This window comes from Chanos chanos, chromosome 1, assembly GCF_902362185.1.
Source record: "Chanos chanos chromosome 1, fChaCha1.1, whole genome shotgun sequence".
NCBI lineage: Eukaryota > Metazoa > Chordata > Actinopteri > Gonorynchiformes > Chanidae > Chanos > Chanos chanos.
In genome coordinates this window covers 16,526,106-16,598,194 of record NC_044495.1, presented here as the reverse complement: position 1 = coordinate 16,598,194, position 72,089 = coordinate 16,526,106, and the positions used below count along the sequence as shown (strand labels likewise).

The 72,089-nt window shown below is 39.7% G+C and overlaps 1 protein-coding gene across 1 annotated transcript; it reads left to right on the top strand.

Annotated features, from left to right (window-relative positions):
* The first annotated feature begins 39,383 nt into the window (after positions 1-39,383).
* On the top strand, positions 39,384-41,504 carry lrrn3b (leucine rich repeat neuronal 3b). Its single transcript, XM_030784890.1, has one exon. The coding sequence runs from the start codon at positions 39,384-39,386 to the stop codon at positions 41,502-41,504; it is 2,121 nt and encodes a 706-aa protein (XP_030640750.1).
* Positions 41,505-72,089: the final 30,585 nt, after the last annotated feature.

Here is a 72,089-nt window from a genome sequence, read left to right as displayed (position 1 = left end):
GAATCAGTTAGCAAGAACTTCATGGATCTTAATTATGTGTACATGTGTTCATTTGAGTATAAGCAGAATTATATCTCCTACTCTAAATCTAAAGAGAAAAAAAAAAACAATCAATCTGGTTGACATGTGCTGACATGCCTTTGGCCTATTGGAAAGTGGATGTAGGTGTTCAGATATACATCCCTGACAAAATTTTAAGTGGAGATTTCAGTGGAGATTCAGGCTGCTGCACATAGATTTTGTAGGAAAGTATGGCGCAGACTAGATGTGATCTTATGTGATGTGACAGAGCAGTTTATAATCTCTAATGCAGGGGGCTGGAAATACATGACTACAGATTATAAATTGTGTTCCAATTCTGAAAAATATTCGGAAATATAAATGTATGATTGTTACGACCCTGACTAGGGTGAGGTGAAACATAAATGCATGGGAGAACCTCCTTCTCCTGCCACCAGTGTAAACCTGAAACACCAACACTGACACTAATATAATACCAGTCAGCTTTTATTACTATATGTATGTATATATACATATATATATACATATATATGTGTGTGTGTGTATGTGTGTGTGTATATATATATATATATATATATATATATATATATATATATAATTATTTACAAAAACACAAAAGACTTTGAGGGTGAGCCAGGCCAAAATAACAAACAAAAATACATCCAACTTAAGGGAAAGGGAATAACCTATCCAAAAGAATACCAAAAGAACGACAAATCAATTTCCCTCCCTAACTAAAATAAACAGGAGAAAATGCATTCAAATTGAAACGGCACCCACCCCCTACGCGTGCTGACTAAGAAGAGAATACAGAAGAAACCAACATGATAACTCAACTATTTACAGCTATTTACAAATTACATTATGTGGACTGACTTGTCCACATTGTCACCAGAAAGATTTTATACAAAAAACTCTATTGACGCAGCAGCAGGAGTTTAGCAGGAGGTTCAGCCAGATGTGCCCTGCGCAGCCATTGTCTTTTAAAATTCCCTCGCACGTTCTCCAGCCAATCGTGACCTGCCAGCAATCCGCGAGGAAAAATGGGGCGGGGAGCGATAGGGAGAGATAGCGAGAGCGAGAGAAACACCCGAGCAGGAGCAAAAATACGTCCAAGGACATAACAATGATCTTAAAATATTTTGATTTTTGAACACATTTGAATTGTAATAGTCTATTAGGACTGGGAAGAGCTTTTTTTTTAATGTAAATGATCTTTTATTTGGACAGTTGAGAGCACAGCTCAAGATAAATGATGTTTGACACCTAACTTCTCAAAAATATCCACAAAACATTTAAAGAAGCAAAAAGTCGAGAAATAGAGGTGCTCTTATTTCTTCTTGAAAGGGCAACTCAAATTATGTTTGTAAAGATGTTTTAGATTCACAGTGTTCAATAATGAAAACAAACCCTTTTAAAATAAAAAAATAAAAATAAAATTAATGTATGTATGTGCTGCATGATTAACTTATATGACATCAGCAGGTAGGCTCCCACAGTATATAATCAAATTCTGCTGTCACACCTCTGTCCATGTCTCTGCCAGAGCACTTCATCAAAAGCATAGATGAAGTGAGTAAACAAGACACAGCAAGAAGAACTATGTCACCACAAACCATTTAGTAACTGTTAATGGAGCAAGATTGTAAGTAAAAATGAACAAGAACTTACCATTTTTGGACACTAAGAGCTGGTTTTTAAGATCTGTTGGAGCATTTGTACTGTTTCATCTAATGCAGCTCCAAGTCCTCCAAACACTCACCCATCATCACCTCCACGTCCTACTCGATAACCAACTCCTCCTCAGTTCTCCTCCCTACCAGAACATTTTGATGGTGCAGCTTCTAGGGGTACAGGTCACTTGTTACAGTGCTCCTTGTACTTGACACATGCTCAGCTACAGATGCCACCAAGACAGCTACTGTCATTTCCCTCCTGACAGTGGTGGGAACAAACTGGTACAATATACTATCTATCAAAGGGGTATAGATGAAGAAGTACAAACTGAGCTAACCTGCAGAGATGACAACTTGAATTTGGATTACCTCATCTCCTTTGAAATAAGAATACGAGGCTGAATCTAACTGGGAGCTGATGCAAGTTGGCTGCATCTGCCTATTGGCTGAAGAAAAATGTTACCAACTTCAGCAGAAACTATGTCTTTACTGCAGTGAGGAGGTATATAAGTGACTCCAATTCCCTGTTAGACCATCTACCTGCAACTCAGACAGGGAGCAAAACCTCAGAAGGCACACATTTCATCATAAGCATTCCCTTATCATTTCTATCAATTAAAACTTTCAAGGTGCCGATAACATTCCACACTAGTGATCCATTTCCTGTTTTTTTCCCCAGCCCTAATACATTCTGGAGCCACTGCGAATTTCATGGATAAATGAGTCACACAGTCATTGCCCATCCCCATTCTTACACTCCACATTGCAATTTCAGTACATGCCCTGGATGGGAGCCAGTAGGATCCAGATCTGTCACTCAGATCCGGTCCAAATTCCAGTTCTAACAGTTCATCTGGTGTTTCTACCATTCTTAGTTGCAACTTCATCTGTCTTAAAAATCATTCTGAGCCTTCCTGGGTCACATCAGCACAATCCTGTCATTTCTTGGAAATAGAGAGAGGGGGATCACTGCACTGTCTCAAGTATGTCAAAGAACACGCCTGAAATTCCCACGTGCTTCTACTTCACTTGAAAGCTGTCCAATACTCCTCCATCAAACATTTCTGAAGAATATTAAGATCTTACAGAAGTTCTGAGTAAAGTCAAAGCAACCTGTCTCCCTTCTCATCGCCCTGGAGATTGTGCAATTGATCTTGTACGCGCTGCTCCATCTCACAGTTACATACATCCCCTGACCAAGGCCATGGAAGAATACATCCAGGGAGCTTTAAATCAAGGTTTCATTTGTCCTTCAACATTTCACATTTTCTTTTTCATTCAAAAGGACAGGAATTTACATCTTTGCATTGATGGCAGAAGTTGAAATTCCATCACGATGAAATAACAGTATCAGCTCTCTCTGGTGCTATCCACCACTGAACAGCTTTAGTTGCAAGAATGTTCACAAAACTAGACCTTCACAGTGCTTATAACCTCATCTGAATTTGAGAGGGAGAAGGGTGAAAAACAGCCTTCAGTACCACAACCGATCACAATGAGTACCATGTCACGGCTTATAGGTTAGTCAGTGCTCCTGCAGTGTTTAAAGCCTTTGTTTCTAATGTTCTAATAGATACTCTGGAATGATTCATCCTAGTCTACATTGATGGCATTCTCATCTATTCAACCTAGAAATATATTCAGTACGCACAATTTATTCTTAAATGTTTCTTGAGTAATCATCTCTATATTAAAACTGAAATATGCCAGTTCTGTCAGCCTACCATCTCCTCCCTGCGTAATGTAATTAGCTCAGAGGGAGTGAGGATGGATGACAAAGAAACTGAATGGAGATAGTTCCTGTCCCAAGCTGTAGATTCAAAGGAATTACAATGGTTCCTTGGGTTTGCCAACTTTTGAGTTGATTCAAGACTTAAGCACTCTAGCCACTTGAAAATTCTTGAAAATTAAACAAGAATGAATCAGCAGCAGCCGCTTTCCAATTCTGAAATATCCAAATCCCTCAGGTCAGATTGTGGTTGAGGTAGAGGTAGGGGTTGGAGCACCTCAGTGGGGGTTGGAGCGATATTGTCTCAGAGTCATGGTAATCCCTCAAAACTGTTTCCTTGTGCCTTCTATTCTAGAAAATTATCTTCTGCTGAAAGAAATTATGATATAGGGATCTATGAATTCCCGGTGAAGAAGTTGGCATTAGAAAAGTAGAGACACTGGTTGAAAGGGACTGAGGAGCCTTTTGTGGTGCTTGCAGATCATCGTAACCCGGATTAGACCTGGTCTTCAAAGAAATTCAACCCTAGAACAAATCAAATCTTTTTACTAGATTTAATTTCACCATTTCAGATCAACCTTGTTCCAAGAACACCAAAGCAGATACTTTCTCCCATGTAAATGTGGTTAGTGGAATAAGATTACACCAGAAAACCATCATCGCTGGATCAGAGGGACTTACTACAGTTCTACGAGGTGTAGACAGATTCTCAAAAACTTTGTTCCATTCATTTCTTGTCCCACTGTCCTTGAGGGGTCCATACCTGTTGCTGGTCCAATTATCAATTCATTTGCAGTCCTGGTTGCCCCTTTCTACTTTGCTGTCTCTTTGTATCAAGTGCATCCAGCCATTAATATTAGTATTTCCTGGGTTCCTGGTAACATTTCTCAATGTCCTCACTGTGGATGTGACAAAGAATGAACAGATCCTCTTGTCTCTGTCTGTGAGGCTTACAGTGGCAAATGATATTTGGTGATGGTATGTGACCAAGATTTCTAGCCTTCTTTGCACTTTGGTATTGAACTTGTTTTGAATATGAAATTGCATTACAGCAATAGCATGAACTTTTTACTTTATGTTTTAGAGTGATTTTGACCTTGAATTATCTCTGCACTGTTTGCCCAGATGCCTTTTAACTCATTTTTGTCCATTCAGGAAATAAGGAATGGAAGAGAACCTTCAATACTGAATATTATTTAGAATTTACTATATGCAATGCAATTTGTTTGCTTGACGATGGTAAAAACCAGTAAATTAAGACCAGCCGAATAGATAAATGCCCACTAGTAATTATATGAAGTAGCCTATAGCCAATTTTTGTTAAATTGTTTCGTACATGATTTTTGATTCAAGGAACTGAACTAACAGGCTCTTCACAGTCAACAGACTTCTCTACTCTTCGTGTACAGTGTTTTATTCTTCTTTCTCTGCTTATTTTGCAGAGAAAAAGACAGAATGGAAAAGAAAGGAAAAGACAAGTAAAGAAAAGAAAAGAAAAGAAAAGTGGGTTCTAGGCCTCAGAACTTGAATTAGAAAAGAGAGCAAACCACTGCTCAAATGCATTCTATGAAAAATGAAAAAATAAGATATCTGATGACATTTCTATTCAAGGTGATTGAGTCTGTGGGAGAACACCTCAAAGAGCTGAAATTCAGCAAAATCATCCATTCCCTGTTATAACGCTATGACCACTGTTGTGTTTGAGATAATGTCAAAATCTCCAGTGAAACGTCACCTTATCCCTGATATAGAGGTTTTGAGCAATAGCACTGCAGCATCTGATCTGTAACCTCTTCCATATTTTATATCAAAATGGTGTATGTAAAGTTAATGGCCTCTAAAATAAACTGTCTATCCAAGACAGCCTTACATGTCACGGTTGCAGAGCACACAAATCTCTTCTCTGTTTTCGCCAATGAAAGACATTACTGGTGACGATGGCTTGGGGCCTCATATCCCCTCAAACATCAAACAGCAGATTTCCAAATCGATTCATCTCATTTTGACAATTTCCATTTCAATCTACGTTTACAATATGTGAGCTGAAGGTCATTTACACCAGGAATCACTCATGCGAGAGAATGGCGAGAAAGAGGAAGAGAGGTAGATATGGAGGCGGGGGGGGGGGGGGGGGGGGGGGGGAGTTGATGTTGATAAATGAAGTCCCCATCCCACACACATTTACCCTCTGCTTTCAGTGAGTTATTGTGTCTAGTTTCCTGGAATCAAAAGCAGAATTAGCTATATTAATTTTGAATCTGAATATTAAATGTATTTCATCTGACACTCACTCTTGACATATATGAAACATCATTATTACCCTTGAAATTTGAATTTAGTCCTAGAGATTAAAATGGATTATATTACATTTATGATTGAAGGCAGGTCAAAGTGATAGACCACTGGCATATCTTTGAAACAAAGAAACACTGCTGTAGAAAATTACTTAAAGGTTGGGTCACAGAGTAATTGAGATTCAAGTACTAGGTCAAAATGAATGTATTCGGTGTTTAACTGACATTTTCTTCCAATCTAGATTTCAGCTCCTTTTATATCTCTGTTATTGCCAGGGAGATAGGAAAATCGAGATACAAAAGAGAAGAGTATATCTTAAGTGTTTCCCAGAAAACTATTCACGAATTTTCTTTTCTGTTTGAATGCAGACAGATGAGATAAATTGTTTTTTTTGTTTTTTGGGGGGGTTTTTTTGCAAAAGAAGAAATTTGCAAAGTGTATTGTGGATGCACAGCATGGGACCATGTCAGACAAGCATGAGAAACCTCAATCTGATGCCATAATAATTCAAGGCTTATGTATCAATCCACACAAGCAGGACAAAAAACATTTGCCAAATGAATGAGTCTCTTCAGATAAGATGGTTTTACAAAAGCCTTAATTGTCACCCCAGACTCAACTTTCCTTTTGTGCTCTCCCTTTTTAAGCGGAAACATCGCTTGTCCTTGAGAATAACCTGCTTGAAATGAATACCAAGGAATCTTAGACTAGATTCCCTTTTTAAACTGACAAAAGCACCATCAAGCACCATCAAAGGCAACTTTACTGCAGAGACAAAACTGTAAATCATGGTTTAATTAAGGGGAATATAAAAACCCTTTTCTTCCCACTGCGTGCTAGGCTGTCCCAATGGACTGAATTCAAATTCCACTGTAGCATTGCACCAAATAACTTAAGTAGATGCTAATTGGAAGCACAGTTAGCCGTGAAGGGGGTAGTCTTTTTTTTTTAAATCAGTCTTTAAAGTGTTTGGGTGTTAGCTAAGCATGTCCCTTTCCAGGAACAGATAAAAGAAAAAAGCTGTGAAAATGTCCAGGCAACATATTTTGCTTGCGTCTTAAACAATGAAAAATTCTGAAAGGGTCCATTACAAGTTCTTACTTTCTGTAAACCTCCTTTTTAATTAAAAGAGTCAGACAAAAAATAAACAAAGGATTATCCACTAGATTATTCAAACAAAACCTTTCAGTCCAACAGTACACAGGTCTGAAAGGCATGCTGATTTACAAACAAAATTTACAAGACAACCTGCCAATGTTCCACTTAGTTAACTAATAATGATACATCATCCTTTTGTCTGTATGGGACCATTAAGAAAAGCATCCATCACTCTCTTTGTATGGGAAAGTACATGGCCATCCCACATCAGTGCTAACTACTGAACTCCCAATGAGCTGGAGCAAAGACCTAACTGCACTTGACAACTGTCATGTAATCTACAGTAAGGGTGGGAGTAATGGAACACAAATAAATACATTTTTTTATCCAGGTTAATTGATCAGTTCCAGAGCTTTAGTGGTTCCTGCCTCAGATGTCTGATGAGTGGATCTCCTTGAAGTGTGGCCGGGAAGGTACGATTTTTAATAGGTATTCAGCTCAGGTCTGCATAATATACAGTCAATAGTTGTGTCAGATGTGGACAATGAGTCTGGGGAAAAGTTGTAATGGCATGTATGTAATTTGAAGACAAACAATGTTTCATATATTTAGAGAATATAAAACTTGAAAACTGTGCAATTCTTGACCTTGTTATAGGGCCTATGTGATTAGCCACTTGTAATGCAATACATTACAAGTGGCGAATAGAAATGGAAAGACCTTTCACAAAAGGATGGCCTGCTGACAGACTGTTGTTTACATAACCATTAATGAAAGCATAAAAAGGTTTAAAAAAATACTATAAATACAGTGCAGGCAGGGAAGGAGTCTCCAGAGAGCTTGTAAAGGGCCTTGCTCTCTAAATTAAGCACTTAACACACAAAAAATTAGAACATTAAAAACACTAAACAGGATGTGAAAAAGAATGAAAAGTAAATACTAACTAGGAAAAATAAACAGAAAGAAACAAGGGAAAATGAATGATAAATAATTTCTTACAGAATGTTATTTAAATTACAAGTGTGCATAATATATCTATATGCTTGCATGCAAATACCTGTAAATTTCATGAGAAAGACAAGGGAGATATTATATAATTGGATTATCAAAACAGTCTATGTTTGTAATTACTGAGGAATTTTGGTACTTTAGAAATATTAACATAGCCATTCTAAACACTTGACTGAAAACTGGCAGAGGGTGATATAGTAAAAATGAGGAGGCGGTCAACCTGAGCATCATGTGTTGTATGAACATTATGGGACTGTCAAAACAAAAACACACACAAAAAACATAGAACATAGTACATGACACATAAAAAAAATATGGCATTATCTGTTCAGTGGTAGTTGTCAGGAAACTATCATGGGTTTGATCTGTAATATCACTAATCGTTGGTGTGTGAAGGACATAAATACAAAAAGAAAATATTTTTGGGAGCATCAAACAAACATGGTCTTTAAACAAACCATTTGAGCATGCAGAGCTCCAGTTACCTTCCTAAGCTGTTTGCCCCCTGGCGAAGTTGTGGTAAGTATTGTCCACAGACTGCACTGTCTGGATTTGTGCTGCCTGCTGAAGAAGAGTGGGAATATCCTTTAATCTTTCTATTCATTAAACAGAGGCATGTGTGCCACACTGTGTTTGTAATTAGCCCCTATTCCCCTCTCACTTTTTCAACATAAGATCACAGAGATCCAGCCACACTCAGTGCTCAGGGCAAGGCATCCTCGAGAGAGAGAGAGAGAGAGAGAGAGAGAGACAGTGAGAGAGAGAGGGGGGGGGGGGGAGAAGAAGTAAAAGAACTGAGCAGCAGCTTGTCTGATTAGCACTGATTAGCGTCTAATTGGAGATCTCCAAAACAAGATGACCTCTGCTTTGTTTACAGACGGGATTAATTGTGGCTCAGCAGAATTAAAAAATCCCAGTAGAATTAATTCCTTCCTCATTATTTTGAATCTTGGCCATGATGCTCTTTAGAATGCAGATCGCACAGAAGGTGGTGTTTGCCCTCTGACAGTCTGATTTAAGTTCACATAGACAGAACAGACCCACTCTACTACTCTCTCTAGTTTCTTCTGTTAATTGTATTACAAAGAGACTGATGAGCACATCTTTAAAAGAGAAATATGCTTGTTAAACAAATATATATATATATATACACACACACACACACACACACACACACACACACACACATATATATATATATATATATATATTTTTTTTTTTTTTTTTTTTGTGAAACTGTAACCCGGCAGCTCTATGAGTAATTTCTGTCTTTGTAGAATTCCACAGATTCTCAGGGCTACTTACATTGGAGAAATTGAAACATATGAGGATCCATTGCACTTAAACTGACAAAATTGCTTGACCCCTCTGTCTTATACTACACAATGCACTGTACTATTCAGTCCCATTCTGACTGATCCAAGGAAAGGGCTGTCTAGCCCCTGCAGCTTTAAAATGTAGATCTCTGTGTGCATGTACATATATCTCTCTGCACATGCAAAATTTAAAAATTATTTTTTTTTATAGGCGCCAGAGACCAAAAATTGAATGCATTGAATGGACAAAGGCAAAGTATTTTACTTTCCATCCAACTCCAATCAGTCCAACGAGTTCTTCCTTCACTCGTGCTAAAATGTTGAGTGCCAGGCATGGTTTGGCTATTTGGAGCACAAGAAACATTCCCTATGGTTCAGTGCACTTGTGGCCCAAAATAGGCCGGTCCATTATTTAAAAAAAAAAAAACCAAGACAAAAACATCATTTGTGTGGAGCACTGTCTGCATTGTTAGGACAACGCTGGACTATGCATTTCTTGAATTGGACTTGAATGTGTTTCTTTTCCTTACTGGTCAGTACTCATGTCATTTGAATCCAAAATTTTCAGATGTGTGAATCATGACTGAGTAGTTACCCTTGTCATCTGACTGTTTAAACTTGATATAACTGTTAATGAGGGAAACCAGAAATGTGTTTGTAATTTTTTTACACTGACAAGCTTTATCTGAATAACTTAAAAACATAGCTGTTTACTGAACTGTAAAGTAAGAAATTGCTTATGTAGGTGGCAGACTAACTGGATGAGAAAATTACAGTCCAACCTATAGTTCAACTGTAATGTGTTACCATAATGTTAGCCACTTGGTGCTGCACTGTCAGTTTAACTCAATTACTTAAGCTCTCTTTCTGACTGTGGTACCTGTGATCACAAACAATAATTCCAGTTAATATCACAAAGTGACAGATCATTTAGCCAATGTCTTACAAATGTAAGGTCAGACAACAGACAGTATATAGCATAACAAAACCTTTAACCACATCTCCTCTCACAATCTTGCCTATACAGTAGTTCTGAGTCAGAATGTGACAGATTTTTCTGCTGGCTGTTTGATGACAGCCGGTGTGTCAGAAAATGCACAGCTGAAATTTGGCTCCACTCCTGGTTCCTGGTGAGGATAATGCTATTTTAACATTTTAGGCAGGTGATTTTAGAAAATCGCAGACTCTCACTCAGCTGATATTGAGTAAGCGTAGCCCTCATGTGCAGTCTTGTAACACTCATTTTGGCACAGCTAAGACCCACAGGTGTCCTGGATGTATAAAATTGCCAGTGTAGTGCATCAGAATACTTCCTTATAGCCACAGACAAAACAGATTGACCACTAAGTCTTTGTGTGGCATTTATTGGCCATATAAAGACACACACAGAACATACAGAAAGACACAAACTAATTATGTAAACAGTGTGGAGTGTTAATAGAGTTATCTAAACAGTGTGGAGAAGCTTCCAGGAATCAGGGGGCAGCGAATGGTGCAAAATTAGATTCAGTGCTCAGTCAACTGAAATAGTTTGTTAATCAGGGGTCCCACCATGTCTTGGTTATAACTCTTTTAAGGGAATTATCTCAATTGATTCCGCACTGTCAATCAAACATCATGTCACTGTAGGGAAGCATATCATCTATGTTCAGTTTAGCAGAAAATGTAGTCCGTCTTGCTCAAGCTCTAATGTTGCCTATGTAAGAGGCCTTTTGAGGTAAGGACAGACATTTAAAAGGTGAGAGGGCATGCTGCTCAAAACTGGTTTGAATTTTGTTTACTCCCTTCTCTTTTTGGCAAAAAGGTAAACAATTAACTTGAAGTGTGACAGTTGTGCTTTAATCATAAGGAGATAATGGATTTGATATGCACACTGACGTAAAAACTACTGTAATTTTAGATGAATCGCTGAAAACCAATCAACAAAACTATTCACTTTCCTGATCTTATCCTTTAGTTTGGCCTTAAGAACATTAGGCTTCAAAAGTAAACATGCAAAATTCAAATGGAGTGCTAGCAAACAACATAATTTCAAACACCTTCGCAGTGCATTAGCGGAAAGATAGCAGTTGTTGCAATCTTTTGTACGACCTACATTTCATTACAGAGGATAACATCAAACATTTATGTAATATAGGCTATTTGAAATAAACTGGGAATTTTGTTGTGAGGCTGCTGCATTGTCTCACAATTCTTCTTAATCTGTCTCTACAAACAACTTTCTGAATAAAGGCTGATCTACAAAATCTACAAAAGTATCAATGCCAACATGTAGTCCACACTATAAACTAAATGACCTGTTCCTGTGCAGAATGGCGCATGAGTGTCAACTGTTCAATGTCCTAACAGAAAATCTAGAGGAAAATCTCACACAATGAAAGAGACTACATCCCTCAGGCAGAAGACACATGGTAATAGTGGATATTGATCTTATCAGAGAGCTCTGTTTATACACCACTTGCAGTCAATATTCAGACACAGTCAAAATTTCCAAACAGCTTTGCTGATTGAACAGAGGGAGGAGAAGTGCTTGGCTGGCAAATAAAGACAAGGTTAGAACATTTGAATTGAAACAATATTCCGTTTCCATAAGACCCAAATGGATTGCTCACAATGTGGATGACAGCCAGTCTGCGATATCAAAGTGTGCAAAAGTTGGCAGCAGCAGCTGTGCCATCCAGCACTCTTTGGTTCTTCTGACAGAGAAACACCAGAGATAGTGAACATTTTTCACAAAAGAAGGACACAGGAGCGGGGCAGTGAAGAGAACAACCGGTGAAAATTACTTATATTGCGCGGTGCCATGGCATTAATGAAAGTCCTTCATCCAGCATTTTGGAACTTAGTAATAACCAGTAATAACCATTTTTCTTCTTGAAAAGATTTTTGATTACACACTCACTGGAACTGAACTTGAAGCAAGATTAAGAGAACCCAAGGACAGTTACGTTAAAGTGAACTGACCAGATGAAAGAAGGAGGGGGACACTATCTCAAAGATACAAACAGTGCTAAATATTGACCACTGCCTTGCAGCTGTCCTGGAAGTTTTTGTCTCATTTTGAAAAGAGGACATACCTTTGACCCATGAAGACTCCTTGTCTGTGTTAATAACAGGTCAATCTGAGGTGTTTCTTGATTTGAAGAATTTTTGCTCTTTGTCTCAAACTATGCATGAAGTCAACTAACTATTATAACTATCAATTAACTATCTAACTATTATAGCTATCTATAACTAACTATTACAACTAACTATTTTTTTTTATTTAAAAAAAGATGTACTTTGTTGCTCTTTTTGACTGGCTTTGTTTAGCAATCAGCAAACTTTGCTTAGTATTCTTAATTTACATTGTTTATGTTATTTCTAAATAATCCTTGATTAAATCTGTGCTATTTTTGCAGGTGTTAACTAGTGCATCATGGATGTATTTCATCATTCTAAAAACACACAACATCACAAGTATGATATATTTTGCTGTGTTGCTTTGGTCATTCTGGTGTTTTAGTCTTAATAAATGAGGTTCTGAACAAAATTCCAGGCAGACTAGTTGGACAATGATCCCTCACCATCAATCAATACTTTAAGCTCTTACCTTCTGTCATTTGCTTTCAGTCTCAGCAGCCCTGCTCCTCCCCCACTGGTCCACATTTCATCCATAGGTATCTATCCCCTACACACACACCAGAGAGTTCAGTTTGACCAGATACCTTCTCCTGCCAGCTCTTTCCAAGCCAAATATTCATCTTTTCATCAGTTATTTGCACTAGAGCCACAGAAATCATTCATCTTCTGACTTCAAACTAGCACAAAGTAAATTCTGTGGTATGTATATATTTCAACTACATCTGTTGGTCCAGTCAAATATTACCACAAAAAAGTATGTTAGTACTTCAAACAGTGGGAGAGAGACAGTTTTTCACATTTTTTTTCACAGCTACACACACAGCTACACACACACACACCAGGAAACAGCTGCTGCAGTGGTACAGTACCCACTGCATCTTAAAGAGGTAATCAGAGAGAGAAAGAGAGAGAGAGAAAGAGAGTGAAAAAGAGAGGCAGAGCAGATGTTCTGGGATTGCTTACATCTCTTGGCCATCATAATCAGAGAGCAGTGTTGCTGTCTGAGCGTTATGGTGACAGAGAGATCCCACTTAAGTGCCTCAGTGTGCCCTCTGCAGGGACTATGTCAGTATCCTGCCCCCTCACAGATGAACACAGATGACGGAGTCCTGGAACTGTCCCTCTGGCCAGCCTATTCTCTGTACTCAGAATGCCTCGTAGAGATTTCCTACCTGACCTTACTCTTTTAAACCCATGTAAGTGACCTAATATGACATACCAGCAAACAGGCATGCCAAACAGTTCAACATGACAAAGTTTTTCTCATTCATGAATCAACTCAATAAAGCTCCACCACTTCCAGTTTAAATAATGATTACTGTCCATAGCCCAATGTAACGAGAATTTTCTATATAGGGACATTTAACTACACTGACACAGAAATTGTCTGTTGTGTGTCACAGTCCTCTCATGTCAGCCACAGTTTTAATCACTTTACCTTCCACAACTTTTAAGCCGAAAACACTTAAAAGTTAACTCCTGTGTGCAAAAGCTAACTCTGCCATGGGACCTTGAGGTTGCAAAGGTAGGCTACTAGTATTTTTCCATTAGAGCTGACAGCCCCTTTCAGATGGTTGAAATCAGCCCTCAGCATGCTAAGCATGATCCAGGAGAGTATATTATGCACAAGCTAATGGCACACCACTCAGTACTGCATCCTCATCTTTGCACTTTCGCATTAAACAAATAATCGACAAACTCCACATGCAAATAGACAGCTATAGTGACAGATAAGGAGTAGCCAAAGTGGGTTTGCAATTGCAGCTGAGTTTTGCCTGTTGAAGCACACAATGAAGGTTAATGTTGATATACACAATGCACTACATTATGTCCATTACATGTCAAAATGTGAGCAAATACAGGGGGAATAATTGTTGGTTTGCCATTAGACCATTTTCTGGCTAATTCTCTTCCTTTGATGAACAATGCTAGATTAGAGCAATTCAGACCTCTGCCTCAGATTTATGGTTAAAGCTGAGGTAATGAAATGAGTGATGTTGTAGCTTGTGTATTGTAACAAGTGACTTCAATAATCTCCATGCTGCATTTTCAGCACTAGTATTGTTGTCAGATACCTGTCACAGATTATGAATTTAGTTATCTACTGTGTTGTGTGTTGCTACTGCTCCCATGACGACGGTGCGCCTGACGTTTGACAATTAAAATGAAATTAATCTTAGTTTTGTTTTTCTTGTGCATGAGGCTTTTTTTAAAACAGCCTTTTCTGTCTTTAAAAAAAGAAAGAAAAGAGAAAACAAACAAACAAACTGCCTTTTAAAGTTCCATTAAGCTGTGAGCCATACAATAATTGTGGCAGGTTAGCCACATATCAAACCCAAAATGATCATTATCCTCACTGTAGGGCTGCCATTTTTCCAACAGAGGTTATATCAGTCTTTAATCCAGAGGGGGTATAATTCACTCACAGTATATCAGTGGTAGATGCCCACTGACACCAAGGCCCTCACATTTAAATGACTAGTTAAAAAAAGATAAAAAGACGTGAATAAAGTGCTTTCAAATTTGGATTTGTTCTTAACCAATGAATAAGTAATCTTTAGAAATATGTGTGTCTCAGTTCCCGATCATCCACAGAACCTTGGTCCAGCTCCAGATATGGTTTGGCCTCAGATATGACTGTACTCTGAAACCTTTATGTGTTTATGGCTGAACTTTAGTCTCCAGTTCCATAACCATATGAAGTATTAAATCTTCAACCACTTCATATCCCTTACTGAAGGTGGATAGTGGGTGGCACAGAAGCTGATTAATTTACTTGACCTGCATGAAGATTCTTAAATATTAAAGCCAAAATTAAAGTTGTCCTTAAAGTGGTAGAGAGGCTGAGCCTTGTGGGAAAATGGATGGACTGTTTCCGATGGCAAACGTCTGATGTTTTAGCACAGTTACATCTTAGAACATTCCAGCTGAGTCCAATTTTAAGGACAGACGCTATGGATAATATGAATAATATCAAAGTTCTCCAGGATTTGGTTGTACAGAAAACAAAGCTCATGTGCCTTTGTGGGTTTTACAAGCGTGAAGAAAGGTGATGTTTCATTACCGAATAGTTCTTCAATCCAAACAATAACCATTGGCCATTAGATGTAATACGACTGGTGAAAGGAGAGAAGCATCAGCCCTGATTATAAAATGTGGAGGATTTCCAACTTTTTTTCAAACCTCATCTTGTCCGCCCTTATTGACCTCATTAAAATGTGAGTGTGGGTTTTTTTCCCCCTTAGAATTTATCTTTACTTCTTTCATTTTAGTTAACAACACTGAATAGACCCTAAGGCCTCTGACTGTATACTTCTAGACCATTCATATAAAAAAGCCAGTCAGTCAGTCAGCTTATGCGTAATAGTCTACAGTTAAAAAGGAATTTTAAGTGAGAGAGCTGTTAACATAATGGTATCTTTTCAGTGTGTGTCTAAAGCTTTTGTAGGTTTGTAGGTTGTTGATTTGTGATTGCAAAGGAGCCAGTTCAAGCTCAGACAAACCAATGATGGATCTGTCACACATCCGGTCAGAATCCACAGCTTTTAGGCCCTACCTGTAGAAGTCTCTAATCTATATATCGTCATACAAGTAAGATTACCATCATGACCAGCATGTCTGATTTTGTGAGTTATGAAATGTTAAACTTGCACCAAATACAGTCATTAGTGCCTCCAAAAAAAAAAAAAAAGTGCCTGTCACGCCACACTATTCATGTCTTGTGTAACTGATCAAGACAGTGAAAAAAAAAAAAAAAAATCAGATTTCCATTTAAGAGAGCGAACAAATCGCCTCATTTCTCCTCTCAAATGACAAAGGCACTGTCACCCCTGGGACAATAGGCCATTTAAATGGCAGCTTAGAATCACATTGGTATTGATTACAGTAGGTTTCTCTGGGTTCACTCCTTTTCATCTTGTACTTATCTCAAAGATAACAAGACACAGAGAAGCTCAAAAGACCTCAAGTTTAAACTTGGCTTCTTGTAGAAAACGTTCCCTCAAACCTCAGTTGATTCTAATAGCACAAAATCAGTGTTTCTCATACCGTACTGTAGAGTTTGTGCTTTAAAAAGACGGACTGCTCATTTTGATAAATGACAGTGACATTGTGTGATTCAACGTACATGGTTACTTTTCAGAATGTCAGAATGTGTCCATCCATAACTCAAAATAAATGAAGCTTGTAATTTCACATTTCATGGTGATTAATTACCTAGAACTGTATTGTGCAGCCACAACTAATATTTTGCAGGTAAGACTGAAACCCAGTCATGTACTTTAGATTCCTGAAACTGTGTTTCCAAAGCAACATTATGTTGAGACTCAACTCAATCTCTGTTTAGAAAGTCAAGTAATTAGTCAGAGAAATCATGTACCATGTCTTACAACTAAATACAGGATTCAAAATTAATGAAGATATATGCCTTACAGGATGCTTCGGTACCTCCATGTTTGGTGCTTTTGTTAAGTTCTTCAGCTATTAAAATTTATTGTTTTACTAAAAGAAACTGATTATACAAAACAAATGCAAAAAAAAAAAAAAAAATCTGCAAATTCAGGAATTGGAATTGCAAAGATGAGGCAAATCCTTAATAAAAAAAGGAGAGTAAAAAGGCTAGCTTTGAAGAAGATCCGAATGCTTTTGTTGTGTGTCCTCTCTTGCTGATGTAATTGTGAACACAGACACACACACACACACACACACACACACATGCACACACACGCACACACACACACACGCATTTGGCATTGATTAGCCTGGTGATTTGTGTTTTCATTACCTCTCATCTCCTGTGTGTTTCTCTAGACCTGTGGTCTATCCTTGGCATTAATCTGGAATTACTAATAGACCTGGGGATAAATGCATCCACATTAATCCTCCCTCTGTGAGGTTTTTTTGCTCCTTCTTTAGGTCTACTCCAGCTCTGAGGCCATGCTATCTTAAAAAGACACTCACGCCTCAAAGCCATAAACAACGGAGCCAAGTGAAGGAGGGGACTGCTCTAGCCAGCAATAATGTAATATGCTGCTTTAATAAATTTGCTCGCTAACAGATTCCTTGGCTCCTTCGTGAAGCGGAATTGAATAAATGTGTTATTGTAATGACATTTTATTATCAGAATAGGAAAGCACTGACATTTCAAATGGAACACTGCTCAAGGGCCCTGCATTTTGCCTGTGGGAGAGCATGGTCTTTATTGGGCAATGGAGGTGTTTCCCAACCCCCCTTAACACACACACTACCCCCTCCCTAAATAAATGACGAATGTGAATTTACAGACCTCATTGAAAATGTCATATAACATGATAATCAAACATGGAACTATTCCTTGTTCATCTATCTTCATCACATCTTTAAAGTCTTAAAATTAAAACTGACCAGACTTGCAAGAGTCAGGACTTTTCGTTTGTCAGTAATGATGCTGGATCAGTGGATTGCAGTCATGATCCTCAGAGCATTTGGTTCTATAAGTCTTACCCTATTAACACACTTTCACATTATTGCAAGACCACGCTTGCTCAGAACGGATTGGCTCACACAGAATACTGGATATTCCTGTGCTTTATTGGTAACCTGTGTGGTTGCACTGCAGAATGTCTTCAATATCTTATGATCACTTATGGAGGTAGTGGATGGCAGGAAGACCTGGGAAACCTGAGTAACATCCTCACACCACCATGTGAGGTCAGAAGAGCCACAGGTTCTGTACAGGAGTGCACCACATGCATGCTTGGCACCAGCTTTCTGGGAGAGGGAGGTACATCTCAAACCAGCAGCCTTTTGGCTAGAGGAGCGTTTCCCATTACGGCTTGGCTTTCCAAACTTGCTTAAACAGCTGTGGGTTCATACTCAAAGTGCAGAGTGATGAGATAAATTACTCCATATGTCAAAGCACTGCTCAATGGGAAGACCAGCAGGAGATTTTAACTTCGTTTTAGTGTGCATGTGTGTGCATGTGTGTGCGTGTGTGTGCGCATGCGTGTGTGTGTGTGTGTGTGTGTCTGCATGTGTCTTTGATTGGTTTACAGAGGTGGTGTGTGTTGTGTGGTTCTGGGAGGTGGTGAATGTATGTGTGGGTTGTAGGGTTGGGTTGATCTCTGGAGGACTGCACTGTAAGTCTATTCCTGATTCTCTGATTAGCACTTCTCAAACTCACCACAGTTTAATATGTGGCAGAACTCAATTCCATACCCCGAGTGCTGCTGATAAGCCTCAGTATGTAGGCACTAGGTCCCTGTAAGGCATTTGTGTGGGGGCTGCATGTGGTACAAAATCAAATTTCTCTGTAGACAATGAGGTCCATTTGTGCTCTTGGGGCCAGATGAAAGGATTGCATTTACACAGGCAATGTTTTTTGATGATATTCCTCCCCATTGTCAGTACAGACAAGATGGCAACAGTAATAAAAGTGGAGGAAATGATTAGTCTACATAAATTCATGAAGTTTTACATGTTGCATGCCAGTGTCTTGTTGTATGTTTCCACTGTTGTGTCTTCATCCGTAATCTAAGGCTGTGAAACACTTTTTACTGACGGTTCACCTTTGCTTAGTTCTCATAAATAGGCAATGATCAGACACATTAAAAACATCACAGTTCAGCTGTGAAATGCAGAGGCACACTGAAAGGAAACTGAAAGCTGTGTACTGATTGAGCTTGTAAACATTTAGTTTGATAAAATAATAAACACAATAAACATAAATGGGTAGTTTGGAAGAGAAGTCTACTTTTGCCATGCCAGTACACATGTAGTGTCCACTTTGATAAGCACAGTACAACATAGTACAGAGTTCATGACCTTCACCTAAGGACTGAACAGAATTTAAACTCATTCCACAAGGCACTTATTAAAATATTTACATGAGGCTGCTTCTGAAAACCATCACTAATGATCTTCCTCAAATGAGCCTATTCATTAGAAAGGAAGAACACTGGAATGCACAGTGTGTTCTCTTGAGTTTAGACTAAAATTCAGAGAAATGTTTTACTCATAATTCCCTCCCGAAAAAAGCAGATGGGCTTAACGAATTTGGTCTGCTGTTATTATTATTATTATTATTATATTTTTTCCTTCTTTCATTACACGTGGCCGCATTTAAATCCTGTTTATCATGATAGTGACTGTTGCTCTCAAGCTGCAGCAGCTGACCGGTCAATGCCAGCAGTAGGCTTAATTATAGTTAAACATGTTTGGGGGTGAGAATGGTTAAGTGAGCAGTGGCGTGGGGAGCTCTCAGAGACGAGGTTGGAGGAGAGAGCCTCTCATTGGGCTGTCAGTGTGTGAAAGATTCCCTGCTGAGGAAACCTCTGTGAAAACCATGCAGTACACAGACCAAGGCTACAGAGAATACGTTGGTTAAAACAACCTTCAGATGTGACCTGCAGGAGTTTCTCAGTGTTGGCTCTTTTTGAAATTTCTATTAGTTCTCACTTTCTCACTGATCAGTTACTTCCTCTCATTCCCTTTGATTTCGGATAGCTTATTGCGTTAGACAGAGTGCATTAAATTCTATGGTACTTCTTTACTAAACAGTAATTCACACCCTCTCCAACCATATATTTCTGTATATATTAATCTGTTGTTAAAAAATACATGTGATACCAGGATGAATTATTCAGGAGTAATCAAAAATTACATTACTTGCTGTGCCAAACATCCCACAGTGAATTAGATACACTGAATGTCAAACTGAAACACATAGCACCGTTCAGTGATATGTAATATACTGCACACTCATTACAGGACTTTTAAGAGGGTTTCTAACATCCACAGCTCTGTGATCCAAACAGAGGAGACCAGGCACCATGGCCTGTACCCTCACAAAGACAGCAGTCTAATTTTATTGTCATTGATTTGAACATTATGCTGTGGATCTTCAGTAGATTATTACATTGAGAGGGCCAATAATTCTATTAAAAATGCAGGGCTGGGGGGACGGAGGATGTCGTAACCTCCCCTGACAAACGCATCAGAACCCGGGCTGTTTTAAAGAGATCCGGGCTGCTTGCCCATGAGCTATGAAGTCTGCTGACTGCCCTGACAAATGCACTTTTATTTTCCCCAAAGGAGCTGCTTTTCACATTGTGATTAATGCACACCATGTTTTGTTTTTTTGTTTTTTTTGAGGGGATTTTTGGTCTCCCCATCTCCCCTCCATCCATTCTGCCTTAATCATGGAGCCATTGTTTTTCTGAACAATGGGATATTTTTAAACATAACTTTCTCCCCTCAGCTAAATTGTTCATTTCCCAGTGGTGCTGTGAGTTTGACAGTAGCATTTGAGCTTTTGCTGTGTGTGCAACGTTGCACCGTAGAAGTGAGGTTTGTGTGAGAGATTAGGGGCAGAGGTGGATTTGGAGAGGATCAGATTTAGAAAAGGCATGCCCATCATTCCCACTGACCTGTAATGCACAAGTTTTCACACAGAGGTGAAAAAAAAGGACAAACACATACAAACAGATTCTTCTCAGAGGCACTTAGCACCTCTGCGCTTCCCAAGAGAGAGACCTAGAGAAAAAGAACTAGTGAGAGAGACCTCCTGGCCTGGCTCCAGTACTGCCAATAAGCTTCTTTCTCTTCCCTCTCTTGCCAGCATTCCTGTCATACACACTGATCTTCATAAAGACCTAATGAGTATGGGCACAGTATAAAGAACAGCTTCTCTTTAACTTTTATCCATCTATTTTTTATTTAAACCAGTACCCCTGTGCTGCATTTTGTGCTGTATTTGAGAATTAATTGGGCACAGTGTGGATTTTACACCAGGGGCGTCTGGCTCTTTGGGTGGACTATGTTGATGCTCAGTCCTGATATTGCACTTGGTGATGGTGCCACCCTGTCGCGCTCTCCGTCACCTCCTGATGAGTCAGACTCTAACAAGTCATGAACAAACACAAGTGCACACACACACACACACACACACACCTGAGCCTCTGAGCCTCAGAGGAGACTGTGTGTGAAGATCCTGTGTTCTGTGTCTGTGTGAAGTCTAGTGTTATACACCCAACAGTTACTGATCTGACTATGGCAGGGGCTGGTGATTTAGACCCTTGCTTGGGAAATAGTGTTTGCGGAAAATCCCTGTGTGTCTGTGTGGTCCTATTACATATGCTGATAACTGTTCATTTGAGACCTAACAACATCCATTTATTTTCAATGAAAGTGGGCTAGTAAGAGAAAAAAAGGGTAAATGTTTGAACACATATGACCTTGTTTACTTAAATTTCCTCTCTTTCTCTGTGTAGTTACTTGTCCCCCAGACACCCACACATGTGATGGAGAAATGAGGTTATTTCCTTTAGAATGAAATTTCATAATAACGAGGTGGACAGATTGCTCTGTTGTTACTGACACTAAAAATTGGACTCCTGTTTGGTTTGTGGCGTCTGTAGTGGTGTCACAGTATTTCCATAGAAAGAAAAAAAAAATCTCAAATGCGACGATTACCCACAGTGCTCCTCACCACCTCATTTGCATAATCATCACCAGTCATTTGCAGTGGAAGCACAAAGGAAGATAATGAGACTGAAAAGAAACAAAGAACATTTCAGATGGCAACACAAAGGGACTACATTCACAGATGCATGTTTAGGTATATTCTGCACAACATCTGACAAATTTTCCAGTCTAACACACATTTTATGCAGAGACAGTTTATCAGTGAAAGCTCACACTCGCACACACACACACACACACACACACACACACACACACACACACACACGCATGCATGCAGGCACGCACACCTAGCTTTATTTATTTACATTACTGATTAAAGATAATAAAATATACTATTTATGCGGCCAGGGTCCTTTCTGTGTGGTGTTTGCATGTTCTCCCCATGTCTCCTCCCACAGTCCAAAGACATGCAGGCAAATTGGAGACACTAAATTGCCCCTAGTTATGAATGTGTGTGTGAGTGTGTTTGTCTGTGTGTCTGCCCTGCGATGGACTGGCGACCTGTCCAGGGTGTTTTCCCACCTTTCGTCCTATGAGCACTGGGATAGGCTCCAGCACACCTCGCGACCCTAACTAGGATAAGACAGCTTAGATAAGGAGTGAGTGAGAGATGCTATTTATATATTACAACATCACGACTTATGTAAAACAATTTCTGTCTTACCACAGACGGACTAATGGTAGGGGTAGGATGCAAACATGAATATAGGACATTACTATTTTCTGACTTGATTTTGCATTGTTTGTCTTTATGTCTTAAAACAAACAAAAGAAAAAAGGCTTTTATTTTCATCAAAGGGAATGGTAAAAACATTGATCAATAAATTCCCCATTGGTCTCCAACTTTCACCATACATGCATCAGCTTTGATGTCTCTCCTGAAGAAACCGCTATAGAGGAGAAAACAATTAAAAAAACATAAAAAAGTGCGAAAGTCAAAACAGTTTTTCCTTTAATATGAAAGTGAAAGTCAGTTCATATCTATACTACATTTATAAAACATGTCCTCCATCATCACACCGATACACTGATAAAACACAGAGCAAATTTGCATATGCACACTGTACAGTGTAACATATAGAATGGACATATCAAGCGTGATACTTACAATGAAGACAGTTTTGTAAATGTGTAAGGATTTACTAAAGATGAATTAAAACTACTTTGAAGAGCATGGCCTACTGTACTTGTTTTGTCCAGGCAGTGTATTTCAGTACAGTCTTTAATGAATGTTTGTGGTAAAATTCAGGAGGATGATGACTTCTCAAAAAGAAAAAAACCCAAACAAACAAACAAACAATAAGCGGAATGTACTGTTGGTCTAAATGTGAATGTACTGTTGGTCTAAATGTGGATGTGCTGTTGGTCTAAATGTGAATGTACTGTTGGTCTAAATGTGGATGTGCTGTTGGTCTAAATGTGAATGTACTGTTGGTCTAAATGTGGATGTGCTGTTGGTCTAAATGTGAATGTACTGTTGGTCTAAATGTGGATGTGCTGTTGGTCTAAATGTGGATGTACTGTTGGTCTAAATGTGGATGTGCTGTTGGTCTAAATGTGGACGTACTGTTGGTCTAAATGTGGATGGGATTCTCCTAGTTCAGTGATTCTCAGCTCCATTTCTGAGTGTCTTGCATATCTTTGTTTTAACTCTTCATTATCACAGTTAATTGAGCTAATCAAGGGCTCAATGATTTATTGATCAGTGGGATCAGGTGTGTCAGTCCTGAGCTCAGGACAGTTAAAAAAAAGATATGCATGACAGGGGGCCCTCAGGACTGGAGTTGAGAACCACTGTCCTAGCTGATCCTCAAATATTTTGAAATTGAGTTGAATTGAATAAATTCAGGAGCTGACTTTATTTAAAGGAAGAGCCAGTACATGAGGAGAAACAAAAAATTGCTGTTGACGCCCAAATCATATAACCTACATATACTCTAACAAAACAACTTCCCTGTTCTGGACCCACCCAGATACACACACACAGACACACACACACACACACACACACATTGTCACACACACACACACACTGCAGTCCCAGCACTAAATTAGGAAAACAGATTAAGTCCAAAGGAAACAGAGAGAAGGAAAGTTGCAGCTTTGCGTTGCTGCTCAGATGCGGTAAAACCATAAACTTATTAACGGTACACTGTGTTGAAAACTGCCGCCATATATTTTCATTTGATCTGCTCAGTAGCATTTTGAAGCTCATCAAGAGTAGTATCTGGAAGTGGATATATGGCAGTATAGTCAGCTTTTGTTATTTAGCACAGTAGCTAATGGATATATATCTACATGCATGTATGTATATATATGTGTGTGTGTGTATATATATATATATATATATATATATATATATATATATATATGTGTGTGTGTGTGTGTGTGTGTGTGTGTGTGAATCAGTATAATATCAGTATAATCAGCTTAGCATTATGCCACATGCATGTCATGTTTGCAATGTTACAAACCTGTTACAAACACCATGCATTCCCCATACAACTGGCACCCTCTAGTAGTTCAAAACTGAAAAGTAGATTGACCAATAAATGATTGAAAGAATGGGAAATGTATTATTTTCTTCCCCTTAAAATGTGTATAGGACATGTATGTACTGTTCAGGTGCAAATGTATGCATAGTTAAAACCAAGCTACGAAACTCTTTACAACTTTATTTAAAATTGAATGAAGTTCCAACAAGGCCATATAAGTAACGTTGCATAAACAAACTGTCACTGTGCACACAGGAAGTGGGTTTGGATCCCAGTCAGCATTTTTAGGGATACTTATGACATCATGCTGTGTCCCTCTGCACCAAGCTATGGCACTGTTTTAATTAATTCACTGTCTCATACCCAGCCTGCTGGGAATTTAACACGGGCTCATTGCTACCTTCTTGATGAGCCAGGAAGGGCAGGAAGTTGTGATGCTAAGCCAAATCAAACTCCAGCCCAAATGATCTGGGTCATTCACAACTCTGCCTACAAACACACGCAATGCTGCCAGCATGTCACATTCTCCACTGAGAACGTTGTCACTCCTCCACCTCCCTCGTAGTCTCTTTCCTTTTCTGCTCTTCCTGTTTTGTGTCAGGTGTATCCCCCCTCTTACCTCATTTGGGCCTTACCTCCAAGACCGAGAGAGAGAAAGAAAGAAGAGATGAAGACAGAGAGAGAGAGAGAGAGAGAGAGAGAGAGAGAGAGGATTCAACTGTGACAGAGAGGGAGAGAGAGGGAGAGAGAGGAAACAATAGATCCGGAGTTTCTGAGCTCCTAAGAGAGGCTTTCAAACATCCTCAGGCAATATACCTCCGTTTCACCTTTTTCTTTCTCACAGAGTATGGAGGGGAAAAAAAGAAAAACTTAAGCTTTTATCTCGTCAACTTTTGTTGCTTTCAGCCTGAGTTTTGAGGAGATGGTGTAATACAAGAGTTATGAAGAATACCAATGATATTCACCCCTCACTGAGGATAACTAGAGGGGTTATTGTGAGCATGAGATGGTTTAATGAAAAGCTACACTCTTCTGACAGGAGTATTTACACACCCAGGCCTTAGAATGCGCTAGATTAACTATGCACAAAGCCGAGGTGCTGACATTAGCTCTGGCTCCACCACCCCTTTTATTGCATTATAATCACCCACTCATAAATCTCCCAGCTTGTCCCGTCTTTTAAAAGCAAACGATGCATCTTTTAATAAGATATATAAATTTGCTGTGCAACAAACCATATTATGGGGTTTTGATTAAAAAAGGTGTTTATGAATATTGCATGTGTGGTGTAATAATTAATGTCAGATTTACCACACTGGCCAGATCTCTTTTTTGTCGTAAAAAAAGCCTACTTTGTAAGCCTGACGCTTCTGAGAGGGATTTGATTTGGAATTGGTTAGCTTAGCGTTAGAACTGTTGACATACACACAGTCTGTGTTGTCGTGCAGTGAATCAGCTTTGCACAGAAAGGTAAAACACAAAATGTATTTTAATGTGCCTGCCACTCAACACCTACAGTACTGTTATGAATCATGGACCATTTCTGCTGACTCATCTTTTGTTCTGTGGTGATAAGCACTGCACATTCACACACACACAAGGAAGGACTGCTGTTAAAAATGATAAAACTACATAAATCATCCTGCTGCTTTGAGATGGTGCCTACTGTATGTATGAACTTTCACATCTCCCTATTTCTTCTAATCTCAAACATGGTTTTCTGAATTAGATTGCTAATAAAACAAAAAATTATGCCAACATTTCATTAGCATAATTATGAGAAAAAAGCATTCATGTTTGAATGTGCTTATGTCTGATTATGAGTCTCATTCACACATTCAGTGCCTGCTGTTAAGTGCCAGTCAGTGAAAAATAAAAGTAAGTTGTGCTTTAAACTTGGCATAGGATGTATATTTTTGCAAATAAAACTGTAATATTGTGTTTGAAACTGGTTGGCTGATGGCAGACAAGGACTATGTGTTTTCTGATGACTTTAGTATGAACTGCATTACTAACTGATGATCCAGTGTATTGCAGTTGAGATAGTACTTAGGTTGCAGTACAAAAGCCCACAGGTAGCTTAAACGTTGCTGGATGGGATGCTTTGAATTGAGCTGCCTGACTGATTTGGTTGTCAGTCACTTTATATCACTTGAAGACATTTGAATAGCCTGACAAATAGATTTAAGTTGTTTGATTTATTCCCTAATTATTTGTTCTTATACTTCTGCATTTCTTTAGAGCAGCACAAGGGCTTCTGAACTTTTAAATGAGAAAACAATGACCGAACAGTCTTCCTTGGCATACATGTTAGTAGAAAGCACTCTAGTAGAAAGTAAAAAGCATTATCCAATTTTTAATATAGTCACATGCAAATAGCAATTGTACTGGTAGTTTTGGAAATATATCATTTGAAATAATGTCTAGGAGATAACAAAAGCAAAGTGAACAATGATGTCATGCTGGAAGACATATAATCTTACACAGGTGTCAGCGTAGTGTTTCCCTTGAGAGGAATCAATAAAGTGTTTGGTTCCCAGTTCAGTGGTTAGTGTACCTGTTTTTCGATCTTACAATGTCCTCCTTAGTCGGTCTTTTAACTCAACTAACCCCAGTTGGGCTTCCTGCTGTGATCACTGCATGTTGGCACTACCTTTGTGCAACAGCTGCAGCCACTGCACTTTGAGGGCTGCATTCTCAGTCAGCTCATGCATTTCCGTAGGCATGTGGCGTGAGATCGCCACGCTGAGTTCTGACGTTTGTGCTTCTGTTTATCTGTAATTTCACAGTAATCGAAAGGCGGCGAACGTCTGTGTGCCAGTGATGCAGTGAGGTGCAATATGGAACTGTTTGTGTCACACAGTGATGTAGCTGTTATGATGAATCAGGCTGTGCATTCTGTGGATTTCAAGCCATTTTAAAGCCTGCAAAACTGGTGCATTCTTATCCAAAAAAAAAAAAATCTTGCCAGAGACCTGACAGAAAACAAATGTATTACCTAACATGCTGCACTACAAAATTGTACCTATTATACATTTAGTGTGCTGTTTTGGTATTTATTATAGAATAACTCCCACAGATGACAGAGAAAGAACACAGAAATAGCTTGGTTTGAAGCCCAATAAATTATCCAGGTTGAGCTCTGAGACAAAACAATACATTTTTATCGCTTAGGCTGTTGTTTTAAGCCACTAAATGACACCACCCAAGCAGCTTTTCTATGCTCCTTCAGCTTTATTTGAAAAGGCATATTCTTTATGCTCCAGTTTAAGCATTCATAATTATAGCCCTCAGTCAATAAATGGTACTGCCTTCCTCAAGTTTCCAAGCACAAGCAAGCAGATGGCAGAAATGTCACCACGAAAACCACCACACACCCTTAAGAATGTTCTCCCCAAACCCCTCATAAACATTCAAAAGTATAAATAATTCCAGTGTAATAAACCCAGATACCTGCTGACACCACACAAAAACCCTGACATGGTGCATTCAATATGACGCACATTTTTCATACTGTGTCCTCATGCAGCCAGAGTATAGAGGAAGAATCTGACTGCCAGCTAAGCCACTGAGAGTTCTGTTATGAGTTACTTTTCTGTTTCTTACACTAGCATGCAGTCCCCTGGATGACCACCAAATGTCCTGGGTTCTTGTTTGCTGTGGTAAAATGGAGAGTGTACCTTCATGCTGTAATGAAACAGTTGTTGCACAGGTAAGCACAAGGTGAGAAGTGTATCTTTGAGGTCCACACTCAAGGACTCCTACCCTTCTGGTCCTTTATTGTAGCTTAAGAGAGTCAGTGTTTTTTTCTCTTTTTTTCAGACATGTCATCTTTCCTGCTGCTCATGTACAATTACTTACTTAAAGGGCAAACATTTGTTTCATTGAAAAGATATGTGAACCCTTATAAAACAGGTAATGCAGCATCAACTATATCGCTTCCAACAGCCAAATGAGACAAACCAATAGCTTAAACAATTTAAAATTCATCCGATCACATTTCTATGATACAAGGTCTGATGTAATAAACCTTTGTTGACTGCTTTGTAAGAAATGTATGAAGGTGTCAGTATATATACAAATAAGTCTGATCAGATAAAGTGCCATGCATACGTTTGCATGTATTAAGCGATTAGCCTAAACTGTGGATTTTTGCACGAGCACTCAAATTAATGTTCAGTTATGGGAGTGCCAATGGAAGTGCCAAAATACTGAGTAACTAAGAAGCGGACCAGACCTGACGGGTGTTTAGCGAATACCATTGAAAATGCAGGGGACTACACTAAGGAAAAAAAATAATAATAACCTAATAGCATGACAGACTTTTCAGGGAGAATGTCTGCTACGTTCTCTGAGTGTTTGCCTCTCTTAAATGTTTGGCAGTATGACAAGAGCAACAACAACAACACTTCTACTACTACTACTACTACTACTACTATTACTGCCAAATAAATAACAGTGGAATTTCAGTTTTCTTTTACTAAAATTCACCTAGTCGCTGGATGAAGTCGTCATGTCATCATGATGGGAGTCTAAATACTTCATGAAAAACCATAATTTAGGAAGGAAAGATTTGCCCGAGCATCCTGTTTCTCTGCTTATGCAACCTAGCCGCCATTACTGGAGTTCTAATTAAATGTGGCCACTAGACCTAGAAAAGATACCATACAGTACTTCCAAAGTTTACTGTATGCCCAACTGTTCACTGGTAGAAATCATGATAATATGAGCTGTTATAACTACACTGATGGGTTTTCTGACATGTTCCTGAGTTCTGCAACATACAAGCAGAATTTTCAGAATCAAAGATCATTACTTCTTATCAGCCCAGCTATGAAAGATTCTCTACATGAGTAAAATAGCACAGCTCTATTAATATTCTCGTTAACACATGATAGTACCAATAATTTGACAGCTGAAATATGTCTTGTCTCACTACCTATCGCCCTGGGAAAACCCCACGAGACCCTCTCCCAACACATCCGTTTGTAAAACAATATCTTTCCTAGGGTCCTCCAGGGAATTTGAGTCTGTGCACGCGCTAATGGAAACAGATATCCATTTTCTCGCCTCCCTCTTTAAACATCCTCGTCGCTTCGCTGAGAAACCGGTAACGGGTTGATGAGACAGACAGTCTCGTTTAACCAATCGAACGAAGGAGCCTACTGGCACAGCGCTTTGAGCACCGAAGCTATTGGCTATTTTCTAGAAAGTGGGGGCTGTTTGGATATTAATGATTGTTGGGCAGGCGGCAGCATGTCAATGTGACAACCGACGGTGAGGGAGATGCATCGTTAACAACCTAAGGAAAAGGTAGCGGAGATTATAGACACTCTCCTAAGGTTTTGTGCTGGTGGACTTTTCATTCTCCTCTGGCAGAGATTGAACGTCGTAGCGAGAAGTTGCACTGATCTGTCTCTAGCTGTGTGAGGGAAGAGAAGAGAAAGACGTATTTGAGTTTGTGTGTTTGGTGCGCGCTGGAGCACTGCGTTGAAAGGGGATAAACGGAACACATATGGCTCCGCTGGCCGAACTGACAAATATTGGTAAGTTTTAACGGTTAATCGAGATGTTCTCAATTATATGAAAAGCCGTATCCTGTCGTGTCATAGCGTCACCGCCGATGTTCAGAGTAGATATACATTAAAGTTCACACACAAAAAGGAAATTAGAGGAATGAATGGAGCAGACGATGGAGCACAACACAGATATATATCCTTTTATTAATACAGAATGAAATGTGGCAATTGGTCTTGCTGATACCCTTGGCTACGCGTAGATCTCATTCTGTAGCTGTATTGATGATCTGCTGCTCCTCAAACGTGGGAAGGCTTGTGCGGTCTGCGCAACCCGCATAAAGCAGCAGTACATTCATATGGGTACACTCGATCAAATTAATACAGAGGATTCCTCGTGGATTTGGTTGGGGGGCTGAACTGTTTGCTAAAACGAATGTAACCGAGTGTGTGTATTTGTAACCAACTGGTTCGGTCGCTGATGCGGGAAAAGAGCGCACACAAAGCACGTCCGAAAGCGTGAGCCCACAGGCACTCAGCAAAGGCTTCTATCTCTCGCTTCTCACTCTCCATTAAATCACCCTGTTGCAGTCCGAGAAGATGTCCTCAGTTCCTCACTGGCTCTAGAAAACAGTTAATCGGTACCAGGGTTCCACGTACTCTTTTAGACACTCGTATTGTGATTCTGATTCGTTCGCTCCGGTAGCACATTCAACTGTTTCCGTTCATTGCTTTGGCGTTATTAATGCCGTCAGCCAAAATCATCTCGTATGCAGGCAACACACTAGGCAATTTATTAAACGCACAACCTGTGAGTCTGTCCACCCACACCTCGTTCTGTTGGCTTTCTGATATTTCTCTTTCTCTTAACCTACGAAATGGTGGAAAATATGCACAAGACTGAATATTTGAGCAATGCGTGTTGATAATGTTAGACACACACTCACATTTATCTTCCACACAACGTATTGAATGATGGAAATTATTTGTAAGAGGAAGAAACATTTGAGCTGGGGAGACTGATCATGGTTGGCTCACTGCAGTCATAGGCAGACACACACACTCATACACGCACACAAACTCACACTCAGAGAGAGAGAAAGAGAGAGAGAGAGACTATCAAAACAAAAAAAATCTTTTTTTAAGTAACCCAAACAAATCTAATCGTTTTTTTTGGCCATGTTGGCCTCTGGTCTACTGGCCAGAGTAATGTGCCATTACTCTTTAGTTTACAGTTTATAAGAAGAAATATGAATAGGAAGAGCCCATATTTTACATCCTTGCATGTGAAATGAAATGACAATGACATACTGATTTGGATAACTTACTGCTGAGAAGCCAGTGTAAACATGAACTGAGAAAAAGAGGCCTACATGCCTCAGCCTATCTCAGTGTGAAATATTAACTCATGAGTTTATACCTCTGCCCACTGTTCAGAGTGACAATGGCCAAGTTTCCTATCATAATTGTTTCTTGTTAATTAAAAAAAATATTAAGGAAAAGCATTGTGATAGTACCTGACAGGGCAGCTCTGAAGATGACTAATGTAGCTCTGTTACATAACTTTTTTTTTTCTATTTAGTGATATGAATGGTTATAAATACACTAATTCCACTGGATAGACTAGCGAAATAAATAATTGTTTATAATTCAGCGATATGCATTAAGGAGATGCAAATTAGAGAGCATACCTGTGTTTTTAATTGATTTATATTTTGTTATATAACAAAGTACTGAGAAGTCCTCAAAATGGCCCAGTTCCTCTCTACAATATGGCAGGTAAAACACAGCATGGTGTGGGTGTATGTATTTAGAAGGAATTTGTGGAGGACTCCATGCAGGCTGTGTGGAGCAATGCAGTTTGGGCAAGACAACATGCGGCAATGTACTGTCAAAATACTACCAGAAAGTCACAAAACACACTTAACAGTATCTGATAAGATACGTGTGCTTTATGCTTCCCTTATCAAAGCAAACCTTACAGAAACAAATGTGAACATTATTTAGTCAGGCTTTTATATCCAGGCACTGTTTTTTTTTTTTTTTTTTTTAATTATTCTGATCGTTGGTTCACTGACTTTGCCTTTGGTCATGTTAGTACAACAGCAGGACACAACAAAAGAAAAAAATGTCAGAAGAATACAACATGGCTTTAATGGATTTTTTTTTGTGTTTGCAATGAAAACCAGTTTTAGCCCAGCCTGTTTTCTTTTGTTAAGTAAAAAGGAAAGTGTTAGCTAGTAGGAGACACAGATTTTACAATATGAAAATACATAGGGGAGTCATATACTGTTTATGTTTTCTAAAAGATATACAGGAGAGGCATGTGAAGAACACCACCATGCTGTCCACTAGTTCGAATATTGACTGATGTCCACAGTAAAAACAGGCTGGAATTAAGAGCTATACTTAAAGGGGACACACCGGAAGTTAAAGTACATTAACATTGTACATTTTTAGGTACATTTACTTTAGAGGTGAGTACCTGTACAGAGCAATGCCAGACTGCAGTGTAACAGTCTCAGATGTAGGAGTGGCCTTCCTTGCTGGCTTAGAGAAGTGGATGAGGAGAAAAGAGAATGTGCTGTTATACTTACAAAATCATAATAAAGAAAGCCAAGCTAGTGTTAAAAGCATTTCAGTGGCATAGAAAGATTGATTCCGTCTACTAAGGGAGCACATTCCCTACTGAGCGGTGGCCTGTTGACCAGTCATATTTTATTCATATAAATATAGATAGCTGTGTGTCTCTTGGGCAGTGATATTCCACATTTTTACCTGGAGATTCAATTTAAACAGGCTTTGGAACAGTACCTCAGCCTCTCCAGTCAAGCGTGCACAGGAACTACAGCAATACTGTTATGCAGATTTGCTAAAGCAAGGGACTGAGAAATAAGAGTGCCAGAGTAAATTAGTCTTGTCTTTCGCTCGATAACTGTCACGCTAATATTTTGTGGAAAATGTGTGTTTGTGCAATATTGTGTAGACCACACCCGTATCTTTATCAAGTGGATGCATAGAGCACACATGCATTTTTGTGCATGTGTGTGTTTTCCTTAGTGGAGACAAAAGGTGACAGCCTGAAAGCTGAAACCTGTGAGGTCTGTTGGTTAATTTGGATCATCGATTCCGCATTAACCGTTGACTTGCTGCTGATATGCAAGTTCACCGGAGCAGGTGCAAGGGGAGACGCTGTTCTTGCTCACAGAAGCTCATTATACACGCACATTGCATAGTAGGCTCTGTTTAATGGACTCTCTCTTACCTTGGAAATAGCATAATGGTAAATCAATGAAGAGAGGGGAAGTGGGAGTGAACAGCAGCCACACCAAGCCACCCATTGAGAGGTTTATCCTGGACTCTGAGCAAGCGGATAGGCCGTGAGCGTATCCTCCAGGGAGTAGAACAAAGATAATACGACATACACTGGGGAAAAGAGCAGAGGTAGACATGCAGAGATAGAGGAGCTATGTCTGTGTTGCCTCTGTACACGTGTGTACGTGTGTGTGTGTGTGTGTGTGTGTGTGTGTGTGTGTAGGGGAGGGTGAGTTTTCAGAGGAGAAAAAGAAGATAAAGCGGCAACGCAAGAAAGACGGGGAGAAAATAAAATAAAGTAAAATGGTTAGCGATAAAGACTGAGAGAGATAAAGAGAGAGTAAGAACTCTTAACTATTTGACCAGAATTCCCCACAAAAGTTACTTTTATAACAAACAGGCTCTTCTTGGGGCTGCCCTACTTTCTAGTTACGTTTGACCTTTCTGTCTGAGAAGGAGCTTTGACAGACACAGGTGTGATGTTTTCCCCTCAGGATGTAATATCCCCCTGCGACAATCCCACCATCTTTTCAACCCAAGAGAAAAAAGGGAAGTTAATCACCTTACACAGATCTTTTCTAGTGCAACCCTTCATTACAGTTTGACTTTCTCCTCAGTTTAAAACAACTAAATTTAGTACCATGGAGGATCTGGCCATGTCTTCGCAGGGAAATGGTCTATGCCAAGCTGCCATGTCTGAAATACTTTAGAGTAACCAGGGATTCCTGCCCCACTGCTCTCCCTTATTTAAACAGATGCTCCTATTTTACAGCCCTTATCAACACTGCAAGGGTTCGGTCGGTTATTTTTCCACTCAGTGATGCTTGGGCCTCATTCTCCCAACTCTGGTTTTCTCCGTTTTTGTTCCAAGTGACAGCAGAGTGCATCAGATCAGGGCTGTGATTAGAGGCATCCATCTTGAAATTCCATTTGCTCTTGTATTAGCTGTATTTCTCTCTGCCGGAGAAGACACAAAGCTCTATGCAACTTATTTCCTTTTTCTCCATTTCCACTTCCAACCACTGTGTCCTTCTATACTGCTTTTCCGTGTCTGAGAACTGTGTGTGTTTTTACCTAAGCTTAACTGGGTTATGGCTGAATTCCCTCCTTTATCTCTCACTGAGGGTTTTTTAATGTGCTCACCACTTCCACTTACTTGGGCCATTGGAGGGTAATACGCTTGTATTGATACTATTGCATGTCCTCTGGCTATTCATTTTTTGTTCCCCAAACAAAGTTGTTGTTTTTTTTTCTTTTATTCTTGTATAGTTGTTGTTCTAACAATATTTGATGATTGGTAAATGAAATTCATTGCATTGCAGCAACGATGTAACATAGCATAGTGTTATTACTGTTTGCTAAACAACATGTTCACAGATACAAGCACTGGTACATGGAAAACAGAAAAATGTTTCCCTTTAGATTCTGTAGCGCTTACAAAGCATAGAAAATTGTAGCACCTGACAAAACGCAGAGAGTTTTGAGAGAGCTATAAGATATTTTTTTCTTCTGAAGATGAGAGGTTCAAAAATCAGCTGGAGTGCAGATTTATTAATACATATTTGAACAATATTTGTATAAGAAAAATCGAGAAATATCAGTAATGACTGGCACAATACAAATACATTGAGCAGTGGAAGGCCATGCTACTGGTTTTATTGAGTACTAACTGTCTTGTAGGCTTGCTAGAGTTAGGACTGAATAAGGGTTTGCACCTTTTTTTACCACATATTTTAAAAGTTGCTGTATGGATCTGTATTCACAGAAATTGTCCATTGTTCCCAGTAAATTCTCCAGTCATCTGTCCCTTGCTTAATTTCTTTGTCTCCTACTCATTTTAGCAGATAACTGAACTCTCTCCTCATCATTGTCGTCTTAAAAAAACCTTGAAATACAGTAGTGGTCGCATTTTCTTTTGTTATCTATACAAACATTTATCTTGAACACAGTTTAATTTCACATTAATTTCACTCTTTTCTCCCCTGTTACTTTGGCACTTTCTCCTTTCATATTTTTTTTTATAATCAGAACAATTACAACATATACTATGATTCAGTAAAAAAAATAAAAAAGAACATTAGTATGCATAGAATCTAGAAGAAATCAAGAAGTCAATTAAATTTTGAAATAATTTGTTATCAGAACCAACATTTTGCCTACAAACATTCAGCCAAATACCATGGTTTTGCACTGAGTATATAAATGCTTCAATAAGGCAATAACAGGCAGCCTATAACATAGGCCGCCAGTATCCTCTGTTTCGGTCATGCCACTAGAATCCATGTTAAAAAAAATAAAACAAAGTAATGAAAATCATTCATTGGAAGACATCTCTTGGTCTATGAATACTGTAGTAGCATCAAACCCCACTCATGATTACTGAAGCCGTAAGACCTTTTTGCCACAATTTCTTCACTGATGGAGCAGGGTTGTAACGGGTTGTACCAACCCAACCATTACACCGTTACTCTGAAACGGAAAATGGCAGTTCAGTTTCTAACGAAACTAGTCCTCGGTTCAGTTCACAGTATGTGTGGTGTGGTGAATCATGGATTTTTTGCCTCAGCTCTTGTCGTTTTTGTTTGTTTGTTTGTTTTGTTATGCTAAAGCACAGGGAATTATTCCTATTCTTGGTAGTGTAGGAGAACAGTCAATACAGTTTGTGCTTTTGATCATTAAGAGTAACGTTACTCATAAATTGGATCCGGTACGTGCTTTCTTTTCATTGCTCCGTGCCAGAAAATATGTGCTGTGCTTTTCGTGCGGCACATGCATGCTTTAACTGAGCGGACGATTACACCAGCTTTAATGACAATGCCGACCAACCATTTTAAGTAACAACAAGACACTTTACTCAGACCAAAAATAATACAAGATAATATTGGAATATGTGAATCCACATAAATGACACAGCAGATCTCACCTGTAGGAACTTGTTTTTTTTCTCATATCAAAGTAGCTGCACACTGATCTGAAAAAGGTCTGAGCAGTTGGTTGTCATTTTGCAGTGGTCATGACTGTCTTTTTCTGCTGGAAAGGCATGCTCGAGAGACAGTTGTAAAACTGATGACCGTCTGAGCCTCATACGAATCTCCTGTGTAGCAGTTTTGGTGTCATTTAGTGCAATGGAAATCAAAAGTCATTTACAAAACTACAACTGAGAAAGAACCTAAGAGGATAGTGTAGATTCTTCCACTGATTGTCATGGTGAAAAGCCTTAAAATAACTGTTCATGTTCAGTTGTCTTATACTTATTTTCCAGTGCAACTTTAAGCTAAAGTTTTCTAAAGTTTAGTTTTCTTACTGTCATTTTCTTGAAGAAGAATCTTAAAGTAACATATTCTGCTGTTTAGATTTATTCCAGTCATTGCCATGGAGAAGAACCTTAAAATAACTGTTGTTCAAGTTTAGTTCTCCTACAGTTCTGAGTTGGTTCAATTTTTCTTTCAAGCCAAAGCGTGATACAAACTGAACCGTGGCTCAGAAACCGAGACACAAACCAACCCATGAATAAGGTGGACTGTTATGCCTTTACTATAGAGGGTTTTTTTTTAGATTGTTGTCACTTTGACTTTAACCTCAAGGAATGGCAAGTTTGTGAGTGGGTGTGTTACCTGTGTCAACAAGTGTGCAAGCCTATTTTGGCTGCACGATAGGCCGTTTGTGTCACAGCAGAGGGAAAAGGGACACGGAAAATCGTATTATTGACAATACATCCCTAAAGGTTATCATTTTTTGAGTGTATTTTATTATGAAAATGACTGATTTTGTTTTATTGCCCAATGCTAAATAATTACCAAAAAAAAAAAAAAAGAACTTAATTTGAAAATGCTGACATCTATGAGAGAGAGACATTGTAACCTGTACTGATTATGTGTTTCACTCAGTTTTGGTCTTCTGTTCAAACAGCAGTAGTTTTTCTATTTATAATTTTCATTTTTTTTTAAATGACTGCAATATTATAATTTGAATTAGTTTGATTGTTTGTGTTTGTGCTATCTCGCAGACTGATATGAAATGAAGCGGAAAGACCTTTGCATCAGAGTTGACGCTGTTGATGAATCCCTGGAGTTACACAGCATAAACATAACCAAGTTACTCAGGCTTCTGCCCATTTCATTTTTTTATAGTGGTTGGAGTAAATTGGCCATTTTATTTATTATAGGAATTCATGTACCATTGAAAATCTGCCATCCTCAGTAAACCTAATCAAGCTGTTGTGTTGTGATTCAAAGATGTCAGTCAAAAATACAATAAATGTAATTCAAGTTAACGTAGGAACAGGAAATAATCACTCTGATAGAAGAAACTGAAGTAATCTTTTACCACCAAAGGTAAGAGTGCTTTACCTTCAATTCATTTTGTACAAATGAGCGGCATCTGCCAACTTCTCTTTAATATACTGCTTATGTCCTGATTGAGGAACCAGCCAAAATGGGCAGAGTGCTACAGGGAAATATTTTTTTTCTCTCAGACTCAGGTTAACATCAGTATTATGATCTGCTCATCTTTTTGGTTAGATACATTTTTTTTAAGGAATACACATATGTACATACACACGAGCATATGCACACACACACACACACACACGCACGCACGTACATTCTGCACACACATTATAAGCTAATGATGTCCTCACTTAAACAAATGATTTGGAGCTCCCTCTGGCCCCTGAGGCCAAGACTCAATGCTGTCGTGCAGATTCAAAACCCAGGAGACACAATAACACATAAGCTGAAATACGTAAAGGTGCCTGTGTCTTGAGTGGTTCAATTTAAATCAGGAGGGAATATAGAGCTGGGACACTGTAGCAAGGCTCAGATTTATGCAACTCCAACAACAATTAACAGCAGAGATCATGGTGTGAGTGTCTGACTGAGAGAAAGAGAGAGAGAGAGAAGGCTTATCGAAATGTTCTGGGAGTTGGACTTATTAAAATGCCACAGTGGCTTGAAAAATCACCCCTCCCATTCATCCCCTTCTTCATCTGAGAGCGTACCGTGGTCCTCCCCTGGCAAATGGGAGTTTGAGGGATGAACTCCGGGCCACATTCTGCCAGTAGGGCCCACTGCGGTCTTTCTGCAGTGTCCTCACTTTTTCACCTCCTTGTCTTCTGCAGATATCTCTCACTATCCTTCATTTTTACTCTTTTGCCTTGGTGCTCTTTAATCTGAGTGACTGTGGTGATGGGGAATCTAAATGATGCATTCTCAAATGTCTTTTTTTGGGTTATATAACAAAGAATAACAATTGTTCTGTAACTGGAGAGAATATAAAAATAGCAGCCTTAAGGCTAGATTTACTTCTTGAGCTTCAAGTGAAAGATTGTGATTTAGGGGTGTAAAACAGATGTTACCAACTCATCTCTTTTCTTATTTATCAATTGTTAGAATGGGTTTTTGTACTCCAGAAGATTTGGTTCACATGGTCAGTGTGTCCAGCAGAAATACATGTTGATGGTGATCACTGAGACCAGGTGAAACGCCTTCTTTGTTAATAACAGGGCTCAAAATCAATAGTCATTTGTTAAGTGCAAAGGCCCATCAAAGCATCATGATTTACCGATGAACCGTAGTCACATCTGATGAAATGCTGCTCTTAGTACCCTGTAAGTGGCAGTCAGAACTTTGGCTTTTAAAATTTTAGAGAAAATAACATATTCAGCCACTCACACATAACTCAGAAATCCATAAATGCTAGCCTTTTGAAGCCATTTTTGGTGTCAGCAATATCACTGACATACAGATAAAGTCAAAGAGACCTAAATCGATATATCAAAGGCTCACTGGTGAAGGGAGTGCAGAATAAATGTCATCATATATCTGCATGCTTTAAAGTGATTTGATAAATGTCAATATGGCTCTATGTGGCCCTCCTGGCATTCCTGCTTTTTTTCACATGTGATATTCAGAATTCTCCCTTTGCTTCCCTTATGTTTCTTCAGGTGCCAGAGGACTACAGTGACAATGGCAACCCATAATGACCAGAGAGACGGTTCAAGAACTACTGAAATGCAGCAAATGACCCACCACAATTCTGCTTAGCTGAGCTACAGATCCCTGAGGCACATGCTGCCCTTTTCACCTTTATTTATCCATCCAGTGTGACCTTAATCACAACCCTAACCCCCCTTCCATCCAAGAAACCCGAGCAGCCAGTCATTGCTTTCAACAGTAGCTCATAAACCTGACAAGGCCCAGGGGAGACTCTCTGTTGGATTTGATCTCTATTGCTGCAGCAACAAATGGTCCATTATTTTTGAAGTTAACAGCTCTGGCCACTTAATCTACAAGGACCAATTACTTAAGGAAGGGAATCTGGCCAATATGAAGGACATGTCAATGATGGATTATTTGTTAGTGGGGCTTTCCATGGCCACTATTGTTTTAGCCGCAGAGGAGAGAGTCGATTGCCCTAAGTTGTGCGTGTGTGAGGTCAGACCGTGGTTTTCACCCAGCTCTCTCTACATGGAAGCGCCAACCGTTGACTGTAATGACTTAGGACTGTTCAGCCTACCTGACACATTCCCTGCTGACACACAAGTTGTATTACTGCAGACCAACAACATAGCTAAGATTGAAAAACCTTTGGATTACCTGGCCAACATCACTGAGATTGACCTGTCACAAAACAACCTGTCTTCAATCATTGAAATCAATCTTGGACACCTCCCACAGCTCTTGTCACTGCATATGGAAGAGAACTGGATTAGATCCCTGCCAGATAATGCTCTGTCGCAGCTGGTTAGCCTCCAGGAGCTGTACCTCAATCACAACCTCATCTCCTCAATTTCTCCAGTGGCTTTTCAGGGCTTACACAGTCTCCTTAGGCTTCATCTCAACTCTAACCGACTGCAGAGCATCAGCAGCAAGTGGTTTGAGGCTCTGCCTAGTCTTGAGATCCTGATGATCGGTGAGAACCCCGTCCTCACAATACAAGACATGAACTTCAAACCTCTGAGGAACTTAAGGAGCTTGGTCTTAACCAGGATGAACCTATCACAGTTACCAGATGATGCGCTGGCAGGTCTCGACAACCTGGAGAGCATTTCATTTTATGACAACATGTTCCCTGAGGTTCCTCGTGGGGCTCTGAGGCACCTGAAGAGCCTCAAGTTCTTAGATCTCAATAAGAACCCTATTGGACGGATAAAGAGGGGTGACTTTGTGGATATGTTCCATCTTAAAGAGCTGGGTATCAACAGCATGCCAGAGCTAGTATCCATTGACAGCTTTGCTCTTAACAATCTCCCAGAACTTACCAAGATTGAAGCGACAAACAACCCCAAACTGTCTTACATCCATCCCAACGCCTTCTACAAATTACCCCGATTAGAAACACTCATGCTGAATGGTAATGCCCTCAGTGCCCTTCACAGAATCACCATAGAGTCGCTGCCCAACCTGCGGGAGGTTAGTATGCATTCCAACCCAATCCGCTGTGACTGTGTTGTTCGTTGGATGAACATGAACAAAACCAACATACGCTTCATGGAGCCTGATTCTCTATTTTGTGTTGAGCCACCAGAGTATGAGGGCCAGCATGTTCGACAGGTGCACTTCAGAGAAATGATGGAGATCTGCCTGCCACTTATCTCACCCGAGAGCCTACCTGCACAGGTAAGTGTGGATAATGGCAGCTCAGTGTCATTGCACTGTCGTGCCTTCGCTGAACCAGAGCCAGACATCTACTGGATTACTCCATCAGGGAATAGAGTCCTGCCCAACACTGTGTCTGACAAGTACTACATGCATCCTGAGGGAACATTTGACATCTATGATGTCACAGAAAACGAAGCTGGCCTGTATACATGTGTAGCACACAATCTTGTGGGTGCAGACCTCAAATCTGTCTCGGTGGAGGTTAACGGATATTTCCCACAGCCTGGCAGTGGTTCCCTGAATGTCAACATCCAGTCAGTCCAGAGCAGCTCTGTGCTGGTGTCTTGGAAAGCGACCCATAGCAGCCTTGCACCTAACATCAAGTGGTACACCATGTCCAGCACGAGTCACCCGACCGTAGCATTCACGGCCAGGGTTCCGTCTGATGTTAGAGTGTATAATCTCACACATCTCAACCCAGCCACTCGGTACAAAGTGTGTGTGGAAGTTCACAGCATCAACCATAAACATGACACCAAATGCGTCAATGTCACAACTAAAGGAGCAGAGTGGTTGGTAAAGGACACCGAGAAATGGGATGCGGCCATAATCGCGGTCTTTGGAGTGCTTCTCACTGTCATCTCCGTGGCCTGCCTGCTTATTTATGTATCTTTGAGGAACCAACACCTTTATGGGGATTTACGTAAATGTTCATCTAAAACAGTGCTGACACCAGAGACTGACCTGCACTTTCCTTTTACGAGGCTCTGGGTGTCTGGGAAAGGGATGCCAGTGCCCATGGAGGTGAAAGCCACAGTCATAAACGAATCAGACAATACCTTTTAAGCAGTCTAATTAAAGTTCTACAAACCACAGCAAATGGACAAGGCAAGGAAATAAAACCCACAGTACTGTTTTAAGTATGTATCCTTTGGCCTTGCAGCGGACATACTGGAGACCAATACAAATTTACAGTGGTGTCGGCGAATTAAACCAGTGACATCCTCCATCATATGACCTCTTTGGAGTGATAACAGCTATAGAAAGTGGCTTATCAAAAGGCAAGAGGATTCTTATTGATAAAATACATTGTTACACTTCTAAGTCATTTGCAGATCACAGGTGGAATAGAAGCAGGAATAGAGTGATTTGTCTCATAACTGACTGGTGACAGTGTAAAGAGTAGTGGAGTCCTTGTGGTCCCAAGCAATACGGGTCTGTGCCGTACTACAACCATCAATGCGTTACCAGGTGAGACATGTTTATAATGGAGGAAATCTAGTAGAATAGATGATTACAGTGACTGTGGTGTAAACCTTTTGATGAAATATATCTTTTTTCTATTTAAGAGAGGTTTTTGTCTTTTCATGGCTAAAATTGTTATATATTCTATCCAGAAATGTAACAGATGTCTTCTGTGAAGTAGCCAAACAGTAAACTGGTGTGAATTAACTATAAGAGAAGCAGATTAAACGCATAATGATACCATACATTTACTTAATAAAATGCAACCACAGTGCATCTTTACTGAGGGATATGACTTTATAGAAGCTGAAAGAACAGAAAATATCCTAAGCTGATGTTATCAGACTTGTTGCTGGCTGTAGTCTAGGAAAATCTTCTCAAAAATCTCCCAGAAATAACTATACAAGGTTTCCAATGCCATGGTAAGTGCCTAAACCATGAAATAGAGCAGGAAAACTTGCAAATGCCATCTGTAAAGGGGCTCTAGAGAGATTATGGAAAGGACACTCATGACTGCAGCCTCACAAGTTAATCTCAAATACTTTTAGTATTTTTAGCATACACGTGGTTTAAAAACATTGCGTTCTTGCTTTGGGTGTTAAAAGTCCAAATAAATAAGCCATTTTTATATTAACTGTGCTGTATGTGAAACCTAGGCACACTGGCAAGTGAGACTCTGTGCAAAGAAAAAATACTGAATAAATGTCACCCTTTTTTGCAATCAGGAAGTTGGCCTCTCTGCTTTTTTTATGGCGTAGGTCACAGAATAAGTGACTATTGTACAGCTTCACCTGTACATTATGTTAATGTGCTTCACTGTAACACCTTGAATGGTGCTCCAAAGTGCTAAATCTGAAGAAATGACGGCAAAGAATTCACCAGAACAAAACAAGAGCAGATAAGAGTATCCCAGTTATGCTTTGGGAGCATCATGCAGAGGGGTTCTGGTCCAGATTCAGTTTGGCAGGCACAGTCAACTGCACAGAGACATTCTGTTCTAATGACAGTTGGGGGTGCTGAGGTTCCTAAGTCCCCCTCTACGGCAGAAGCTGGCTTGAAATCACATCACATTTGTTACATGAAGGATCCACCGCATATGCCGAACACTGAGATCACATGCATGATGAATGGTTGTCAGGAACTGACTGACATGAAGGATTTCTCACAGAGAGAGGCTCGTTCATCATCTCTGCTTTCAGTGCAGCACAGTGGGCTTTTAAAGGCAGGCTATTTGTCAAAGACAGGAGGAGTTAAAATATGGCTCTGGCTCTATACTGCTTACTGTCCAGGTGTGGAGAGAGCCCTTCTGCTCCTCAGCCATCTCAGCTCTTAAGAAAGGGGAGTGTCACTAATGCTAAGAGCATGCCAGCCCTGGCCGTCAGTGCTGACTATATGCTTGTTTGCTAGCATGCACTTGCATGCAGGTCATTTCCCCTTCAAGACACACATTCACAGTTATACACCCAGACAAAAAGAGTGATCTATGTAAGGGGACAAAGTCACAGTTCATTCACTTTGATGATGTACTCTGAAGATTTGCACTGATTGTGATTTGGCAAGGAATTGTGTGTCGCACGTAAATGAACCTCAGACTTTAAGTTCACCTTGTATGAAAAGACAGTGTTGCCCCCTGACCCCCCCACCCCCTTTCCTCTCGTCCACATTAACAAACATAGCCAGAGATGATCGTATTTACTTTCTGTGTCTTCACTGTCACATATTAGAAACCTCTGGATTTAACCTCTGGATTTCACTTAAATAAATCCCTTATGAAAGGAGCTGGCAGGGTTGTACAATATAATCCTCAGAGGACAAGAAGGATGCAAAACTTAAAATGAAATGAAAGATTCCACGATTAATATATTTTAAATGATCAGTCATGGTTCTACAAAAAACTACAGTCCTAGGGACTGTTCTCTCTGAAATGTTAAGACATCATTCAGCTGAAAAATTCCATTACAAATCTTAATTGTAACTATTTGCTTATGACAACGTCTTTGTTAAGTAATGAATGGATATATGACATTAAAAGTGAATGAATCTATAGAAGTGACAATATGGTAAAAATCCATCACATGGGCTGTGACTAGATGTTTCGCTGGTGTAGCAGGACACTGATTGTGCTGTTGCCCCTCATTACACATGATTCTGGGTTACATTAGCAAACTACATAATTAGTTCACAAATCAAATTAGTGCTGTCAACTGAAAAAAAAAAATCACTGATAAATGGATAGTATATATTGTACAACAGAGGGAAGCCAGTTCTGAGAAAAATACAGCCATCAGCAAGCAAATATGAAAGTACCAAAGACATCAGTGTCATGGATTAATGTATGTGTGTGTCAGGATGGGGGAATATGTTGTGTACAACAGTTAGATGATATCAGGGGAAAGATATCGTCAACATACTATACAGGTGAAGGAAATCAGGCCACGAGTTTTATAAACAGTTATATTTTATCAATTCCTTACTATTATTACAAAAATAACATTAAAAATAGTACGATTTTGAGTAACTATATCAATCTTGATTAAGAATTATATGTCATATATGACTCTTATTATGGTTCTTCCTCTTCTTTATTATTTATTATCTAAATAAATGTTTGTTCCTGTGTGTGTGTTTGTGCGTGTGTGATAATATTCTACAATAAAAGCTTGTAATAGCCTGTAGTCTTTGAATGAATAGCAAACGCTTGCCCTTGAAGCATTATTAAAACCCTAGTATTCTCTAATAGGATGACAATTGACTACATGCTCTATTAAAAAGGAGAGAAGAACAGTGCTCATTTGTGTTCTGTATTTCACTGTATGTTTGAGTTATTGCTCTATTAAAAAGTATAGATTCACACCAGGCACTTTCTCTAATGTAGGCCACCCTTACAATAAAAAAAGTGAATGGACACCATTCATTTGTAATCTCTCCATTAGCGCTCAGGGCTAGGATTGTAATTACACTGTTTATAAGTTATACTGTGTGTGTACTATACTGGATATCTGACTCACTCTGTTCTGTGCATTCCCTGCCATAAAATACATCCTTTTTTTCTATATGTTACCAGGCCACAAATATAAGCAACGTTTCACAATGAACAGAAATGGTTTCATTCATCATAAGTCAGCTTATATAACTAACACTGAGATTTAGCTAAGCATATCCTGAGTATTGAAGAATATGCAAAAATACCCAGCATGTAAGGTATACAGTAACTTTGACTCTCATGCTGAATTAATTAATAAAATATTATGTCTAATGGAAAATAAACATGAACTGTCTCTCTTGACGTAAAGCATAGTAGAATTTGAAGCTATACATCTTCCCTCTTGATCAGCATGTTTTCTCTGCACTTCCATATCTCTATTTCTGTATTTACCCATCTCTGAACGAGAGAGCAGAAAGATTACAGATTTATTGTAAAAAAATATGGAGACCAGATTTATTGTAAATGAAAATCTTTTCTCAATGACTATAGCTGGACTTTTAACGAAAGCATAATGAATAATTAATAGGTAAGCAAAGTGCTAGAGTGTACTGAGATATAATGAATTTATCTCCCACTAGTAGTCTTCAGAAGATGCTAAAATGTCTTTTATAATACATTATGCTCCTGTCTATCAATAAGAATACCCGGATACCAGACACTAGATGTTAGTGTGTTATTCCACAGAGATCTGTCTCTCTAATTGGCTCTCACACATTGAAACGGTTCGTTGCATTCCTGATCTCTGATTGATTGCTAGCTACTTTGACTCTGATGTCTTTGGGAACAGAGCTTTGCCAAACTAACAGCTTGGCCAGATCAATGGGAGTCCAAATGAGTCATATACATGTGTGCGCATGTACAAACTCTGAAAGGAAAAGAGGAAGGTTGAGCATCTCATTTTTCATTCAGCTATAACATACAGTTATTGAATTCAAACATTTTGAATCAGCCTCTCTTGTCTGATGCCCACATTGACATTCTGAACTATTTTTGTTATTAATGAGAAACAGTATTAGGATTCTTATCACCAGACTGATTTACACGTGCCGACTCGTACAATAATAGCCTGAATCACCAAATATGTATTTATGTTGACCATTTTTTGCAACTTTTGCAAAATTGGAAAATGTCCCAGTATTCATAAAAATATTGATAACACATCTTTGATTGTGCAAGTAATTGTTTTTTTTCCCCTCACATGTAAATAATTTTGCCCAGTACAAATGATGGTTGTAACACTGGTTTCATACCCTTAAACTGCACTACATCCTGTGCTACCAGCAACAGCTCCTGTTCTCTCTATGTGCAGCAATTATTCATGGAATATTATAATTCAGCAACTTTTTCAGCCTTTAGGCTATCTTGGATCCTAACATTTATGAGAGCACTTTAAAGGATTTGGAAGATTTTTTTGCTCGTGTTATGAAGAAGAGAGTGAACGTGCTATGGCAGCAAATGTCATCAGCTCCATGAGAAGGGAGAGCGTGTCATGTGAGGTAATATGTCTTTAAATTGCTCTATGTCTCCAGCAGCACCTTGACATAAATGACAAATTTGTGATCCATGAAAATAGTTATAATTACAGCATAGCATACCATTTATTTTGAACATGCTTAGGAGTAATGACTATTTTTACAACAGAATTGAATTGTGTTAGATCAGCAATTATGTAAAGGCTTTGTTTGCTGCTTTCTGTTGTACTTTTTGTGTTTTTGTGTGTAAGACTCAGTGTGGAGGAAGCTTAAAGAACTGTTGCACACACATGGTACTAAAATTTTAATAACATAATTTTTAAATGAATGTTTCTAAAATACAGGGTATATTGCTTCATGCATCATGACTGTCATAAATTCATGAATTACTTTACAACTAATTTAACTTATTGCAATTTAAATTTACATTAGAAAATGAGTGCATCAAAGCACAGTCTGGAGGAGGGGCTTGGAATATATTTCAAAAAGGGACACATACTTTTTTTTTTTTTAAAGATGCTAGTGAACATGGGCCAGAAACTCATCTTTCCTCAAGAGATCGTCACGACCAACCTCAGACAAGACCCTTGCTGAGGTCCGGCTCTATGCGGCTTGTATACATCACTGAGCTAACAGTGCCCTGGGAGGACGTCATGGATGATGCACTTGAGCTCAAAAGCTGTAGTATACTGAGCTAGCAGCAAAGGTAGAATGACATGGCAGGAAAACCAAATTATGCCCAGTGAAAGCTGGCTCTAGGCTTAATGGCCACTGTTGTCACTAGGCTTATAAGGTCCAGTGTCAAGTCATTAGGGCAACACCAGACACAGCTGAAAGGAGTAGCTACTGGCTATGGCTAAAGAGAAAAGACCCCAGCAGGACACTGAAGCGTCTTTGAGAATAAAGAGATATGGGGTGGGGTGGGGTGGGGGGTGTACCTGGATTGCAGCTGTCACTGCTGAGGTCTCTGGAGATGTTTTGGGCTCATCAATGAAACTTTGCTAAAGCAGGGTGCCTAGTATAATCACTGAAGTATTGACCAAATCCTACCGAGCTGATTGAGCCTGTACAGTTACTGAGTGGTTTAGAATGGTCTATAGTATTGGGAGGGTTGTGTGGCACTGAGACCACTGGTGAAGTTTGGTTAGTTGTGTGTGTTGTACGGTGGTGGCAGTAAGGGTTTGGTTGGCTGTATGTGTCGGGTTTGGAACATGCAGGTTTGCTTACCTGTGTGCTGTATAATGTTGAGGGCCAGGTAATGGTATCCATTGTATATTGGTTAGTCATGTGTGATGAATAGCGGTGAGGCTTGGTGAGCTGTGTGTGTATTGAGGGGCAGTGAAGGTCAGTCAGTGGGGTGAGTTATGTTAGGGTGTAAGGCTTGAGTATTTGGGTGTACTGTGTAGAAAAGAGGGCTAGTTAATTGTGGGTAGGGGTCAGGTTTGGCTGGTTTTGTTGCAGCGATGCTTGGCTAGTTGAATCTGGTGTAGGGGTAAGGTCTGGCTAATGATGAGTGCAGCATCATGGTAAGGTTTCGTTAGTTGCGGCTGCGCCAAAATCGAGGAGGGAGGGTGCCCACGTGATAGCCCTGAAAGATTGGCCAGTCACTCAAGATGTGCTCAGGAAATGCCAATCAGGGAAGGGTTGTAACACCAAGTCCTACTAAGCTGAAGTAATAATGAAGCTTTCATAGCTGTAGGTTCTGAATGAATGGAAAATTAATGCAAAGTACAAGTCAATCTGAGCAGTCTTTTGTTTCCATGTCTGCATTACACACTAGATTGTCAGACCTTCTTTGGAGCTGAACAGCCTGTCAGTATGGATTCTATAGGCTAAAGGCACAGCATGGGCCTCAAACTAACCCAGTGATTAAAAATGCCACATTTCTCCAGTTCATTACACGCTTCTCTGCAAACTAAAATAACAATTGCTCTTGCTGCAGAAAAAAAAGTGTTTGATGTTCATTATCCTTTCAGCTGATTTCTTCCCCCCTTTCGTTCTCTCTCATTCTTCTCTCCCTCACTCTCTCCAGCTGACTCCTCTCATCCCAGATAAGACAAATCCTCCAAATTAGACCAGATCACTGCAAAAATGAACTGCAATTTCATATTGATGATAATTGCATTTAACATTAATTATCTATTTGGATTATTTGCAATTGAAATGAGGGATCGGGGAGTTAACGACTTTTGCAGGCGATGCGGTGCACCAATCTGTTTCTCTCGCTAATCTCTGACCGCAGAACAAAGTTTTCATCTGGCAAAGGAACTTAATCTGAAAGATGATGTGTAAAACTGATGTGTGACCAATTTTAGTGTTTAATTATGTAAATGATCTGAGAACGTCATCCAGTAAAATAACCCCATTCACAGTGAAATTGTTTCATAACGGGCTCTGTCTTGCCATCACCAATCACTACCCTAGCTACAGAAGGCCTGAATATCTATAGGCAGGATCTTCTGTGATCTTTAAGACTATTGTGCAGTTCTCTGTCTGGAAGAGCACTGGGGATAATGATGGTCATCCAGTCTTTCTTAAGTCTCAGAGTCTTAGCTCACGGTGTCATTAGCAGAGCTCAACAGTGTTAGTTCTGTGTGTCTCACCTGTGCGCTGTGATCATTCAACCCAAACTACTGCTGACAACCCTTCAGTCCTTTTCCTTTTGTGAGTGTGGTATGCTATTTCTTTGTAACTCTCAGCAATGCAAAGCCCCCTCTTCTGCCTTCAGCATGGGGTTAAATGGATGATAGTCAGATGGCCCAGGCAGCAGAGCTGATGAGATTCATGAATGAAGCCATGGAGGTAATGAGAAAAATCAGTTATATACTCATCCGTCAGGTTAACTACATGAACAGAGGAGAGAGAAAGAAAAAAAAAGTTGACAAAGTACAATATCTGAAGAGCCAGTCAACATCAAAAGTGCTGGAAAGACTTTGAGAATTATCACTATTTATCAGAATACATAATGCAAATATTGTTTGAATGTGACAATACAAGAATGGTAGAAATGCTATTTTTCTTGTATTCCTCTTCCAGAGGGTAGGTTGTAATGTGCCATCAACCTCTGGATTTACAAAACAAGCTACAAAGTGCAAGAATGGAAGGCCTGATAAACACCACTACAAAGTGAAGAAATCCAAGGGACTTTAATGCAATCAAAGCATGCAAAGTGCAATATTTCAGTTATTTAGTGCACAGTGTGTCTTCATCAGAATAGAACTTTTTATTTACAAAGCCTTCACACCCTCTGCAGAGTCAGACATATTGATGACTGCAAGCACAAATTAGCCCACATGTCAAAACAGAATAGTGCAGACGCAAGATTCCCAGGAAGAAATTTCACAAGAGGAGAAACCATCAAAGTCACTGAAATGTGAGGGTGCAAGCAAAAAAGCTAGACATACTGACATCGGTTTAATTTTGGAACAAAAAAATGCATTGTGTCTTGTGTCTGTGTTGATTGAATCGTGTTAGGAAGCTTGAGTTTGCCGAAGGTGCACAAAAGTTCCACAAAAGCCATTTAGAGAAAAAATTAGGTATCTGTTTTTCGCTGAGCACAAAGACAAGAAGATCTTTGATCTCAATCCACAGGGCATTGCATAAGCTCTCCAATCAGACTTGATGGTTTTTCATTTTTGTTTTTTTTCTGTTTTTCTGTTTCACAACACACTGTGAACACCTCTGGGGGCAAAAGAGAGAGAAAAAAATCCTTGACAAGAAATCAGAAAGGGACAACAAGCAAACCAGAAATAGTCAAAAATGCAAGTTGAATACCTGGCAAGGCCAGGCTTTCAGCTTTTTTTCATGTTCATTAATTCGTTCATGTGCAGGCTGACATTTCCATTTGCACATTTGAACTGACAGGATAAAATAGCAGTGTTCTCTCTGACTGTACCGTGTGTGCCATAAACACTCCACCTGTGTTCCAATCCACCTCACCGTCTCTTAGGACATAGCACAGCCACTGATTGGCATGAGCAAAGAAACACTCACGCACACACACACACACACATACATGCACACACAGAGAGAGAGAGAGAGAGAGAGAGAGAGAGAGAGAGAGAGAGAGAAAACAACTCTTATTTTGTTCAGCAGTCACTTGCATCTCCATCAACTCTCTTTCTCTTTAAGGAGTAAATGAGTTCATAGATGGTCAGGTTCTCTCTGTGTGTCTTCTGTCTGTTTGTCTGTCTGTCTGTCTGTCTGTCTGTCTGTCTGTCTGTCTGTCTCTCTCCCTCTCTCTCTCTCTCTCTCTCTCCATCTCCTGCTGACTCTCAGCTTTCCTCCATACCCAGGACGGCACTGACATCTTGACCAGGTCACTGATCAGCACACATCTCATCTCCCACATTTTACTTGTTGGCAACTTTTGACTCTTAGAATTGTGGGGGTCAATCAGCCTCTTTTGGAAAGCTGCAGGATGAGGCTAAATAATTCAAATTAGAATTTGAAGAGATGGAGAGAAACCTCTCTCTCTCTCCTCCTCCTCCTCCTCCTCCACCTCCTCTCCTCCAGCAGCATGACCTTGCTTACTTAATGATGTCTGTAACAGTACAAACACAGGCAGATTTAAGGCTATTATAGACCTAACCTCAGCCTGCTAAAGACACCAGAAGAATCAGTCCCCCTCTCTGTATAGTGTACACGTTGATTCTGTAACAAACTCAACCTTCTCCCTCAAAACTGGCATTTAATCAATTTAAATCTTATTTTGAACAAGGGGAGAGGAAGTGATTTTTTTCTCCAAATTTGGTTATTTCTTTATCCATCACAGAAGTGCACACAGCTATTTAATCACATCACCCAGTGTACCATAGGCATGATCAAAGCACAATGGAGTCATATTTCATTTAAAGTCATGCTAGAATAGATATTCAATCAATACTCACATCAGATAAATATGTATCACTCTAAGAATCATATGTGTCATTAAATAATTCATAATCCAACCCGGAACAACATTAATTAGACATCTGATCACTCTGAAATACTGTACATGCTGCAGACATACGAGGCACTAAGAATCTTTAGAAATATGTATGGAAAAGAAAGTACACCAGCGTAAAGGAAGATCTGACTCAAATGCACAGTCTAATTTAATGACAAATTAGGAAAAAAAGCACGCACATAAAATTGTCTAAAATGAGTAGAGTCCAACTTCATCAAGGAAAATGATATTTTAATCAAGAAACACATGTGCTTAAATATCATATAAGTCATGATGAGCATCTTAGCTATCCAATTAGACAGCACTTGGGCCAAGTCTATAACAGCATCTGGACTAATGATTGGTTGGCTGCTGGATCAGACCTCCTGAGTGATAATGACTTGATGTTTGGCAAGTCACTGCGACAGACGGTGAGTGTCATGCTACCCCATTGCTACCCAGCGATGCCCCTCGGATTGGATCCTAGAGATGGCTAACTTGGGTAGAATGATTTGTCAGGTTGAATTAGAGAAACAATTGCTGCAGGCACCTGATAAGTGCATATTTTCTTAACTTAATTAGAATGTAAAGTGACATCAAAGCAAAATAATCTATTTGGGTGGTACAGCAGGTGTTGTGGTTCTGGGGCCTCCAATTTTAATCTCAGTGATACCAGCAGCTGGGACAACCACAATTGGGCATGTTCTGAGAGGGTCACACATGCCTCCTGTGCTTCAGCAACTCCTGTTGTTAACTGGATGCCTGTATAGTTCCAGGCAAATTTATTGCAAACAGTGAGGTCTTCCATATATGCTGTAGTTCTTTGGGGATGTTTGTAAACTGTGCAAATGAGAAGAGGTGATGGAGGACTTCGTGGATGGATGCATGTGTTAATTCAAATCCTATTGCTCTGACACAGTCGTTATACCATGATGGGCACTTATGATGGTACCAGAAATTGGAGATTTCAAAGTGGTAGAAAAAGGGGTTAAAATACTTGTTTGACAACTATGTATGTACTATTCAGAAACAGGAACAGTTAAATACTGCAGGCATTCTGTAAGCCAAAATACAGAAACACTTGGGTTAGCGAGAGATATACTGATTAACACTGAGGGCAGGAGCATGCAGAACAGTGTAGTTCATGAATTAAGTGGTTAATAACCCATCATGCTTATCTGTAAAAATGTTGAGCAGGCTCCGTCTCCCATTATTTCGGCTGTCGTGGAGAGAGGATTCAATGACTTGGAATGGAGGGAAATTTCTGGATACTTTTGCTAATGTTTCATATGGAGATGTGGCTTAGTTGATGTGGGCAGTAACTGTGTGAGGAAAAGACAAAGGCTCAGCTGAACTTGAAAGTGTGTATTCATGACAGTGATGTTCATGCTTTGGTTGAAGATGCAAGACAAAACAGACAAATAATGCTGAATCAGCTGCCTGCAAATATCAGTTTATTGTGTGAATGGGCGGTTTCCTCAAGAATGGTTCTGAACTTCAGAGAGTGAGAAACTGTGGGCAATTCCTGTAAAACCCTCATTAGACCAAAAATGTCCAATTTGTGATTAAAATCATGCACAGAACACACTGGTTTAAAAAAGTTCGTTGTCAGATTTCATCCCTCTGTCTGATTTAAAAAAAAAAAAAAGAAAAAACCTTTAAATGTGGCGTATGGCAAAAGAAATCCCAAGGCTCATGTCTTTGTTTTCTATAGTGAAGGCGTCTGTCAGCTTTGTAATGATGTCGGCCACATTTTTCCTGGGGTGGTTTAGGGACACTTCAACACCACAGAGGGCGAGGTAAACACCAGTAAATGCAAAGTTATTCTGAGTGATCACTTTCATTTTGTGGTGGTGTGTTTCTATCCTCTGTCCTGAAGTGAGTGATCTCTCACATGATGACAGTGTCTTTATCCACAGGCCACAAACGGCCAGTGAGTGGCTTGATGAGCATTAAAAACAATGTAAGTCGTACATCTTGGCTATCTGACGGAAAAAGACAGAATTTCTCAAGGTCCAACAGTCTTACATCATTCTAGTAATGCTCAAGATACTTGTACAATCTATGAATTTTGGCACTGACATATCATTCTTTATATCTTAATATACACATATTCTTTGTACCTTACATATCAATTTTTTATAACAAAAACGGTGTCACACTGCGTTAAGTACATTAAAATGAATAGCATGTCATACATATTTTAACAGATTATCATGGGAAATTCAGTCAGGAGCCTGACTTAGAAGGCAGGAATCTCTTCTTTACATCTTCTGGATACATGTACACACATACTGCCTTTACAAAAACTTAAGCCCTAGATATTTACCACTCATACACAAAACACACTGCCAATATTTTCCCAAGGACAAGACTCATCACAATGGTCAGAAACAGAATGAACAGACCTGACTCAATCTTGTAACCAAGAGCTTGAGGCAAACAACTAAGAAACATGTTTTCAACACAGCAACTCACAAAACAGGTAAACACTAAATCACAAATGACCAAAATGTACAAAACCAAGTGGGATCATGGGAAGCACTCCTCAGTGCCGTCACTACATACATATAAAGTCTCTCATCCTCAGTGTCTATCACGTGTAGACAAATATATAAATGTTTGTATTTATTCTTGTACATTATCCTATCCTATTGCTCACATGATCATTTAAATGAGCTTTCGGTGCTCAACAGACCAGAGAAATCTTGGTATGCATCTGATACAGTACATGGGCAATGTGCATTACTGTGATTGGAATAGGAGTGACCTTTGGTGTATTGATTGACTCTGGCATGGGCTGGATTTGGCTTGGGTGGGTTCATCTGTCAGGTTGTCTTTGAGACAAAGATGTATCTCTGTAGGAGACTCCAAAACAGACACATAGACAGCACTCAATATGCACCAATTAGACCTGAGACCACGCACCACCTATGGTACTGTGCTTCAACTGTTTTCTGTATCAGCATCTTCTCTTTGCCGAACCCCATTCATTTTCATTAGCCTTTGGGCTTTGCAGTTTGTCATTCTAAAACAGACTGCCAGAAACTTTTAACAAGTACAACTCATAGATGGCCAACAGACCTGTACCGTGGTGCAGAAGGTTCAGTAGACTGTTTCCTAAACACAAAAAATACCAGTGCTGAAGGACTGCTGTAGCTAACGTAAGAGAGAAAAAACAGTTTGAATACGTGACCTATGACAGAAACTCAGACTGCACCTAGACAGTCTTGTAAACCAGGGAAGCATCCATGAAAAACATCTCTGCCCTCAACACCCAATCAGAAAGGAGAAAGAGAGAGGAGAGAGAGAGAGAGAGAGAGAGAGAGAGAGAGAGAAAGTCCAAACTAATGAGTTCCCTCTCCACAGCTGACTAAATGGATGACCTTCCCTTTCTCAACATGCGTCTTAACCCTGTGGCTGCCTCACAGAACATTCTCCTTCACTAACACCAGATCACAGAATCAGAGTGACTAATTAAAAACCAACCCTCCTGTTTTGGGGCGATGCTAGGAGGGAAGGAAAGGCTTGTTTTGTAGCATCTCTGTTCTGAACTGAGTCCTTGAAGTTATATGAATCCGTGGCCTACAGACAGCATATACAAATGACTAAAACTTTGAAATCATGTCTCTACGATGAGGGAGATATGAACAAAATATATTACAGAGGTATTATTTATCCAGCTTTTACAGGGATAGTAACTTTTGGTTGATGCTCTCCAAACTGGTTAGAGCATTTAAAATATGCTCTGTTCACACAGCACTCAGACTCTGTGCAATATTGCGTTATACTGTGTGAATCCTCTATGGGAAAACCATATTGATTCTCTGATACATCCAGGGAACGATTTATCTGGATTTTTTTTTTTTTTTTTTTTAAATATTGCTTCTGATTTCACGTCCAAACTGTGACACTTCACCTGGTTCAAATCCAGTCGGACTCATCACTCTTATTGTACGGTTGGAAAAAAAAAAAAAATCAGTGAGCTCCATAGTGTGGCCTGTTCTGGAGAGAGTTAAACGTTACAGATCAATAGCTTCACAAAATAAACATAAAATATTTATTCTTAAAAAAGAAAGAAAAGAAAGAAAGAAAGAAAGAAAGAAAGAAAGAAAGACAGAAAGAGTGACTATCACATGAAAGGTCTTTACTCATAAAATGAGCTGAAGAAAGTAATGGGAGCATGACAGTTCTGTGTGTAGTCATTTAATTAAACAGAGGCCTCTGAATTCTCCACAAGAAAAAGAATAATTTAAAATGAACTCCTCTGTGCTGGCAGTGTGGAACAGCTTGTATGCATTAATTATATGAATCCATAAATTAACAATTTGTGTCTTTGTATTTGTCAGTCTTCGTCTATGCAAAGACCCAGAATCATACTCAATGAGCACTGTCAGAAATATAATGGACGTAGATGTTCTTTGAACATAAACAAGTTGTCAGGCATTAGGGATGAACATAATACAACATGTTTGTCAAAACACAAACACAGTTGTATGTACTTCAATAAGCCCAGTAAGTCAGGCTGCTAGGACTAAGCAGTGTATTTTTGTTTTATCACATCTCAAGTTGTGCAAATGGTATGAATTTCTCCTCTTATTTTTGAGAAAGAGAAAAATTTAGAGAAAAGCCGATTGTGTCGCCATGGTTGCAGATGTTTCCTGCATAGGAGCAGAGGACAGTTCGCCCAGTTTTGTTTATTTAATTATTTATTTTGCTGAGCTCTCAAAAGACAACCCCCCTGTTTCTCCCAAATGTTCACACATAATCTTTTCAGCCTCCATACAAACAAGCTGCTTCAACTCTGGGAAAAAGTATTGATCTATCTATCATTTTTGTCCCCCCCCCCCCCCCCCCCTTTTCTGCCCTTCATCCCCTAGGGTGTTCAAAGAGGCATTGCATTGTTTCGTGGGGCTCTAATGAATGGCATTCCACCTGAGTGTTCTGCTGTGTTCTGTCAGGCTGAGAGAACGTCTTGTGTCTCACGCTTATCTTCCTCTAGCATTCTCCGTCATGTAGAGCTGACCCCCTCATCCATCAGCTCACTCCAGCGACGCTACCTGGCAACGCCAGCCTACGTGTCAACACCCAGGACCTTGAGCAGACAACATGATCACTGAATTCTAAGGCGAGGGAAGATATTTCCTCTTTAAAAACATGCTCCTATTTTTCACAGAGCGGCTTCTAAAGCGATTGAGACAGCAGGGTTCGGCCTTCAATAATATCAAAACATGACCACAGAGGACAGAGAGAGAGAGAGAGAGAGAGAGAGAGAGAAGTTTTCCGCCCGGATCACAAACATGGCATTCATTACATTTACTTTCTCATCATCAAAGTGCTAGGTAGGGTACTCTTAGATGAATGTTTTTGTGCTTGTTTGTTTGTGTGACTGTGTGTGTGTGTGTGTGTGTGTGTGTTTGTTTGTGTGAGTATGTGTGTGTGTCTGTGTGTATTTGTGTGTGTGTGTGTGAGCGTTTGAGCATTTGAGCGTGAGATATGGGCGAAGGGCTGCAATCGTTCAAAATGTTTTCAGAGCAAAGAGACAAGTGAGATACGGGGTATTTTCCAGTCAAAATGTCTGCAAACATAGTAAATGCTGAAGTCAGACTTATCAAGGAGACAAGAGCTGTCTCCTTTGCACTGTGGCCAGAGGTCTAACAGAAGATGCCAAATACTGCAATAGCTGTTTGGGCAAAATGGCATCCGTACACATTCTACACTAAGTAGAGTCATTCAAGCATATTGCTTACTTTGAAATGGATAAAAAGACAGTGTATGTACGCGCTGCGGTAAACATGCTTATTTTTTGCAAGTTGTAAAGTATTCTTTTTTTTTTTTTCATCTTTTGGGGCATCAGCATTTCTTCAGATGTGCTTTTGTGCTTAACGTTCATTCGGATGCAGCTTTGCTTTCAGATGGCAGCCATGTAACTCAGTTTTGTCAGTTCAGTCAAACAAATCAATCCAATTTCAATCCCGTGTCTCTGCCCTCTAATTTAAGCAAACACATTGATCTATTCTGGAATTTCATTTCAAATGCGGTCATTTCAAGATTCGACGTCTAAGCCATATAAAAAGCCGCAGTCTCTCAAACAGTAGCACAGATTGTGCATAATGCCGTTTGAATTTTCAAACATGATAAAGCAGCGGAGTGGCAGGCAAATGTATTGCTATAATTTCAAGGGGCAAAGATGCTGTCATTGAAATGAGGTGACACACTAACTATTATCTGCTCAATCACAGACAAATCAAACTAAAATGAGATTTTCACCCAATGCTGAGATACTTGCATATACACTCATCATTAATCTGATAATTGGCCAAAAGTTAAATAAATAAATAAATAATCATCACATACATCAGATGGACTTCTCAGACCGATCAGAATGAATGGTGCTGAAGATAAGAACCATGAGAAATAAGGAAAGCACTGAAATTGTAAGTGCTGTCATGACTGAATGTTGATCATTCATAGATTAGAACGAGGTGTGTGTGTGTGTGTGTGTGTGTGTGTGTGCCTGTGTCTGTGTCATGTGTCTGTATGTGTGTGTGTCTACATGTTTTAGACACAGCTACCCCGGGAACAGGGCTTGAATACTTGAATACTCCTCAGTGTCAGTGTAATCATTGCTAATACAGAATGACAGGGTATGAAGCTGCAAACAACACCACACACACACACACACACACACACGTGTACACACACTGATCCTTTGTCCCACACATAGTTAACACGGTCTTTTAAATTCACTACCCTTTCATTATAATCAGGGATGTGAGTTATATTGTCCAAAATATGTTTAAAAAAAACAAATATATATATATATATATATATATAAAAGCTATATTACAGACTTAATATAAAAGTAAAAGTGGAGCTGACAACCATGACTGATTGTGCTTAAACTGCACAGAAATTCAAAATCCCGCAGTTACGTAAGCAAGCGAATTACAAGATTACCTTAACAAAATTACAAGGACCTCCTATCAGTGCAGCAAATGCAAAAGCATGACACGAGTTTGTGAAGCCACATGCATGCACGCATGTGTGTGTGTGTGTGTTTGAGAGTATATGTGTGTGACATATATGCCAAAGTTAGGGCAGAGATGACAGGGTGATGTATAGGAACAGGCCACAAAGACAGATACAGAGAGGGGCGGAGGAGAGAGCCAGGGGAAGCTAGAGAACTCTGTGTACAAAGAGAGATAGATAGAGACACAGAAACAATGGGAAAGACAGAAAAGAAGGGGGAAAGAGAGAGAGAGCACAGAGAGAGAGACGTATGGGTCATTCCATCTGAAATCAGGTAGAAAAGGTGATTTCATCACTCCTACTCCTCCAGACTGCTCAAAATCATTAATATTGTTAGATATAGACAAGACTTCTTTAACATTATTTGATAACTGACTGCACCCAAATGGACGCTAGAAAACACAGCAGTCAACATTACCCCCTGCACTCCACATCTCTTCCAGAGTATTCTATGCAACATAATTTCTCCATGTTGATCAAATAAAACAAAACTGTAGTTTGAGTATTGTTTTTTCAGCCTTTTTAATGTATTCCTTGAGAAAATGGTGTTGGCCTTTTTTTTTTCCAGCGCAAATTAATGACTCATGATTTTCTTCTCATGTCAAAAACAGTGATAATAGCATTTTTCGACCATGAGATGCCACTGTTCCTAGGCAAGAAAATGTAAAGGGGAGAAAAAAAATGTTATTTTTACAGCTTATTTTTAAAGGTTATATTTTAATAGGCCAACACAGTAACAGTAGTGTCGCCTCAAACAACTAAATGCTTATTTATTTATGTATTTATTTGTGTGTACTCAACTTGCCTTTATGCTTAGCGCGTACCATTTTTTCACGAAATGAGGGAGAGAGCAAGTAAGAGAAAGAAAAAGAGAGAGAGGGAGACAAACAGACAGACAGACAACAGAGAGAGAATCTAAATAACTAAGAACTTTCTTGCTCCTTAGAGACTGTGCATGATTTACTGTTGTGTTTTCATTTGAAGCTTTAGTGTCTAACTAATGCTCACAGGTCACATTAAAGTGGTGCTTATGAGACAGGCTCCAACTTGGAGACATTTTTCATTTGGAAAAAAAAAAACACATTATGCACTCCAATACTCCATAATCAATGCTTGGAAAAGGCTTTTTTGCACTGTCTAGGAAGTTTTTCTTTATTTCTTTTATCCTTCTAGTACCCACATCTCTCTCATCTCTCTATTTTTCATTTTTCTGGCTAAGATGTGAATCAGTTTTCTATTCTGTGCAGCAGGAAACTGACACAATGCTCTCTCAGTAGCTGATTGCTCTGTGATTTTACGCTAATTGCAACATATGGTGCTTTTCTGTTAAAAAAAAAAAAAAAGTCAGACCACTCCTTGGGAAACCGTTCCACTGTTGCCTCACAAATAAAACAAATCCTCTGACTGTCAGACTAAAATTACTGACTTTCTCTCAAAAGCAAGTTACACTAAGTATGTGTACGAGATGTCTGTCTTTCTTATGAACGTAATTAAATCACAAACCAAATATGGTACTGATGCGAATGCGAATGCGACTGAACAATCTGAATGAGTATTGGTTTTCAAGTAAATAGGAATAAAGAAAATACCTACTGCATGAGAAGAACAACAGCATCAGAAGACAACTGTAACCTTAAGAGCAGTAGTAAATTCAGTAGCCTCTCCCAAATAAATAAGTAACACGGAGTAGAAAATATGTTGTAGCTCTCCACCTCCCTCTGGACTGAAAGCAGCAGTGTCTTATCTAATGAGGTTAGGATTGGTTTGGCTGGTCTATAGACATATGTTGTCCCTGCTGTGTTTGAATGCGTGTGGCCCTGTCAGAGGCAAAGGCAATGCAGTGTTTAAAGCTGACCTCCGGACAGTGTTGGACGTGTAGTATATTCTTTCAATGAGTGAAGAGAGAGAAGAGATAAGAAGAGGAGCACAAGAAGGGGGGTTAGGGGTTGTAAAACGCCAGCGAATTGCTTAATGGGGCGTGAAGGCAGGGTAGGTTTCCACAGAACAATTACCCGTCCCCAGGTAACGGCAGCTGCAGCCTGACTTAATGGAGTAGGTGATATACAGCCTGAATTGTGATGACAGACTGATTATAAGCACACGCTGCCATCCCATTATGGTTTCCAGACGGATGAAAAAAAAAATGGTAGAAAAATGAAACAGAAAAAAGAGGAAAAAGAAAGAAGTTTATGTAAATGCAGCTAGCTCCTTTTGGGGTGTATGTGACTGGGCCTTTGGGAAAGCAACACATTTCTCTTACTAATGCCCAGTTGAAAGGCACGAGGAAGCTTTTACACTGAATTTAATTGCTTTATTCTCTGCACTTCATTGGTGGAGGGTGAGTAAGAGCGTTGGTGTAATTGGTTTAGCTTCTTGAGCCGCCTTTTCATCTAAACCAATCACATGTAACAACAGCAAGGTGCACTGTGTATTAGAGCGAGCACTCCTCTCTTGCCACGCTTGATCAGCCAGTATCCACAGTTTATCCCAAGAGTGAAACCATTTCTGTGGCAAATGCAACTTTAGTCTAGGGATACCAAAGAATTACAATGCTCCTATTTTAATTTTTCATCAGCAAAAATTTCCAATCTGCAGTAGATACCTGCTTAAATTAATAAGTCGCACATCTTGATTCTGTGATTCTGGACCCCCTCTAATAAAGAGGTTGAAAAGGTGTATTAAATTAGCACTTCCATTTAAATGTACTTAAGTGAGACGGTCAGTCAAACATGAGTATTACATAACTGTCAGAGTGTGAGAAATTTTTTTATTTCTGCTGTTTTGGCTCTGCTCCTGAGGGTCTAAGCAATCTAATCTTCCATCCAGAGGAGCGTTTCTATTTCTAAACCCCACCAAGACACTGAAAACACACACACACACACACACACACACACACACACAACGAATCTTGCTCTCTTTCCAGATGGAAATAAATCCAACACTGACAAGTTGCAGCTAATGTGATCCAGGCCCACTTTCCCGCACCTTATTCAGCTTCATGAGACATGATGAGATCACCTTCGCCATGGTTATGAGGATATACGTGTCAGCCAGTACTTCAAATGGGGACAATGATCTGCTTCGTTACAGGGCATTCACTGTGGAGGGGGTACAAAGGTCTGGATTGCTGAATAAAACATTTCCCAAGGGCTAACAGCAGGACCCAAGAGAGAGGACCAACTCAGAGATTCAGCAGTTTCCTTCTTTTGTTTTTTTTTTTTTAAGCTATTTAAGGAGAGATAAAAATGATAGCTTCACCTATAGGACATATGTGGTCCTGGGTGCCAGATTCTAAATGTGAATGGAATAGGGTAGGGGTTAGGGGTGGAGCATCTCAGGACCCCTACACTCTAAATCAGTGGTGTTCAGGTTAGCAAGGCCAAGCTGAGGAGCTAGTGCTAATTACAGAGTTAATAAAGAGAACGGTGGAGGGGGGATGGATAGGCAGTAACTTTGGCCATAAAGCCATCATAGACACTGTAAATGTTGACCGTGTGTCCTTGGAGCTTGTAGAGAGGCAGGGGGTGGGATGAAGGGGGTGTGGGGTAGACCTCAAGGAGGGCAGGCAAAGAGAAAAGCATCTCAGATCACATGGCTGAAAAAGAGAAGCAGGCTGAATGGTGGTGAGGGTGGGGCTGAGGGGATAACTGGATTTATGAGGGAAATTGCATTGGGTCTCACATTTGGGTTCCCAATCATATTAGAGCCATAATACAGATCATATATCTATCATGCCTGAGACTGATTCACTGGCAAATAAAGTGAGTATGTACGCACTCTCACACACACACACACACACACACACACACACACACACACACACAGAGTGTGCCTTTACGCATACAACAATACTCTCATTAATTCAAAATCCTTGCGTGCATGCACTTTTACGCCATATTTTCAGCACAAGAATAGAGTACAATAAAATCAGGGATGCGGGTTAATCGGTTTTCTTAATCTGTCCTAGAGGGGCAGACCCGTTCAGCACAGATTGCAGCCTCGGCACAATCTACAAAGGCATCATTCCCAAATCCCGAGGAGATAGAGAACGGCCTTCAAAAACATCTGATAACAACAATTAATCCATCCAATCAATGCGCTGCAGCTTGAATACCAGGGGTCAGGGCCAATGCCACAGGCTTCTACTCCAACATATGCCAATGACATCTGAACTGTCTCTGTTTTACCAGTCCCCTCAACTGGGGAGGGGACATTTCATTTTGTCACACACCACACCTCACCACCACAGCCTCATTACAAATAACTTATTGTAGAGGAGAGAGGGAAAAACATTCTAAGCATCCATCAGGTAGTAAACACGATGGCACCTACACCTATGCAGAGATCCAGGAGCAGTTTGAATTTGCTATCAGTTTAATTTCACAAGTGCTTCAGGCGATGTTATGTCTTTTTAATGCTGTCATTAATGAAAGGAAACTCCACTGAGCGGATGTATACTGCTGACCTGAATAGACTAAATTCTCTCTCTCTCTCTCTCTCTCTCTCTCTCTCTCTCTCTCTCTCTCTTTCTCTCTCTGTCACACATACACACACACACACACACACACGGACACACACACACAGGGTTGTCCTGTCAAGTCCTTAAAACAAATAGGGAGAAATCTTTGAGGCAACAGTAAGAAATCTACAAGCCAAATGTGAGAGTCTACAATGAGTTGACAGCGAACAGTTTTGGCGGAGAGTAAGCTGGGAGCAGGCTCTATGCAAGTAGCTTCCCAGCTCGGAGCAATGCAAGGAAGCAGACTTTTATCCTTTCATCTCCAACAATACCTGCAGGCTTCTGAACCAGTCTGGGCCAAGCACTAGCTCACCTCTGTGGTCCTAATTAGACGGAATAGAGCAGTAGGGGACCCATCCTCTTTGACTACCATCCACAACGCCATGTTTCCTTTGTGCCTCCTTTCTTTATTGGGGAAGTGTATGAACGCCCGGGGTACTACAGGCAATTTACAACTCGTTCTTGATCTGACAGGCAATTCAGGAGAGGAAGAAGTCATGTTAGAGAAAAAAGGGAGGGTGCAAAAAGTGTGTCAGGCATCATCAGAAGGCACCCGGGTGTTTCTGAAATCAAACGTGAAATCCTCTCCTGAACTGTGCTACTTTCTTAAAGGGATGGAGTCTGTCGTTCGACATCTCCACTCGAGACCACAGCAAGATACGCAAGACCTTGATTCACACATGCCATCAAGGAGCCTTGACACAGTGGAGACATCTCTCCACCAATCAGATGGTGCTTAAAGTGTCTCTCTACCAATCATACTCAGTTTAAATGTCATGGCTGTAATTCTTATGCAGGAGTTGAGGGAGAAAGCAGCTTACAACAGATGGACAGAATGCATTTTCTCACATTATCACTCTCTTTGATGTCACCAGGGAGATATAAAAATGTCGGACTCCTGCGCTCTTATACTCCTCCTAACAAAAGTCATCTTAGTAAAAGACTTTGAAATTATGGTTCTATTGTAGGTTTCATGTGGAGATGTCGGTGTTCAGACTTTACTGTCATTCCATCCGAGCTGACATCATAATTCATCTCATACCGAACGCACATAAAACCACAGCCAGCAATCTTCATGTCGTGCATCACTGCAAAAAGTAAATCAAAATTCACATACTCTGTGCTACAGAAGAGAAACAAGGAGCAGTGAAGATGAGTAGGCCAGTCTGCTGGCTGAGATGTTTCTCATTGGCACTGAAGAGCGTACTTAGTATTTTTCATTGCCTTTCAAAGTAAAGTGGTTCGCTAGACCAGTGTGAGTCACAGGTCAAAGTTCTCACGTGGATGGCTTTCCAGTGAGATGTGTTTGCGAGTCATTACAGAAAGGGGGCTATGTTTTTGCACGCTCTTTTTTCAGGGGCAAGAGGTACCACTCTGTGTATGTACTGTGAATGTGTAATTATTATTATTTTTTTTTAAAGACAAAACGTACAATAGCAATCCCCTACACAGTAGATTTGAGCTTGTATAATTAGCAGTTCAAAACAAGTACCACTTAAATCAACTAATTAGCCTATGAGCTAGTTGAGTGTTTACTGCTCCAAGCTGCACGTACTTTCAGTGTGCTGCTTAAATCTAGGAGATTAATGAGAAAGTGCTAATAAAATTAATGTAGCATCACAGGGCAGTAACAGAGCAATACACGTTTTACTTTAATATGCATTTAGTTTACAGATGTGTGAAGCCTTGGAAATGGTGACTACTGGGCTTTTTTTTTTTTTTTACATGTATTTCTAAATGTTTGGGAATGATGGTCCAATCACATGGCTTATTTCCTCTTATACATCGGTTATGCTAATACTATTCGCTAAACAGTCGATGTAATATTTACTAATCTTTGGGAAAATCAAACCCATGCTGTCTCTGAACCTGTCAACTTGTGAGTATCAACAAGAACCAGATCGACTGACAGAAATGTGTACAGATATTTTGTACTGCTGTAGGACTAGATGTAGGCCCATCAGACTTGTTGTGGGTTGGAGCCATCGGAATCAATTTATTAACAGATCTGATTTCAATGCAGCTGGCAGAGTCTGTGGTCAATGAAGGACACATTAGCAAGCCAGTCAAAAGTCAGGGAACACAGGTCTAGCTTTGATGCTCTGTTGGTTCTATGAGTGGAACGTGATAGAAATGTATTGCCTGTGTCTTTTCTAAACACAAACAACTTCTACAATGAGCAGTCAAAGGACTCTCCTTCAATTCTTCCTTTTCCGTTTGCCTTCCTGTTTCACTTCATCCTCATCTGCAAATTATTTTTCGTTCAATATTTTTAGCACCTTAGTTCAATGCAAGAAATATCACAATCAAAGCACATGCCTAATGCCTGCTGAGTTTTCGAATGATTCTGTTTACATCTATTCACTTCAAAGAGACAATCTGTGAGTTAGATGACAGGCAAAGCACATAGCATTTAGAATTCCCTGGATCAATCTGACAGTGTAGAGTTGACACATTTCAAAGAAACAAACCACAGCTACGTTCAAAGACAAAGCACACTGCTACTGGCTTTCTACGAGTTAGGGAAGGGTGCCCTACTTTTCCATGGTAAAATAACCTCAAGATCAACACACTTGTAAAAACTCAAAACACTCTTTGTTACCTACAATTTAAAGAGTGGTTAGTATTTTTGATTACATATTTGCCTAATTTTGGCACACAGTTGGCTTCAGTATGGTCGCGTGCTAACCCTCACACTGCTTTCCAAATGTAGCTCTCCAATGGCCGTGTTTCTAGCATGGTGGAAAGACAAATCGAACAGCAGACAAATGTGAAATGCATATTCTGTGTATTGTGTGACAGCGACAGGGAGTTGTGGCTCTTTGTCCAGAGATGCTGAATAATAACAGCCCCATTAGGGAACACCTGCCATGGTGCTGCCAGCTCACTGAGCACAACTGGTTTGTTTTCTGAAAAGGTCCTGTGAAATTAATAGGGGGAAGAAAACAAGCAGCATAATCTGAAACACCTGTGTGTGTGTGTGTGTGTGTGTGTGTGTGTGTGTGTGTGTGTGTGTGTGTGTGTGTGTGTGTGTGTGTGTGTTGACACATCAGAGTACAGTACCCCAAGTGGCAATACAATCATAACCACAATCAACAAACCTGCAGCTGAAGCACAACCAGTTGTAGAATCCCTTACACTCATGTACTGTGCTCTAGTTTTACCAGTACCAGAGTGTGGCAGACTCAATGTCTGTAATGCGGCACTCTATAGGCAGCCAGAAAACGCAAGCCATCACCAACATTTAAGAGTTGTATTCATTCATTCATGGATTCATTCAGTTGGCTCTCAGGGAGCAAGGCTTGGAACTTTTTTTAGGAAAGTGAAATCAAATAAACACAAAACAGAGATCAAAATTTTAAAAAAATCCAGAGCAAAATTTCAAGCAATGAAAACAACAATTTCACAAGCACAATTTGTATGATATTGGATATGCTGACCTGACAATAGTAAAGTCTATATAGATTATACACTGTGATTTGCAGGGTGATGTACATCAACATAGGCTTTAGCTAATGCACTGACATAGTGCAGAATTCTAGCAGCACTGTGCTGCCACAAACCTAAAAAAAAAAAAAAAAATCATCATAATATCATCATAAATCAATCATAAACAAATGATTTGTTAGAGTGTTGCTCCCTAAATTGGCCGTAACATAATAATTGTTAAAATCTATCATTGCAAAACCAGCATCTCAAAAAAATTCTCACAATTGTTTTTTTTTGTTGGCTTGTTTTTGTTTTTTTTAATAAAACATGTGTTCATTCCAAATGAGAGATACTGTGAACCCCTCACTTCACCACAGATGTGCTTCAATCCTCCAAGCCAGGAATAAAATAAATTAACCTACTTTTCCAGATGGCTCTCTTTGTGGATATTTCATGTTTAAGAAGGCAGTTACCAAAACGTCACTTGAACATGATGCAAGCTAACACATAGTCTAAGTTAAATTCAGTTCTTGACCTACCAAATGAAACAACTTTTATTCATCAAACAGCTAGTCAGACATCTCAGATTCAGTAGTGTCTAATCAAAACCATTTTACAGAGTACTGTACATAAATATTGGACAGATATGACTCTGTTAAAATAAAAACTTTTTTTTAGTAGAGCTGGACAGCCTGAGAAGAGCCATACTTGGCTGGTGAGTCATGTGATTCTGGTGCCTGTCATGGAGCTTCTCTCTCAGTGTCTGAACAGTCATCATCCAGCATGTAGAAAGATGACTGTATCTGATACTGCTGACCTCTGTTTGCTCGGGGACAGAAGTCTGTAGCCAGTCCACCAAAGCATTATCTAACCAATCAGAACAATTCTGCTCGGGTCAATATATAACACCGGTCGAGTCAGGAGTGCTTCCGCTCCTTCAGCCTTAAGAACAAGGATGAGAATCACAATGTGTTTTATACAAATCTTAAATATGAGTCTTATATCCACCTGACATTTGTGTTTCCCCTCTGCAGCAATGCAGGATGTGTCTGATATCCTGAATCCCAGACCTCACAGACTGATAACTATTATTATTGTAAAAGAGTTGATATATTATGATATACGGTGTCACTCAGCCCCCCCCCCCCCTTTGGTGGGGGGGGGGGGGCTTCTGGAAGATTCAGAGAGTTGGAATCTAAACCATTAGTGTCAGACAAGGATGAAAATGTCTGCAGATTGATGGGCAATGTTGGTGAGTTGTTACAGAGGAGGAGTGCTGTGTAAGCAAACAGGCCCCACTCCTCAGCAGGCTGAGAGGACGTCTTACAGCAGCATCTGAATGCCACATACTCTGTTTATTCTGAGAGGGGTGATTCATCAAAACCAGACAAACATCTTACCCACTGAGAACGCAAACGCAACTTGGCAAAATGATTCAAGTTCTGCGGCTGAGAGCACTTGAACTCCGTGTACTAAAATACAGTAGAAAATTAGCATGAATAGTAACAAAAGGCCCTTTATAATGAGGCAACAGATAATTGAAAATACAATGTTGTTATATTCTAATGCAAATAGCTTACTAAGTGACGTGTAATGCTGTGTTTGCTGAGTTCCAACACAGAAAGTGTGGAAAAGTATGTATACTCTGTATACTTCTATTGAAGGTTATATTAAAATGAAGGGGGGGGGGGGGGTTCCCTCTTGGAATCTCTCAACTCAAATATTTGCAAAACTCAATTAACAGAAAGCGAGAGGGAGAGAGAGAGATGCTCAGACTTGCCACAAGGTCAGAGGGAAACAGGCATTAATAATTGTTCCCCACCTCTCAGCTCAACTAAAGTGACTGATGCACTTTGACATGTTAGAGCGATAGAGCCAGTCAGCCTTTGGGAAGTTCAATTAGAGTGAAAGTTTAATGCAGCAAAGAACTTTGCAGACCCTGACACAAGATTCTAATCAGACCCAGATTGATTTAACCATGAGAGGACACCTACAGCAAAGCTCTCAGGAGCCATGGGGTGCACATTGACCTCTCTCCTTCTCTCTCTGTCTGTCTGTCTGCCTATCTGTCTGTCTTTCTGTCTGTTGGTCTGTCTGTCTGTCTGTCTGTCTGTCTCTCTCTCTCTCCCTCTCTCTCTCTCTCAAATTACAGAGCTGTTGTGCTTTATTCCAGGAAGAAAATGGATTTGAAGCAGTGCAGTTGCTGACAGCGTCATACTATTTCAAGTATGCGAGGGTTCCATTTAGTCCCAAACTCATGGCATTGATGGCCTCTCTCCAGCCCCATCTGGTCCTTCCCATGCCTGATTTACACAGAATTACACTGCCTCAGACCTGATTGGTTTCCCTGTGTCCACAGCAATTAAACACAGCACTTCATGCTTATAGTAAGGCAATGTTATGAAACAAAAGGAAGCAATAAGATTCCCGTTTTTAAAGCCAAATTTGATTTAAAAAAAAAAAAAAAAAAACCTGTTAAGCTTTAGGAAAACTATGATAAAAAAGTGTCACTAATTAGTTTGGATGTTCCAGCTAATCATTTCAGAGGCTGAGTACATGCTATAACCACCAGAATCTCCCCTAAAATGTGAAAGAACAGTCTTGTTTGTGATGCTTTATGATTCTTCATGATTTGACAATATACACAGCATTCATTTTTGCTTGTTTTCCTTTACTGTTTAGCGTCTAAATTCATGGATGACTCATTTTTTAAAAATTGTCAAATAAAACCAAACCTTTATGTTAAGACCTAAAACCAACTTGCTAAGCAAAGGGTAAGTTGCCAAATGAGCTCTCACGCAGTCAGAGTGAGAATGAGGCAATAAGATTGAGCTAAGCAGGATGAGCATGAGATCCAGTTCAAACAGTTTTCATATAGTGCTGCTGTTCTCCTGTCGTTTGCCAGAGAGACACGCAGGGAGGAGAACATGATCAAAGCCATACAGGTGTAGTACAGGAAGAGGAAGTGACAGAGGTGCTACCATCTCTGATCATCTGACAGCACAGATTTCAACACCAGAGTCCTGTGTGTATGTGTGTGTGTGTGTGTGTGTGTGTGTGCATGTGAGAGAGAGAGAGAGAGAGAGAGAGAGAGAGGGAGAGAGAAACAGGGATGTTGATTCCTTTCCAAATGGGAAACAGACCGCTTAAGAAGATCTTTTCACTGACATTTGATTTATCTATCTATCTATCTATCTATCTATCTATCTATCTATCTATCTATCTATCTATCTATCTATCTATCTATCTATCTGTCTGTCTGTCTATCTATCTATCTGTCTAGCTATCTGTCTATCTATCTACATATCTAGCTATCCTATCGATCTTGACCTTAGCTACTGAAGGTAATTCTCTCTCATGCCAGAGGTGTTAGTAGATGGAAGACTGCTCTTAAGTATTCTGACAGAGTCACAGAGGTACAGAGTGCCAGTCGAAAATGATGTGTCTGTGCAGGACCTGGCCTTCATCAGACAGAAAACAGTCCTGAAAGAGTTATGCACTCTATAACTGCACTGAGTCTTACTGGTCTTCACTGAAAGGCGTGCACATGAAGCTACACACAACAACACTAGCCCTTAACTGTGGTGGTTGCCATAGGAACAGGAGGCCTAAAGACTGCAGAACATGCCTAATATTGAATCATGGCTCTTTTGTGCATATGATTATTCATACAGGCCTTCCAATACACCAGTATTGCAGACAAACTTAAATAATTAAAAAAGCTCTATGTACAGTCTCTAGTTTTTAGCAAGAAGAGGCACGCTTCTGAGCAAGTGTGTTAATTACTCAATGACAGTATATAGTTTTATAGGAGTGAGTGCTTCTAAAAGGATACAAATCCATCACTCACAGCCACGGTGAATATTAATGAGTCGCAAGGTGCTGATAAATTATCAGGCAGAGTCTCAGAGAGACAGAAAAAATGGAGACATGGGGAAACAGTGCAGGTTAATTTAAGACTATTACATCTACTAATTTGTTTTAAATGAACCTCACTGGTGCGTACATCCCCCTTCTCACTGGTGCGTACATCCAGTATCCAATTAGTGTGCTGCAACATCAAGATGGAATATTTCCTGACACATTTGCAAAAGCTGACAGCTGAGCATTTCTCAGAAACTGTCAAAGAAATCCTTCACTTTTATTCTCCCTTTTGAGATTGAGATTTGAGATTTTTTTTTTTTTTTTTTGAGGTGAAATATCAGCCGTCCCCGAACATCTCTTAGTAGTGAGAGAGATTTCTGAAAGGCAGAGAGAGAGAGAGAGAGAGAGAGAGAGCGTATGTTAGATGCTAGGAGAGAAAGACACAGTCAACTTAAAAGCATTAGAAGCTGTAAGTGTGAATTAGATGAGGCCCTGTGACTTACAAAATAGAGACGAACCCTCAGTGACTGCAAAAAAGCAATAACGAATTTAAATATATCACTGAGAAACCACTCTTCACATCTGTGGTAATGCAAATCACATCAAATCAGCCACTGCAGAATCGCTATTAGGTATGTTAGACTGAGGGAATATGCCTGCCTTCAGCTCTTTAGCATACAGAGACACTCTTTATCTTAACAAACCAGCCTAAAGACAAGTGGAGAGATATCAGGCTGTATTTAACACTGAAGCTTTTCTTTTTTTAATCATTCTCACACAGACGACTATCTCTCAGAAAATACAACACAGACCCTTACCTGGGGGGGTCCATGTATATATTCTCTTTCTCTCTCAAGTGAAGATTATAGAGTGGGATGGGCATAAGTGAGAGCACAGTGTGCAAAACCTGGCACCTGCCTAGGAACAAATAAAGGAGGGCAGGGAGGAGCTATGAATGGTGCCATGCAAAGGAAAAAGAATAGCAGCGGACAGGGAGAACAGAGGAAAACATATAGGTGGTTTACCCATTAGGAATTCCCACCACACACACATACACACACACACACACACACACACACACACACACACACACACACACACACACAAAGCTGCTGTTTAGGTTCAGAAGACAGCACTTTTCAGTCAAGTTGATTTCTGTCTTACAGTGGATTAAAGGATTAGAAAATGGTCTGGGAGAAGAAATAAAGAGATATGTATCAGTTCTGGCACTGGGATGCTATAACTGAAATTACGTATGATTGTAAACATCAGTTCCTTGACGGTTTGAGTGCGATTCTTGACAAGTGATGTGTTTTTTTTGTTTGTTTTTTTGTTTTTAGTTTTTTAGGGATGAATTCATACACCACAGAAATGTCATGGAATTGAAGAGAGTGAATGTGTAATGTGACATGAGGACATTAAACATTTACACATTTGTGGTCCAGAACAAGCTTTACAATGTTTTACAACCAGAATCTTAAGCAGATCTGACATTCAGTTTGAGCCATATAAAGTTCACAAGTTCAAGTCCTTGAAATATATCCACTTTTTTTTTTTCTCCAAGACAATGAACAGCTTTAAAACAGCTTAAAAAGCTCAGAGACCTTCATCATCACTCGACTTAATAATATTGGAAATTAGGAACTGAATATAATCTTTACATTGACCCCTTCAGTATACGTTTTTAATCAGATTTCAAAATGTTTTGTTTTGCAGACTTTTTATTTATAGATGGTTACTCTCAGACACTCATAGAGGATAAACCACATTAACATTTACATTAAAGCACAGCAAATGTATTACATATATAAACTTATGTGTATCTCCTGACATATACAAATGGATGCTGTGTATTCTAGCATGACGTAACTTCTTTTGAAAAGCTTAATTTTGCTGACTGGGAGCTCAACATCATTAACAGTGGTGTTGATTAATGGATAAAAGCTGAGCAGAAGCC

Bases quoted from the DNA above. Each gene is read 5' to 3' on its own strand.
- lrrn3b (XM_030784890.1), top strand. From the start codon at position 39,384: ATGAAGGACATGTCAATGATGGATTATTTGTTAGTGGGGCTTTCCATG.